Source organism: Podarcis filfolensis (genome assembly GCF_964270895.1).
Source record: "Podarcis filfolensis genome assembly, chromosome: 8".
NCBI lineage: Eukaryota > Metazoa > Chordata > Lepidosauria > Squamata > Lacertidae > Podarcis > Podarcis filfolensis.
In genome coordinates this window covers 10,042,184-10,114,272 of record NC_139611.1, presented here as the reverse complement: position 1 = coordinate 10,114,272, position 72,089 = coordinate 10,042,184, and positions in this window count along the sequence as shown.

Genomic DNA, 72,089 nt, shown 5'->3' with positions numbered 1-72,089 from the left:
CCCCTGAGAGGTTTGACGGTCGAAACAGAAGGCTTTTTATCACAGGACAAGAAATCAGCCCTCGACAACTTAACCGGCAAAAATTTTTTTTTTGGAAAAAATCCGTAATTTCATCAGAAATCTGACTTTCGGCAATTCACTCAAAAATGGTGCCAAACAGGTTCAAATGCTCCCCTGAAATGTTTGACGATCAAAACTGAAGGCTTTTTATCACAGGAAAAGAAATCAGCCCTCGACAACTTAATCGGCAAAATTTTTTTTTTTTGAAAAAATCCCTAAGCCCCGGGGTCACAATTTCATCAAAAATCTGACTTTCGGCAATTCACTCAAAAATGGTGCCAAACGGGTGCAAATGATCCCCTGAGAGGTTTGACGGTCGAAACAGGAGGCTTTTTATCACAGGACAAGAAATCAGCCCTCGACAACTTAACCGGCAAAATTTTTTTTTTTGAAAAAATCCGTAATTTCATCAAAAATCTGACTTTCGGCAATTCATTCAAAAATGGTGCCAAACAGATTCAAATGCTCCCCTGAAATGTTTGACGATCAAAACTGAAGGCTTTTTATCACAGGAAAATTAATCAGCCCTCGACACCTTAACCGGCAGAAAAAGATTTTTTTAAAAAAATCCCTAAGCCCCGGGGTCACAATTTCATCAAAAATCTGACTTTCGGGAATTCACTCAAAAATGGTGCCAAACGGGTGCAAATGCTCCCCCGAGAGGTTTGACGGTCGAAAAAGAAGGCTTTTTATCACAGGACAAGAAATCAGCCCTCGACAACTTAATCGGCAAAAATATTTTTTTTTGAAAAAATCCCTAAGCCCCGGGGTCACAATTTCATCAAAAATCTGACTTTCGGGAATTCACTCAAAAATGGTGCCAAACGGTTGCAAATGCTCCCCTGAGAGGTTTGACGGTCGAAACAGAATGCTTTTTATCACAGGACAAGAAATCAGCCCCGGACAACTTAACCGGCAGAAAAAGATTTTTTTGAAAAAATCCCTAAGCCCCGGGGTCACAATTTCATCAAAAATTTGACTTTGGACAATTCGCTCAAAAATGGTGCCAAACGGGTGCAAATGCGCCCCTGAAAGGTTTGGCGGTCTAAACGGAAGGCTTTTTATCACAGGACAAGAAATCAGCACTCGACAACTTAACCGGCAAAAATTTTTTTTTAAAAAAAATCCGTAATTTCATCAAAAATCTGACTTTCGGCAATTCACTCAGAAATGGTGCCAAACAGGTTCAAATGCTCCCCTGAAATGTTTGACGATCAAAACTGAAGGCTTTTTATCACAGGAAAAGAAATCAGCCCTCGACACCTTAAACGGCAGAAAAAGATTTTTTTAAAAAAATCCCGAAAGCCCCGGGGTCACAATTTCATCAAAAATCTGACTTTCGGGAATTCACTCAAAAATGGTGCCAAACGGTTGCAAATGCTCCCCTGAAAGGTTTGGCGGTCAAAAAAGAAGGCTTTTTATCACAGGACATGAAATCAGCCCTCGACAACTTAATCGGCAAAATTTTTTTTTAAAAAAAAATCCCTAAGCCCCGGGGTCACAATTTCATCAAAAATCTGACTTTCGGGAATTCACTCAAAAATGGTGCCAAACGGGTGCAAATGCTCCCCTGAGAGGTTTGACGGTCGAAACAGAAGGCTTTTTATCACAGGACAAGAAATCAGCCCTCGACAACTTAATCGGCAAAAAAATTTTTTTTGAAAAAATCCCTAAGCCCCGGGGTCACAATTTCATCAAAAATCTGACTTTCGGGAATTCACTCAAAAATGGTGCCAAACGGGTGCAATTACTCCCCTGAAAGGTTTGGCGGTTGAAACAGAAGGCTTTTTATCACAGGACAAGAAATCAGCCCTCGACAACTTAACTGGCAAAATTTTTTTTTTTGAAAAAATCCGTAATTTCATCAAAAATCTGACTTTCGGCAATTCACTCACAAATGGTGCCAAACAGGTTCAAATGCTCCCCTGAAATGTTTGACGATGAAAACTGAGGGCTTTTTATCACAGGAAAAGAAATCAGCCCTCGACACCTTTACCGGCAGAAAAAGATTTTTTTAAAAAAATCCCTAAGCCCCGGCGTCACAATTTCATCAAAAATCTGACTTTCGGGAATTCACTCAAAAATGGTGCCAAACGGGTGCAAATGCTCCCCTGAGAGGTTTGACGGTCGAAACTGAAGGCTTTCTATCACAGGACAAGAAATCAGCCCTCAACAACTTAACCAACAGAATTTTTTTATTGAAAATATCCCTAAACCGGGACCGGGGTCACAATTTCATCAAAAATCTGACTTTCGGGAATTCACTCAAAAATGGTGCCATACGGGTGCAAATGCTCCTCTGAAAGGTTTGGTGGTCGAAACAGAAGTCTTTTTATCACAGGACAAGAAATCAGCCCTCGACAACTTAATGAGCAAAAAATTTTTTTTTGAAAAAATCCCTAAGCCCCGGGGTCACAATTTCATCAAAAATCTTACTTTCGGCAATTCACTCAAAAATGGTGCCAAACGGTTGCAAATGCTGCCCTGAAAGGTTTGGCGGTCGAAACAGAAGGGCTTTTTATCACAGAAAAAGAAATCATCACCAGACAACTTAACAGGCAGAAAAAGATTTTTTTGAAAAAATCCCTAAGCCCCGGGGTCACAATTTCATAAAAAATCTGACTTTCTGCAATTTACTCAAAAATGGTGCCAAACGGGTGCAAATGCTCCCCTGAAAGGTTTGGCGGTCGAAACAGAAGGCTTTTATCACAGAACAAGAAATCAGCCCTCGACAACTTAACCGGCAGAAAAAGATTTTTTTGAAAAAATCCCTAAGCCCGGGGTCACAATTTCATCAAAAATCTGACTTTCGGCAATTCACTCAAAAATGGTGCCAAACGGGTGGAAATGCTCCCCTGAAAGGTTTGGCGGTCGAAACAGAAGGCTTTTTATCACAGGACAAGAAATCAGCCCTCGACAACATAATCGGCAAAATTTTGTTTTTTTTAGAAAAATCCGTTAGCCCCGGGGTCACAATTTCATCAAAAATCTGACTTTCGGGAATTCACTCAAAAATGGTGCCAAACGGGTGCAAATGCTCCCCTGAGAGGTTTGACGGTCGAAACGGAATGCTTTTTATCACAGGACAAGAAATCAGCCCTCGACAACTTAATCGGCAAAAAATTTTTTTTTTAAAAAATCCCTAAGCCCCGGGGTCACAATTTCATCAAAAATTTGACTTTCGGGGAATTCACTCAAAAATGGTGCCAAACGGGTGCAAATGCTCCCCTGAGAGGTTTGACGGTCGAAACTGAAGGCTTTTTATCACAGGAAAAGAAATCAGCCCTCAACACCTTAACCGGCAGAAAAAGATTTTTTTAAAAAAATCCCTAAGCCCCGGGGTCACAATTTCATCAAAAATCTTACTTTCGGCAATTCACTCAAAAATGGTGCCAAACGGTTGCAAATGCTGCCCTGAAAGGTTTGGCGGTCGAAACAGAAGGCTTTTTATCACAGAAAAAGAAATCATCACCAGACAACTTAACAGGCAGAAAAAGATTTTTTTGAAAAAATCCCTAAGCCCCGGGGTCACAATTTTATAAAAAATCTGACTTTCTGCAATTTACTCAAAAATGGTGCCAAACGGGTGCAAATGCTCCCCTGAAAGGTTTGGCGGTCGAAACAGAAGGCTTTTTATCACAGAACAAGAAATCAGCCCTCGACAACTTAACCGGCAGAAAAAGATTTTTTTGAAAAAATCCCTAAGCCCGGGTCACAATTTCATAAAAAATCTGACTTTCGGCAATTTACTCAAAAATGGTGCCAAACGGGTGCAAATGCTCCCCTGAAAGGTTTGGCGGTCGAAACAGAAGGCTTTTTATCACAGAACAAGAAATCAGCCCTCGACAACTTAACCGGCAGAAAAAGATTTTTTTGAAAAAATCCCTAAGCCCGGGTCACAATTTCATCAAAAATCTGACTTTCGGCAATTCACTCAAAAATGGTGCCAAACGGGTGGAAATGCTCCGCTGAAAGTTTTGGCGGTCGAAACAGAAGTCTTTTTATCACAGGACAAGAAATCAGCCCTCGACAACATAATCGGCAAAATTTTGTTTTTTAAAAAAATCCGTAAGCCCCGGGGTCACAATTTCATCAAAAATCTGACTTTCGGCAATTCACTCAAAAATGGTGCCAAACGGTTGCAAATGCTGCCCTGAAAGGTTTGGCTGTCGAAACAGAAGGGTTTTTATCACAGAACAAGAAATCAGCCCCGGACAACTTAACCGGCAGAAAAAGATTTTTTTGAAAAAATCCCTAAGCCCCGGGGTCACAATTTCAACAAAAATCTGACTTTCGGCAATTCACTCAAAAATGGTGCCAAACGGTTTCAAATGCTCCCCTGAAAGGTTTGGCGGTCGAAACAGAAGGCTTTTTATCACAGGACAAGAAATCAGCCCTCGACACCTTAACCGGCAGAAAAAGATTTTTTTAAAAAAATCCCTAAGCCCCGGGGTCACAATTTCATCAAAAATCTGACTTTCGGGAATTCACTCAAAAATGGTGCAAAACGGGTGCAAATGCTCCCCTGAGACGTTTGACGGTCGAAACTGAAGGCTTTTTATCACAGGAAAAGAAATCAGCCCTCAACACCTTAACCGGCAGAAAAAGATTTTTTTAAAAAAATCCCTAAGCCCCGGGGTCACAATTTCATCAAAAATCTTACTTTCGGCAATTCACTCAAAAATGGTGCCAAACGGTTGCAAATGCTGCCCTGAAAGGTTTGGCGGTCGAAACAGAAGGCTTTTTATCACAGAAAAAGAAATCATCACTAGACAACTTAACAGGCAGAAAAAGATTTTTTTGAAAAAATCCCTAAGCCCCCGGGGTCACAATTTCATAAAAAATCTGACTTTCTGCAATTTACTCAAAAATGGTGCCAAACGGGTGCAAATGCTCCCCTGAAAGGTTTGGCGGTCGAAACAGAAGGCTTTTTATCACAGAACAAGAAATCAGCCCTCGACAACTTAACCGGCAGAAAAAGATTTTTTTGAAAAAATCCCTAAGCCCGGGTCACAATTTCATCAAAAATCTGACTTTCGGCAATTCACTCAAAAATGGTGCCAAACGGGTGGAAATGCTCCCCTGAAAGGTTTGGCGGTCGAAACAGAAGGCTTTTTATCACAGGACAAGAAATCAGCCCTCGACAACATAATCGGCAAAATTTTGTTTTTTTTAGAAAAATCCGTTAGCCCAGGGGTCACAATTTCATCAAAAATCTGAATTTCGGGAATTCACTCAAAAATGGTGCCAAACGGGTGCAAATGCTCCCTGCCCTGAAAGGTTTGGCGGTCGAAAAAGAAGGCTTTTTATCACAGAAAAAGAAATCATCACCAGACAACTTAACAGGCAGAAAAAGATTTTTTTGAAAAAATCCCTAAGCCCCGGGGTCACAATTTCATAAAAAATCTGACTTTCGGCAATTTACTCAAAAATGGTGCCAAACGGGTGCAAATGCTCCCCTGAAAGGTTTGGCGGTCGAAACAGAAGGCTTTTTATCACAGAACAAGAAATCAGCCCTCGACAACTTAACCGGCAGAAAAAGATTTTTTTGAAAAAATCCCTAAGCCCGGGTCACAATTTCATCAAAAATCTGACTTTCGGCAATTCACTCAAAAATGGTGCCAAACGGGTGGAAATGCTCCGCTGAAAGTTTTGGCGGTCGAAACAGAAGTCTTTTTATCACAGGACAAGAAATCAGCCCTCGACAACATAATCGGCAAAATTTTGTTTTTTAAAAAAATCCGTAAGCCCCGGGGTCACAATTTCAACAAAAATCTGACTTTCGGCAATTCACTCAAAAATGGTGCCAAACGGTTTCAAATGCTCCCCTGAAAGGTTTGGCGGTCGAAACAGAAGGCTTTTTATCACAGGAAAAGAAATCAGGCCTCGACACCTTAACCGGCAGAAAAAGATTTTTTTAAAAAAATCCCTAAGCCCCGGGGTCACAATTTCATCAAAAATCTGACTTTCGGGAATTCACTCAAAAATGGTGCCAAACGGGTGCAAATGCTGCCCTGAAAGGTTTGGCGGTCGAAACAGAAGGCTTTTTATCACAGGAAAAGAAATCAGCCCTCAACACCTTAACCGGCAGAAAAAGATTTTTTTAAAAAAATCCCTAAGCCCCGGGGTCACAATTTCATCAAAAATCTGACTTTCGGCAATTCACTCAAAAATGGTGCCAAACGGGTGCAAATGCTCCCCTGAGAGGTTTGACGGTCGAAACAGAAGGCTTTTTATCACAGGACAAGAAATCAGCCCTCGACAACTTAATGAGCAAAAAATTTTTTTTTGAAAAAATCCCTAAGCCCCGGGGTCACAATTTCATCAAAAATCTTACTTTCGGCAATTCACTCAAAAATGGTGCCAAACGGTTGCAAATGCTGCCCTGAAAGGTTTGGCGGTCGAAACAGAAGGCTTTTTATCACAGGACAAGAAATCAGCCCTCGACAACATAATCGGCAAAATTTTGTTTTTTTTTAGAAAAATCCGTTAGGCCCGGGGTCACAATTTCATCAAAAATCTGACTTTCGGGAATTCACTCAAAAATGGTGCCAAACGGGTGCAAATGCTCCCCTGAGAGGTTTGACGGTCGAAACAGAATGCTTTTTATCACAGGACAAGAAATCAGCCCTCGACAACTTAATCGGCAAAAAATTTTTTTTTGAAAAAATCCCTAAGCCCCGGGGTCACAATTTCATCAAAAATCTGACTTTCGGGAATTCACTCAAAAATGGTGCCAAACGGGTGCAAATGCTCCCCTGAGAGGTTTGGCTGTCGAAACAGAAGGGTTTTTATCACAGAACAAGAAATCAGCCCCGGACAACTTAACCGGCAGAAAAAGATTTTTTTGAAAAAATCCCTAAGCCCCGGGGTCACAATTTCAACAAAAATCTGACTTTCGGCAATTCACTCAAAAATGGTGCCAAACGGTTTCAAATGCTCCCCTGAAAGGTTTGGCGGTCGAAACAGAAGGCTTTTTATCACAGGACAAGAAATCAGCCCTCGACAACGTAATCGGAAAAATTTTTTTTTTGAAAAAATCCCTAAGCCCCGGGGTCACAATTTCATCAAAAATTTGACTTTGGACAATTCGCTCAAAAATGGTGCCAAACTGGTGCAAATGCTCCCCTGAAAGGTTTGGCGGTCGAAACAGAAGGCTTTTTATCACAGGAAAAGAAATCAGCCCTCGACACCTTAACCGGCAGAAAAAGATTTTTTTAAAAAAATCCCTAAGCCCCGGGGTCACAATTTCATCAAAAATCTGACTTTCGGGAATTCACTCAAAAATGGTGCCAAACGGGTGCAAATGCTCCCCTGAGAGGTTTGACGGTCGAAACTGAAGGCTTTTTATCACAGGAAAAGAAATCAGCCCTCAACACCTTAACCGGCAGAAAAAGATTTTTTTAAAAAAATCCCTAAGCCCCGGGGTCACAATTTCATCAAAAATCTTACTTTTGGCAATTCACTCAAAAATGGTGCCAAACGGTTGCAAATGCTGCCCTGAAAGGTTTGGCGGTCGAAAAAGAAGGCTTTTTATCACAGAAAAAGAAATCATCACCAGACAACTTAACAGGCAGAAAAAGATTTTTTTGAAAAAATCCCTAAGCCCCGGGGTCACAATTTCATAAAAAATCTGACTTTCGGCAATTTACTCAAAAATGGTGCCAAACGGGTGCAAATGCTCCCCTGAAAGGTTTGGCGGTCGAAACAGAAGGCTTTTTATCACAGAACAAGAAATCAGCCCTCGACAACTTAACCGGCAGAAAAAGATTTTTTTGAAAAAATCCCTAAGCCCGGGTCACAATTTCATCAAAAATCTGACTTTCGGCAATTCACTCAAAAATGGTGCCAAACGGGTGGAAATGCTCCGCTGAAAGTTTTGGCGGTCGAAACAGAAGTCTTTTTATCACAGGACAAGAAATCAGCCCTCGACAACATAATCGGCAAAATTTTGTTTTTTAAAAAAATCCGTAAGCCCCGGGGTCACAATTTCAACAAAAATCTGACTTTCGGCAATTCACTCAAAAATGGTGCCAAACGGTTTCAAATGCTCCCCTGAAAGGTTTGGCGGTCGAAACAGAAGGCTTTTTATCACAGGACAAGAAATCAGCCCTCGACAACGTAATCGGAAAAATTTTTTTTTTGAAAAAATCCCTAAGCCCCGGGGTCACAATTTCATCAAAAATTTGACTTTGGACAATTCGCTCAAAAATGGTGCCAAACGGGTGCAAATGCTCCCCTGAAAGGTTTGGCGGTCGAAACAGAAGGCTTTTTATCACAGGAAAAGAAATCAGGCCTCGACACCTTAACCGGCAGAAAAAGATTTTTTTAAAAAAATCCCTAAGCCCCGGGGTCACAATTTCATCAAAAATCTGACTTTCGGGAATTCACTCAAAAATGGTGCCAAACGGGTGCAAATGCTGCCCTGAAAGGTTTGGCGGTCGAAACAGAAGGCTTTTTATCACAGGAAAAGAAATCAGCCCTCAACACCTTAACCGGCAGAAAAAGATTTTTTTAAAAAAATCCCTAAGCCCCGGGGTCACAATTTCATCAAAAATCTGACTTTCGGCAATTCACTCAAAAATGGTGCCAAACGGGTGCAAATGCTCCCCTGAGAGGTTTGACGGTCGAAACAGAAGGCTTTTTATCACAGGACAAGAAATCAGCCCTCGACAACTTAATGAGCAAAAAATTTTTTTTTGAAAAAATCCCTAAGCCCCGGGGTCACAATTTCATCAAAAATCTTACTTTCGGCAATTCACTCAAAAATGGTGCCAAACGGTTGCAAATGCTGCCCTGAAAGGTTTGGCGGTCGAAACAGAAGGCTTTTTATCACAGGACAAGAAATCAGCCCTCGACAACATAATCGGCAAAATTTTGTTTTTTTTTAGAAAAATCCGTTAGGCCCGGGGTCACAATTTCATCAAAAATCTGACTTTCGGGAATTCACTCAAAAATGGTGCCAAACGGGTGCAAATGCTCCCCTGAGAGGTTTGACGGTCGAAACAGAATGCTTTTTATCACAGGACAAGAAATCAGCCCTCGACAACTTAATCGGCAAAAAATTTTTTTTTGAAAAAATCCCTAAGCCCCGGGGTCACAATTTCATCAAAAATCTGACTTTCGGCAATTCACTCAAAAATGGTGCCAAACGGGTGGAAATGCTCCCCTGAAAGGTTTGGCGGTCGAAACAGAAGGCTTTTTATCACAGGACAAGAAATCAGCCCTCGACAACATAATCGGCAAAATTTTGTTTTTTTTTAGAAAAATCCGTTAGCCCCGGGGTCACAATTTCATCAAAAATCTGACTTTCGGGAATTCACTCAAAAATGGTGCCAAACGGGTGCAAATGCTCCCCTGAGAGGTTTGACGGTCGAAACAGAAGTCTTTTTATCACAGGACAAGAAATCAGCCCTCGACAACATAATCGGCAAAATTTTGTTTTTTAAAAAAATCCGTAAGCCCCGGGGTCACAATTTCATCAAAAATCTGACTTTCGGCAATTCACTCAAAAATGGTGCCAAACGGGTGCAAATGCTGCCCTGAAAGGTTTGGCTGTCGAAACAGAAGGGTTTTTATCACAGAACAAGAAATCAGCCCCGGACAACTTAACCGGCAGAAAAAGATTTTTTTGAAAAAATCCCTAAGCCCCGGGGTCACAATTTCAACAAAAATCTGACTTTCGGCAATTCACTCAAAAATGGTGCCAAACGGTTTCAAATGCTCCCCTGAAAGGTTTGGCGGTCGAAACAGAAGGCTTTTTATCACAGGACAAGAAATCAGCCCTCGACAACGTAATCGGAAAAATTTTTTTTTTGAAAAAATCCCTAAGCCCCGGGGTCACAATTTCATCAAAAATTTGACTTTGGACAATTCGCTCAAAAATGGTGCCAAACGGGTGCAAATGCTCCCCTGAAAGGTTTGGCGGTCGAAACAGAAGGCTTTTTATCACAGGAAAAGAAATCAGCCCTCGACACCTTAACCGGCAGAAAAAGATTTTTTTAAAAAAATCCCTAAGCCCCGGGGTCACAATTTCATCAAAAATCTGACTTTCGGGAATTCACTCAAAAATGGTGCCAAACGGGTGCAAATGCTCCCCTGAGAGGTTTGACGGTCGAAACTGAAGGCTTTTTATCACAGGAAAAGAAATCAGCCCTCAACACCTTAACCGGCAGAAAAAGATTTTTTTAAAAAAATCCCTAAGCCCCGGGGTCACAATTTCATCAAAAATCTTACTTTCGGCAATTCACTCAAAAATGGTGCCAAACGGTTGCAAATGCTGCCCTGAAAGGTTTGGCGGTCGAAACAGAAGGCTTTTTATCACAGAAAAAGAAATCATCACCAGACAACTTAACAGGCAGAAAAAGATTTTTTTGAAAAAATCCCTAAGCCCCGGGGTCACAATTTCATAAAAAATCTGACTTTCGGCAATTTACTCAAAAATGGTGCCAAACGGGTGCAAATGCTCCCCTGAAAGGTTTGGCGGTCGAAACAGAAGGCTTTTTATCACAGAACAAGAAATCAGCCCTCGACAACTTAACCGGCAGAAAAAGATTTTTTTGAAAAAATCCCTAAGCCCGGGTCACAATTTCATCAAAAATCTGACTTTCGGCAATTCACTCAAAAATGGTGCCAAACGGGTGGAAATGCTCCGCTGAAAGTTTTGGCGGTCGAAACAGAAGTCTTTTTATCACAGGACAAGAAATCAGCCCTCGACAACATAATCGGCAAAATTTTGTTTTTTAAAAAAATCCGTAAGCCCCGGGGTCACAATTTCATCAAAAATCTGACTTTCGGCAATTCACTCAAAAATGGTGCCAAACGGTTGCAAATGCTGCCCTGAAAGGTTTGGCTGTCGAAACAGAAGGGTTTTTATCACAGAACAAGAAATCAGCCCCGGACAACTTAACCGGCAGAAAAAGATTTTTTTGAAAAAATCCCTAAGCCCCGGGGTCACAATTTCAACAAAAATCTGACTTTCGGCAATTCACTCAAAAATGGTGCCAAACGGTTTCAAATGCTCCCCTGAAAGGTTTGGCGGTCGAAACAGAAGGCTTTTTATCACAGGACAAGAAATCAGCCCTCGACACCTTAACCGGCAGAAAAAGATTTTTTTAAAAAAATCCCTAAGCCCCGGGGTCACAATTTCATCAAAAATCTGACTTTCGGGAATTCACTCAAAAATGGTGCAAAACGGGTGCAAATGCTCCCCTGAGACGTTTGACGGTCGAAACTGAAGGCTTTTTATCACAGGAAAAGAAATCAGCCCTCAACACCTTAACCGGCAGAAAAAGATTTTTTTAAAAAAATCCCTAAGCCCCGGGGTCACAATTTCATCAAAAATCTTACTTTCGGCAATTCACTCAAAAATGGTGCCAAACGGTTGCAAATGCTGCCCTGAAAGGTTTGGCGGTCGAAACAGAAGGCTTTTTATCACAGAAAAAGAAATCATCACCAGACAACTTAACAGGCAGAAAAAGATTTTTTTGAAAAAATCCCTAAGCCCCGGCTGGGGTCACAATTTCATAAAAAATCTGACTTTCGGCAATTTACTCAAAAATGGTGCCAAACGGGTGCAAATGCTCCCCTGAAAGGTTTGGCGGTCGAAACAGAAGGCTTTTTATCACAGAACAAGAAATCAGCCCTCGACAACTTAACCGGCAGAAAAAGATTTTTTTGAAAAAATCCCTAAGCCCGGGTCACAATTTCATCAAAAATCTGACTTTCGGCAATTCACTCAAAAATGGTGCCAAACGGGTGGAAATGCTCCGCTGAAAGTTTTGGCGGTCGAAACAGAAGTCTTTTTATCACAGGACAAGAAATCAGCCCTCGACAACATAATCGGCAAAATTTTGTTTTTTAAAAAAATCCGTAAGCCCCGGGGTCACAATTTCATCAAAAATCTGACTTTCGGCAATTCACTCAAAAATGGTGCCAAACGGTTGCAAATGCTGCCCTGAAAGGTTTGGCTGTCGAAACAGAAGGGTTTTTATCACAGAACAAGAAATCAGCCCCGGACAACTTAACCGGCAGAAAAAGATTTTTTTGAAAAAATCCCTAAGCCCCGGGGTCACAATTTCAACAAAAATCTGACTTTCGGCAATTCACTCAAAAATGGTGCCAAACGGTTTCAAATGCTCCCCTGAAAGGTTTGGCGGTCGAAACAGAAGGCTTTTTATCACAGGACAAGAAATCAGCCCTCGACACCTTAACCGGCAGAAAAAGATTTTTTTAAAAAAATCCCTAAGCCCCGGGGTCACAATTTCATCAAAAATCTGACTTTCGGGAATTCACTCAAAAATGGTGCAAAACGGGTGCAAATGCTCCCCTGAGACGTTTGACGGTCGAAACTGAAGGCTTTTTATCACAGGAAAAGAAATCAGCCCTCAACACCTTAACCGGCAGAAAAAGATTTTTTTAAAAAAATCCCTAAGCCCCGGGGTCACAATTTCATCAAAAATCTTACTTTCGGCAATTCACTCAAAAATGGTGCCAAACGGTTGCAAATGCTGCCCTGAAAGGTTTGGCGGTCGAAACAGAAGGCTTTTTATCACAGAAAAAGAAATCATCACCAGACAACTTAACAGGCAGAAAAAGATTTTTTTGAAAAAATCCCTAAGCCCCGGCCGGGGTCACAATTTCATAAAAAATCTGACTTTCGGCAATTTACTCAAAAATGGTGCCAAACGGGTGCAAATGCTCCCCTGAAAGGTTTGGCGGTCGAAACAGAAGGCTTTTTATCACAGAACAAGAAATCAGCCCTCGACAACTTAACCGGCAGAAAAAGATTTTTTTGAAAAAATCCCTAAGCCCGGGTCACAATTTCATCAAAAATCTGACTTTCGGCAATTCACTCAAAAATGGTGCCAAACGGGTGGAAATGCTCCGCTGAAAGTTTTGGCGGTCGAAACAGAAGTCTTTTTATCACAGGACAAGAAATCAGCCCTCGACAACATAATCGGCAAAATTTTGTTTTTTAAAAAAATCCGTAAGCCCCGGGGTCACAATTTCATCAAAAATCTGACTTTCGGCAATTCACTCAAAAATGGTGCCAAACGGTTGCAAATGCTGCCCTGAAAGGTTTGGCTGTCGAAACAGAAGGGTTTTTATCACAGAACAAGAAATCAGCCCCGGACAACTTAACCGGCAGAAAAAGATTTTTTTGTAAAAATCCCTAAGCCCCGGGGTCACAATTTCAACAAAAATCTGACTTTCGGCAATTCACTCAAAAATGGTGCCAAACGGGTGCAAATGCTCCCCTGAGAGGTTTGACGGTCGAAACAGAAGGCTTTTTATCACAGAACAAGAAATCAGCCCTCGACAACTTAATCGGCAAAAATTTTTTTTTTGAAAAAATCCCTAAGCCCCGGGGTCACAATTTCATCAAAAATCTGACTTTCGGGAATTCACTCAAAAATGGTGCCAAACGGGTGCAAATGCTCCGCTGAAAGTTTTGGCATTCGAAACAGAAGTCTTTTTATCACAGGACAAGAAATCAGCCCTCGACAACTTAATCGGCAAAAAAATTTTTTAAAAAAAAATCCGTAAGCCCAGGGGTCACAATTTCATCAAAAATCTGACTTTCGGCAATTCACTCAAAAATGGTGCCAAGCGGGTGCAAATGATCCCCTGAGAGGTTTGACGGTCGAAACAGAAGGCTTTTTATCACAGGACAAGAAATCAGCCGTCGACAACTTAACCGGAAGAATTTTTTTTTTTGAAAAAATCCGTAATTTCATCAAAAATCTGACTTTCGGCAATTCATTCAAAAATGGTGACAAACAGGTTCAAATGCTCCCCTGAAATGTTTGACGATCAAAACTGAAGGCTTTTTATCACAGGACAAGAAATCAGCCCTCGACAACTTAATCGGCAAAAAATTTTTTTTTAAAAAAATCCCTAAGCCCCGGGGCACAATTTCATCAAAAATCTGACTTTCGGGAATTCACTCAAAAATGGTGCCAAACGGGTGCAAATGCTCCCCTGAGAGGTTTGACGGTCGAAACAGAAGGCTTTTTATCACAGAACAAGAAATCAGCCCTTGACAACTTAATCGGCAAAAATTTTTTTTTTGAAAAAATCCCTAAGCCCCGGGGTCACAATTTCATCAGAAATCTGACTTTCGGGAATTCACTCAAAAATGGTGCCAAACGGGTGCAAATGCTCCGCTGAAAGTTTTGGCATTCGAAACAGAAGTCTTTTTATCACAGGACAAGAAATCAGCCCTCGGCAACTTAATCGGCAAAAATTTTTTTTTAAAAAAAATCCGTAAGCCCAGGGGTCACAATTTCATCAAAAATCTGACTTTCGGCAATTCACTCAAAAATGGTGCCAAGCGGGTGCAAATGATCCCCTGAGAGGTTTGACGGTCGAAACAGAAGGCTTTTTATCACAGGACAAGAAATCAGCCGTCGACAACTTAACCGGAAGAATTTTTTTTTTTGAAAAAATCCGTAATTTCATCAAAAATCTGACTTTCGGCAATTCATTCAAAAATGGTGACAAACAGCTTCAAATGCTCCCCTGAAATGTTTGACGATCAAAACTGAAGGCTTTTTATCACAGGACAAGAAATCAGCCCTCGACAACGTAATCGGCAAAAATTTTTTTTTTGAAAAAATCCCTAAGCCCCGGGGTCACAATTTCATCAAAAATCTGACTTTCGGGAATTCACTCAAAAATGGTGCCAAACGGGTGCAAATGCTCCCCTGAGAGGTTTGACGGTCGAAACAGAAGGCTTTTTATCACAGGACAAGAAATCAGCCCTCGACAACTTAATCGGCAAAAATTTCTTTTTTGAAAAAATCTGTAATTTCATCAAAAATCTGACTTTCGGCAATTCATTCAAAAATGGTGACAAAAAGGTTCAAATGCTCCCCTGAAATGTTTGACGATCAAAACTGAAGGCTTTTTATCACAGGAAAAGAAATCAGCCCTCAACACCTTAACCGGCAGAAAAAGATTTTTTTAAAAAAATCCCTAAGCCCCCGGGTCACAATTTCATCAAAAATCTGACTTTCGGGAATTCACTCAAAAATGGTGCCAAACGGGTGCAAATGCTCCCCTGAGAGGTTTGACGGTCGAAACAGAAGGCTTTTTATCACAGGACAAGAAATCAGCCCTCGACAACTTAATCGGCAAAATTTTTTTTTTAAAAAAAATCCCTAAGCCCCGGGGTCACAATTTCATCAAAAATCTTACTTTTGGGAATTCACTCAAAAATGGTGCCAAACGGTTGCAAATGCTGCCCTGAAAGGTTTGGCGGTCGAAATAGAAGGCTTTTTATCACAGGACAAGAAATCAGCCCTCGACAACTTAACCGGCAGAAAAAGTTTTTTTTGAAAAAATCCCTAAGCCGGGGTCACAATTTCATCAAAAATCTGACTTTCGACAATTCGCTCAAAAATTCTGCCAAACGGGTGCAAATGCTCCCCCGAGAGGTTTGACGGTCGAAACAGAAGGCTTTTTATCACAGGACAAGAAATCAGCCCTCGACAACTTAATCGGCAAAATATTTTTTTTTTGAAAAAATCCGTAAGCCCCGGGGTCACAATTTCATCAAAAATCTGACTTTCGGGAATTCACTCAAAAATGGTGCCAAACGGTTGCAAATGCTCCCCTGAAAGGTTTGACGGTCGAAACAGAAGGCTTTTTATCACAGGACAAGAAATCAGCCCTCGACAACTTAACCGGCAGAAAAAGTTTTTTTTGAAAAAATCCCTAAGCCCGGGTCACAATTTCATCAAAAATCTGACTTTCGACAATTCGCTCAAAAATTCTGCCAAACGGGTGCAAATGCTCCCCTGAGAGGTTTGACGGTCGAAACAGAAGGCTTTTTATCACAGGACAAGAAATCAGCCCTCGACAACTTAACCGGAAGAAATTTTTTTGTTGAAAAAATCCCTAAGCCCCGGGGTCACAATTTCATCAAAAATCTGACTTTCGGCAATTCACTCAAAAATGGTGCCAAACGGGTGCAAATGCTCCCCTGAGAGGTTTGACGGTCGAAACAGAAGCCTTTTTATCACAGGACAAGAAATCAGCCCTCGACAACTTAATGAGCAAAAAATTTTTTTTTGAAAAAATCCCTAAGCCCCGGGGTCACAATTTCATCAAAAATCTTACTTTCGGCAATTCACTCAAAAATGGTGCCAAACGGTTGCAAATGCTGCCCTGAAAGGTTTGGCGGTCGAAACAGAAGGCTTTTTATCACAGAACAAGAAATCATCACCAGACAACTTAACAGGCAGAAAAAGATTTTTTTGAAAAAATCCCTAAGCCCCGGGGTCACAATTTCATAAAAAATCTGACTTTCGGCAATTTACTCAAAAATGGTGCCAAACGGGTGCAAATGCTCCCCTGAAAGGTTTGGCGGTCGAAACAGAAGGCTTTTTATCACAGAACAAGAAATCAGCCCTCGACAACTTAACCGGCAGAAAAAGATTTTTTTGAAAAAATCCCTAAGCCCGGGTCACAATTTCATCAAAAATCTGACTTTCGGCAATTCACTCAAAAATGGTGCCAAACGGGTGGAAATGCTCCCCTGAAAGGTTTGGCGGTCGAAACAGAAGGCTTTTTATCACAGAACAAGAAATCAGCCCTCGACAACTTAATCGGCAAAAAATTTTTTTTTGAAAAAATCCCTAAGCCCCGGGGTCACAATTTCATCAAAAATCTGACTTTCGGGAATTCACTCAAAAATGGTGCCAAACGGGTGCAAATGCTCCCCTGAGAGGTTTGACGGTCGAAACTGAAGGCTTTTTATCACAGGAAAAGAAATCAGCCCTCAACACCTTAACCGGCAGAAAAAGATTTTTTTAAAAAAATCCCTAAGCCCCGGGGTCACAATTTCATCAAAAATCTTACTTTCGGCAATTCACTCAAAAATGGTGGCAAACGGTTGCAAATGCTGCCCTGAAAGGTTTGGCGGTCGAAACAGAAGGCTTTTTATCACAGAAAAAGAAATCATCACCAGACAACTTAACAGGCAGAAAAAGATTTTTTTGAAAAAATCCCTAAGCCCCGGGGTCACAATTTCATAAAAAATCTGACTTTCGGCAATTCACTCAAAAATGGTGCCAAACGGGTGCAAATGCTCCCCTGAGAGGTTTGACGGTCGAAACAGAAGGCTTTTTATCACAGGACAAGAAATCAGCCCTCGACAACTTAACCGTAAGAAATTTTTTTAAAAAAAAAATCCGTAATTTCATCAAAAATCTGACTTTCGGCAATTCACTCAGAAATGGTGCCAAACAGGTTCAAATGCTCCCCTGAAATGTTTGACGATCAAAACTGAAGGCTTTTTATCACAGGAAAAGAAATCAGCCCTCGACAACTTAATCGGCAAAAAATTTTTTTTTGAAAAAATCCCTAAGCCCCGGGGTCACAATTTCATCAAAAATCTTACTTTCGGCAATTCACTCAAAATTAGTGCCAAACGGGTGCAACTGCTCCTCTGAAAGGTTTGGCGGTCGAAACAGAAGTCTTTTTATCACAGGACAAGAAATCAGCCCTCGACAACTTAATCGGCAAAAATTTTTTTTTTGAAAAAATCCCTAAGCCCCGGGGTCACAATTTCATCAAAAATCTGACTTTCGGGAATTCACTCAAAAATGGTGCCAAACAGGTGCAAATGATCCCCTGAGAGGTTTGACGGTCGAAACAGAAGGCTTTTTATCACAGGACAAGAAATCAGCCCTCGACAACTTAACCGGCAAAAATTTTTTTTTTGAAAAAATCCGTAATTTCATCACAAATCTGACTTTCGGCAATTTACTCAGAAATGGTGCCAAACGGGTGCAAATGCTCCCCTGAGAGGTTTGACGGTCGAAACAGAAGGCTTTTTATCACAGGACAAGAAATCAGCCCTCGACAACTTAACCGTAAGAAATTTTTTTTTTAAAAAAATCCGTAATTTCATCAAAAATCTGACTTTCGGCAATTCCCTCAGAAATGGTGCCAAACAGGTTCAAATGCTCCCCTGAAATGTTTGACGGTCGAAACAGAAGTCTTTTTATCACAGGACAAGAAAGCAGCCCTCGACAACATAACCGGCAAATTTTTTTTTAAAAAAAAATCCGTAATTTCATCAAAAATCTGACTTTTGGCAATTCACTCAGAAATGGTGCCAAACAGGTTCAAATGCACCCCTGAAATGTTTGACGATCAAAACTGAAGGCTTTTTATCACAGGAAAAGAAATCAGCCCTCAACACCTTAACCGGCAGAAAAAGATTTTTTTAAAAAAATCCCTAAGCCCCGGGGTCACAATTTCATCAAAAATCTGACTTTCGGGAATTCACTCAAAAATGGTGCCAAACGGGTGCAAATGCTCCCCTGAGAGGTTTGACGGTCGAAACAGAAGGCCTTTTATCACAGAAAAAGAAATCAGCCCCGGACAACTTAACCGGCAGAAAAAGATATTTTTGAAAAAAATCCCTAAGCCCCGGGGTCACAATTTCATCAAAAATCTGACTTTCGGCAATTCACTCAAAAATGGTGCCAAACGGGTGCATATGCTCCCCTGAGAGGTTTGACGGTCGAAACAGAAGGCATTTTATCACAGGACAAGATATCAGCCCTCGACAACTTAATCGGCAAAAATTTTTTTTTTGAAAAAATCCGTAAGCCCCGGGGTCACAATTTCATCAAAAATCTGACTTTCGGGAATTCACTCAAACATGGTGCCAAACGGGTGCAAATGCTCCCCTGAGAGGTTTGACGGTCGAAACAGAAGGCTTTTTATCACAGGACAAGAAATCAGCCCTCGACAACTTAATCGGCAAAAAGATTTTTTTTGAAAAAATCCCTAAGCCCCGGGGTCACAATTTCATCAAAAATCTTACTTTTGGGAATTCACTCAAAAATGGTGCCAAACGGTTGCAAATGCTGCCCTGAAAGGTTTGGCGGTCGAAACAGAAGCCCTTTTATCACAGAAAAAGAAATCAGCCCCGGACAACTTAACCGGCAGAAAAAGATTTTTTTGAAAAAATCCCTAAGCCCCAGGGTCACAATTTCATCAAAAATCTTACTTTCGGCAATTCACTCATAAATGGTGCCAAACGGTTGCAAATGCTCCCCTGAAAGGTTTGGCGGTCGAAACAGAAGGCTTTTTATCATAGAACAAGAAATCAGCCCTCGACAACTTAACCGGCAGAAAAAGGTTTTTTTGAAAAAATCCCTAAGCCACAATTTCACTCAAAAATGGTGCCAAACGGTTGCAAATGCTCCCCTGAAAGGTTTGACGGTCGAAACAGAAGGCTTTTTATCACAGGACAAAAAAATCAGCCCTCGACAACTTAACCGGCAAAATTTTTTTTTTTGAAAAAATCCGTAATTTCATCAAAAATCTGACTTTCGGCAATTCACTCAGAAATGGTGCCAAACAGGTTCAAATGCTCCCCTGAAATGTTTGACGGTCGAAACAGAAGTCTTTTTATCACAGGACAAGAAAGCAGCCCTCGACAACTTAACCGGCAAATTTTTTTTAAAAAAAAAATCCGTAATTTCATCAAAAATCTGACTTTCGGCAATTCACTCAGAAATGGTGCCAAACAGGTTCAAATGCTCCCCTGAAATGTTTGACGATCAAAACTGAAGGCTTTTTATCACAGGAAAAGAAATCAGCCCTCGACAACTTAATCGGCAAAAAAATTTTTTTTGAAAAAATCCCTAAGCCCCGGGGTCCCAATTTCATCAAAAATCTTACTTTCGGCAATTCACTCAAAAATAGTGCCAAACGGGTGCAACTGCTCCTCTGAAAGGTTTGGCGGTCGAAACAGAAGTCTTTTTATCACAGGACAAGAAATCAGCCCTGGACATCTTAATCGGCAAAAAATTTTTTTTTGAAAAAATCCCTAAGCCCCGGGGTCACAATTTCATCAAAAATCTGACTTTCGGGAATTCACTCAAAAATGGTGCCAAACGGGTGCAAATGCTCCCCTGAGAGGTTTGACGGTCGCAACAGAAGGCTTTTTATCACAGGACAAGAAATCAGGCCTCGACAACTTAACCGTAAGAAATTATTTTTTTGAAAAAATCCCTAAGCCCCGGGGTCACAATTTCATCACAAATCTGACTTTCGGCAATTTACTCAAAAATGGTGCCAAACGGGTGCAAATGCTCCCCTGAAACTTAATCGGCAAATTTTTTTTTTTGAAAAAATCTGTAAGCCCCGGGGGTCAAAATTTCATTACAAATCTGACTTTCGGCAATTTACTCAAAAATGGTGCAAAACGGGTGCAAATGATCCCCTGAGAGGTTTGACGGTCGAAACAGAAGGCTTTTTATCACAGGACAAGAAATCAGCCCTCGACAACTTAACCGGCAAAATTTTTTTTTTTGAAAAAATCCGTAATTTCATCAAAGATTTGACTTTGGACAATTCGCTCAAAAATGGTGCCAAACGGGTGCAAATGCTCCCCTGAAATGTTTGGCTGTCGAAACTGAAGGCTTTTTATCACACGACAAGAAATCAGCCCTCGACAACTTAACCGGCAAAAATTTTTTTTTTGAAAAAATCCGTAATTTCATCAAAAATCTGACTTTCGGCAATTCACTCAGAAATGGTGCCAAACGGGTGCAAATGCTCCCCTGAGAGGTTTGACGGTCGAAACAGAAGGCTTTTTATCACAGGACAAGAAATCAGCCCTCGACAACTTAACCGTAAGAAATTTTTTTTAAAAAAAAATCCGTAATTTCATCAAAAATCTGACTTTCGGCAATTCACTCAGAAATGGTGCCAAACAGGTTCAAATGCTCCCCTGAAATGTTTGACGGTCGAAACAGAAGTCTTTTTATCACAGGACAAGAAATCAGCCCTCAACAACTTAACCGGCAAAATTTTTTTTTTAAAAAAATCCGTAATTTCATCAAAAATCTGACTTTCGGCAATTCACTCAGAAATGGTGCCAAACAGGTTCAAATGCTCCCCTGAAATGTTTGACGATCAAAACTGAAGGCTTTTTATCACAGGAAAAGAAATCAGCCCTCAACACCTTAACCGGCAGAAAAAGATTTTTTTAAAAAAATCCCTAAGCCCCGGGGTCACAATTTCATCAAAAATCTGACTTTCGGGAATTCACTCAAAAATGGTGCCAAACGGGTGCAAATGCTCCCCTGAGAGGTTTGACGGTCGAAACAGAAGGCCTTTTATCACAGAAAAAGAAATCAGCCCCGGACAACTTAACCGGCAGAAAAATATTTTTTTGAAAAAATCCCTAAGCCCCGGGGTCACAATTTCATCAAAAATCTGACTTTCGGCAATTCACTCAAAAATGGTGCCAAACGGTTGCAAATGCTCCCCTGAAACTTAATCGGCAAATTTTTTTTTTTGAAAAAATCCGTAAGCCCCGGGGTCACAATTTCATTAAAAATCTGACTTTCGGGAATTCACTCAAAAATGGTGCCAAACGGGTGCAAATGCTCCCCTGAGAGGTTTGACGGTCGAAACAGAAGGCATTTTATCACAGGACAAGATATCAGCCCTCGACAACTTAATCGGCAAAAATTTTTTTTTTGAAAAAATCCGTAAGCCCCGGGGTCACAATTTCATCAAAAATCTGACTTTCGGGAATTCACTGAAACATGGTGCCAAACGGGTGCAAATGCTCCCCTGAGAGGTTTGACGGTCGAAACAGAAGGCTTTTTATCACAGGACAAGAAATCAGCCCTCGACAACTTAACCGGCAGAGAAAGATTTTTTTCAAAAAATCCCTAAGCCCCGGGGTCACAATTTCATCACAAATCTGACTTTCGGCAATTTACTCAAAAATGGTGCCAAACGGGTGCAAATGATCCCCTGAGAGGTTTGACGGTCGAAACAGAAGGCTTTTTATCACAGGACAAGAAATCAGCACTCGACAACTTAACCGGCAAAATTTTTTTTTTTGAAAAAATCCGTAATTTCATCAAAAATTTGACTTTGGACAATTCGCTCAAAAATGGTGCCAAACGGGTGCAAATGCTCCCCTGAAATGTTTGGCTGTCGAAACTGAAGGCTTTTTATCACAGGACAAGAAACCAGCCCTCGACAACTTAACCGGCAAAAATTTTTTTTTTGAAAAAATCCGTAATTTCATCAAAAATCTGACTTTCGGCAATTCACTCAGAAATGGTGCCAAACGGGTGCAAATGCTCCCCAGAGAGGTTTGACGGTCGAAACAGAAGGCTTTTTATCACAGGACAAGAAATCAGCCCTCGGCAACTTAACCGTAAGAAATTTTTTTTTAAAAAAAATCCGTAATTTCATCAAAAATCTGACTTTCGGCAATTCACTCAGAAATGGTGCCCTTTTATCACAGAAAAAGAAATCAGCCCCGGACAACTTAACCGGCAGAAAAAGATTTTTTTGAAAAAATCCCTAAGCCCCGGGGTCACAATTTCATCAAAAATCTGACTTTCGGCAATTCACTCAAAAATGGTGCCAAACGGTTGCAAATGCTCCCCTGAAACTTAATCGGCAAATTTTTTTTTTTGAAAAAATCCGTAAGCCCCGGGGTCACAATTTCATCAAAAATCTGACTTTCGGGAATTCACTCAAAAATGGTGCCAAACGGGTGCAAATGCTCCCCTGAGACGTTTGACGGTCGAAACAGAAGGCTTTTTATCACAGGACAAGAAATCAGCCCTCGACAACTTAATCGGCAAAAAATTTTTTTTTGAAAAAATCCCTAAGCCCCGGGGTCACAATTTCATCAAAAATCTTACTTTTGGGAATTCACTCAAAAATGGTGCCAAACGGTTGCAAATGCTGCCCTGAAAGGTTTGGCGGTCGAAACAGAAGGCCTTTTATCACAGAAAAAGAAATCAGCCCCGGACAACTTAACCGGCAGAAAAAGATTTTTTTGAAAAAATCCCTAAGCCCCGGGGTCACAATTTCATCAAAAATCTTACTTTCGGCAATTCACTCAAAAATGGTGCCAAACGGTTGCAAATGCTCCCCTGAAAGGTTTGGCGGTCGAAACAGAAGGCTTTTTATCATAGAACAAGAAATCAGCCCTCGACAACTTAACCGGCAGAAAAAGGTTTTTTTGAAAAAATCCCTAAGCCCCCCGGGGTCACAATTTCATCAAAAATCTGACTTTCGGGAATTCACTTAAAAATAGTGCCAAACGGGTGCAAATGCTCCCCTGAGAGGTTTTACGGTCGAAACAGAAGGCTTTTTATCACAGGAGAAAAAAATCAGCCCTCGACAACTTAACCGGCAAAAATTTTTTTTTTGAAAAAATCCGTAATTTCATCAAAAATCTGACTTTAGGCAATTCACTCAGAAATGGTGCCAAACAGGTTCAAATGCTCCCCTGAGAGGTTTGACGGTCGAAACAGAAGGCTTTTTATCACAGGACAAGAAATCAGCCCTCGACAACTTAATCGGCAAAAATTTTTTTTTTGAAAAAATCCGTAAGCCCCGGGGTCACAATTTCATCAAAAATCTGACTTTCGGGAATTCACTCAAAAATGGTGCCAAACGGGTGCAAATGCTCCCCTGAGAGGTTTGACGGTCGAAACAGAAGGCTTTTTATCACAGGATAAGAAATCAGCCCTCGACAACTTAATCGGCAAATTTTTTTTTTAAAAAAAAATCCCTAAGCCGGGGTCACAATTTCATCAAAAATCTTACTTTCGGCAATTCACTCAAAAATGGTGCCAAACGGTTGCAAATGCTCCCTTGAAAGGTTTGGCGGTCGAAACAGAAGGCTTTTTATCACAGAAAAAGAAATCAGCCCCGGACAACTTAACCGGCAGAAAAAGATTTTTTTGAAAAAATCCCTAAGCCCCGGGGTCACAATTTCATCAAAAATCTGACTTTCGGCAATTCACTCAAAAATGGTGCCAAACGGGTGGAAATGCTCCCTCGAGAGGTTTGACGGTCGAACCAGAAGGCTTTTTATCACATTACAAGAAATCAGCCCTCGACAACTTAATCGGCAAAAATTTTTTTTTTCAAAAAAACCCTTAGGGTCACAATTTCAACAAAAATCTGACTTTCGGGAATTGACTCAAAAATGGTGCCAAACGGTTGCAAATGCTCCCCTGAAAGGTTTGGCAGTCGAAACAGAAGGCTTTTTATCACAGAAAAAGAAATCAGCCCCGGACAACTTAACCGGCAGAAAAAGATTTTTTTGAAAAAATCCCTAAGCCCCGGGGTCACAATTTCATCACAAATCTGACTTTCGGCAATTCACTCAAAAATGGTGCCAAACGGTTGCAAATGCTGCCCTGAAAGGTTTGGCGGTCGAAACAGAAGGCTTTTTATCACAGAAAAAGAAATCAGCCCCGGACAACTTAACCGGCAGAAAAAGATTTTTTTGAAAAAATCCCTAAGCCCCCCGGGGTCACAATTTCATCAAAAATCTGACTTTCGGCAATTCACTCAAAAATGGTGCCAAACAGGTGCAAATGCTCCCCTGAAAGGTTTGGCGGTTGAAACAGAAGGCTTTTTATCACAGAACAAGAAATCAGCCCTCGACAACTTAACCGGCAGAAAAAGATTTTTTTGAAAAAATCACTAAGCCCGGATCACAATTTCATCAAAAATCTGACTTTCGGCAATTCATTCAAAAATGTTGCCAAACGGGTGCAAATGCTCCGCTGAAAGTTTTGGCGGTCGAAACAGAAATCTTTTTATCACAGGACAAGAAATCAGCCCTCTACAATTTAATCGGCAAAAAAATTTTTTTTGAAAAAATCCGTAAGCCCCGGGGTCACAATTTCATCAAAAATTTGACTTTTGACAATTCGCTCAAAAATGGTGCCAAACGGGTGCAAATGCTGCCCTGAAAGGTTTGGCTGTCGAAACATAAGTCTTTTTATCACAGGACAAGAAATCAGGCCTCGACAACTTAACCGTAAGAATTTTTTTTTTTTGAAAAAATCCCTAAGCCCCGGGGTCACAAATTCATCAAAAATCTGACTTTCGGCAATTTACTCAAAAATGGTGCCAAACGGGTGCAAATGCTCCCCTGAGAGGTTTGACGGTCGAAACAGAAGTCTTTTTATCACAGGACAAGAAATCAGGCCTCGACAACTTAATCAGCAAAAAAATTTTTTTTGAAAAAATCCCTTAGCCCCGGGGTCCCCATTTCATCAAAAATCTTACTTTCGGCAATTCACTCAAAAATGGTGCCAAACGGTTGCAAATGCTGCCCTGAAAGGTTTGGCGGTCGAAACAGAAGGCTTTTTATCACAGAAAAAGAAATCAGCCCCGGACAACTTAACCGGCAGAAAAAGATTTTTTTGAAAAAATCCCTAAGCCCCCCGGGGTCACAATTTCATCAAAAATCTGACTTTCGGCAATTCACTCAAAAATGGTGCCAAACGGGTGCAAATGCTCCCCTGAAAGGTTTGGCGGCTGAAACAGAAGGCTTTTTATCACAGAACAAGAAATCAGCCCTCGACAACTTAACCGGCAGAAAAAGATTTTTTTGAAAAAATCACTAAGCTCGGATCACAATTTCATCAAAAATCTGATTTTCGGCAATTCATTCAAAAATGGTGCCAAACGGGTGCAAATGCTCCGCTGAAAGTTTTGGCGGTCGAAACAGAAGTCTTTTTATCACAGGACAAGAAATCAGCCCTCTACAACTTAATCGGCAAAAAATTTTTTTTTGAAAAAATCCGTAAGCCCCGGGGTCACAATTTCATCAAAAATTTGACTTTGGACAATTCGCTCAAAAATTTTGCCAAACGGGTGCAAATGCTGCCCTGAAAGGTTTGGCTGTCGAAACATAAGTCTTTTTATCACAGGACAAGAAATCAGGCCTCGACAACTTAACTGTAAGAATTTTTTTTTTTGAAAAAATCCCTAAGCCCCGGGGTCACAATTTCATGACAAATCTGACTTTCGGCAATTTACTCAAAAATGGTGCCAAACGAGTGCAAATGATCCCCTGAGAGGTTTGACGGTCGAAAAAGAAGGCTTTTTATCACAGGACAAGAAATCAGCCCTCGGCAACTTAATCGGCAAAATTTTTTTTAAAAAAAAAATCCCTAAGCCCCGGGGTCACAATTTCATCAAAAATCTGACTTTCGGGAATTCACTCAAAAATGGTGCCAAACGGGTGGAAATGCTCCCCTGAAAGGTTTGGCGGTCGAAACAGAAGGCTTTTTATCACAGAAAAAGAAATCATGCTCGGACAACTTAACCGGCAGAAAAAGATTTTTTTGAAAAAATCCCTAAGCCCCCCGGGGTCACAATTTCATTAAAAATCTGACTTTCGGCAATTCACTCAAAAATGGTGCCAAACGGGTGCAAATGCTCCCCCGAGAGGTTTGACGGTCGAAACAGAAGGCTTTTTATCACAGGAAAAGAAATCGGCCCTGAACACCTTAACCGGCAGAAAAAGATTTTTTTTCGAAAAAATCCGTAAGCCCCGGGGTCAGAATTTCATCAAAAATCTGACTTTCGGCAATTCACTCGAAAATGGTGCCAAACGGGTGCAAATGCTCCCCCAAGAGGTTTGACGGTCGAAACAGAAGGCTTTTTATCACAGCACAAGAAATCAGCCCTCGACAACTTAATCGGCAAAAAATTTTTTTTCGAAAAAATCCCTAAGCCCCGGGGTCACAATTTCATCAAAAATCTGACTTTCGGGAATTCACTCAAAAATGGTGCCAAACGGTTGCAAATGCTCCCCTGAAAGGTTTGGCGGTCGAAACAGAAGGCTTTTTATCACAGGACAAGAAATCAGCCCTCGACAACTTAATCGGCAAAAAAGATTTTTTTGAAAAAGTCCGTAAGCCCCGGGGTCACAATTTCATCAAAAATCTGACTTTTGGCAATTCACTCAAAAATGGTGCCAAACGGGTGCAAATGCTCGCCCGAGAGGTTTGACGGTTGAAACAGAAGGCTTTTTATCACAGGACAAGAAATCAGCCCTCGACAACTTAATCGGCAAAAATTTTTTTTTTGAAAAAATCCCTAAGCCCCGGTGTCACAATTTCATCAAAAATCTGACTTTCGGCAATTCACTCAAAAATGGTGCCAAACAGGTCCAAATGCTCCCCTGAAATGTTTGACGATCAAAACTGAAGGCTTTTTATCACAGGAAAAGAAATCAGCCCTCGACAACTTAACCGGAAGAAATTTTTTTTTTGAAAAAATCCCTAAGCCCCGGGGTCCCAATTTCATCAAAAATCTGACTTTCGGCAATTCACTCAAAAATGGTTCCAAACAGGTTCAAATGCTCCCCTGAAATGTTTGACGATCAAAACTGAAGGCTTTTTATCACAGGAAAAGAAATCGGCCCTCAACACCTTAACCGGCAGAAAAAGATTTTTTTAAAAAAATCCCTAAGCCCTGGGGTCACAATTTCATCAAAAATCTGACTTTCGGGAATTCACTCAAAAATGGTGCCAAACAGGTTCAAATGCTCCCCTGAGAGGTTTGACGGTCGAAGCAGAAGGCTTTATATCACAGGACAAGAAATCAGCCCTCGACAACTTAATCGGCAAAAAATTTTTTTTTGAAAAAATCCCTAAGCCCCGGGGTCACAATTTCATCAAAAATCTGATTTTCGGGAATTCACTCAAAAATGGTGCCAAACAGGTTCAAATGCTCCCCTGAAATGTTTGACGATCAAAACTGAAGGCTTTTTATCACAGGAAAAGAAATCGGCCCTCAACACCTTAACCGGCAGAAAAAGATTTTTTTAAAAAAATCCCTAAGCCCTGGGGTCACAATTTCATCAAAAATCTGACTTTCGGGAATTCACTCAAAAATGGTGCCAAACGGTTGCAAATGCTCCCCTGAAAGGTTTGGCGGTCGAAACAGAAGGCTTTTTATCACAGAAAAAGAAATCATCCCCGGACAACTTAACCGGCAGAAAAAGATTTTTTTGAAAAAATCCCTAAGCCCTGGGGTCACAATTTCATCAAAAATCTGACTTTCGGCAATTCACTCAAAAATGGTGCCAAACGGGTGCAAATGCTCCCCCGAGAGGTTTGACGGTTGAAACAGAAGGCTTTTTATCACAGGACAAGAAATCAGCCCTCGACAACTTAACCGTAAGAAATTTTTTTAAAAAAAAATCCGTAATTTTATGAAAAATCTGACTTTCGGGAATTCACTCAGAAATGGTGCCAAACAGGTTCAAATGCTCCCCTGAAATGTTTGACGATGAAAACAGAAGGCTTTTTATCACAGGACAAGAAATCAGCCCTCGGCAACTTAATCGGCAAAATTTTTTTTTTTGAAAAAATCCCTAAGCCCCGGGGTCACAATTTCATCAAAAATCTGACTTTCGGGAATTCACTCAAAAATGGTGCCAAACGGGTGCAAATGCTCCCCTGAGAGGTTTGACGGTCGAAACAGAAGGCTTTTTATCACAGGAAAAGAAATCAGCCCTCGACAACTTATTCGGCAAAAAAATTTTTTTTGAAAAAATCCCTAAGCCCCGGGGTCACAATTTCATCAAAAATCTTACTTTCGGCAATTCACTCAAAAATAGTGCCAAACGGGTGCAAATGCTCCTCTGAAAGGTTTGGCGGTCGAAACAGAAGTCTTTTTATCACAGGACAAGAAATCAGCCCTCGACAACTTAACCGGAAGAAATTTTTTTTTTTGAAAAAATCCGTAATTTCATCAAAAATTTGACTTTCGTGAATTCACTCAAAAATGGTGCCAAACTGGTGCAAATGATCCCCTCAGAGGTTTGACGGTCGAAACAGAAGGCTTTTTATCACAGAAAAAGAAATCAGCCCCGGACAACTTAACCGGCAGAAAAAGATTTTTTTGAAAAAATCCCTAAGCCACAATTTCATCAAAAATCTGACTTTCGGCAATTCACTCAAAAATGGTGCCAAACGGGTGCAAATGCTCTGCTGAAAGTTTGGCGGTCGAAACAGAAGTCTTTTTATCACAGGACAAGAAATCAGCCCTCGACAACTTAATCGGCAAAAAATTTTTTTTTGAAAAAATCCCTAAGCCCCGGGGTCACAATTTCATCAAAAATCTTACTTTTGGGAATTCACTCAAAAATGGTTCCAAACGGTTGCAAATGCTGCCCTGAAAGGTTTGGCGGTCGAAACAGAAGGCTTTTTATCACAGGACAAGAAATCAGCCCTCGACAACTTAATCGGCAAAATTTTTTTTTTCAAAAAATTCCTAAGCCCCGGGGCCACAATTTCATCAAAAATCTGACTTTCGGGAATTCACTCAAAAATGGTGCCAAACGGTTGCAAATGCTCCCCTGAAAGGTTTGGCGGTCGAAACAGAAGGCTTTTTATCACAGGACAAGAAATCAGCCCTCGACAACTTAATCGGCAAAAAAGATTTTTTTGAAAAAATACGTAAGCCCCGGGGTCACAATTTCATCAAAAATCTGACTTTCGGCAATTCACTGAAAAATGGTGCCAAATGGGTGGAAATGCTCTGCTGAAAGTTTTGGCGGTCGAAACAGAAGTCTTTTTATCACAGGACAAGAAATCAGCCCTCGACAACTTAACCGGAAGAAATTTTTTTTTTGAAAAAATCCCTATGACCCGGTGTCACAATTTCATCAAAAATCTGACTTTCGGCAATTCACTCAAAAATGGTGCCAAACAGGTCCAAATGCTCCCCTGAAATGTTTGACGGTCAAAACTGAAGGCTTTTTATCACAGGAAAAGAAATCAGCCCTCGACAACTTAATCGGCAAAAATTTTTTTTTTGAAAAAATCCCTAAGCCCCGGGGTCCTAATTTCATCAAAAATCTTACTTTCGGCAATTCACTCAAAAATGGTGCCAAACGGGTGCAAATGTTCCCCTGAGAGGTTTGACGGTCGAAACAGAAGGCCTTTTATCACAGGACAAGAAATCAGCCCTCGACAACTTAACCGTAAGAAATTTTTTTTTAAAAAAAATCCGTAATTTTATCAAAAATCTGACTTTCGGGAAATCACTCAGAAATGGTGCCAAACAGGTTCAAATGATCCCCTGAAATGTTTGACGATGAAAACAGAAGGCTTTTTATCACAGGACAAGAAATCAGCCCTCGGCAACTTTATCGGCAAAATATTTTTTTTTGAAAAAATCCCTAAGCCCCGGGGTCACAATTTCATCAAAAATCTGACTTTCGGGAATTCACTCAAAAATGGTGCCAAACGGGTGCAAATGCTCCCCTGAGAGGTTTGACGGTCAAAACAGAAGGCTTTTTATCACAGGAAAAGAAATCAGCCCTCGACAACTTATTCGGCAAAAAATTTTTTTTTGAAAAAATCCCTAAGCCCCAGGGTCACAATTTCATCAAAAATCTTACTTTCGGCAATTCACTCAAAAATAGTGCCAAACGGGTGCAAATGCTCCTCTGAAAGGTTTGGCAGTCGAAACAGAAGTCTTTTTATCACAGGACAAGAAATCAGCCCTCGACAACTTAACCGGAAGAAATTTTTTTTTTGAAAAAATCCGTAATTTCATCAAAAATTTGACTTTCGTGAATTCACTCAAAAATGGTGCCAAACTGGTGCAAATGATCCCCTCAGAGGTTTGACGGTCGAAACAGAAGGCTTTTTATCACAGGAGAAAAAAATCAGCCCTCGACAACTTAACCGGCAAATTTTTTTTTTTTGAAAAAATCCGTAATTTCATCAAAAATCTGACTTTCTGCAATTCACTCAGAAATGCTGCCAAACAGGTTCAAATGCTCCCCTGAAATGTTTGACGGTCGAACCAGAAGGCTTTTTATCACATTACAAGAAATCAGCCCTCGACAACTTAATCGGCAAAAATTTTTTTTTTGAAAAAATCCCTAAGCCCCGGGGTCACGATTTCATCACAAATCTGACTTTCGGCAATTCACTCAAAAATGGTGCCAAACGGGTGGAAATGCTCCCCTGAGAGGTTTGACGGTCGAAACAGAAGGCTTTTTAACACAGGAGAAGAAATCAGCCCTCGACAACTTAATCGGCAAAAATTTTTTTTTGGAAAAAATCCCTAAGCCCGGGGTCACAATTTCATCAAAAATCTGACTTTTGGGAATTCACTCAAAAATGGTGCCAAACGGTTGCAAATGCTGCCCTGAAAGGTTTGGCGGTCGAAACAAAAGGCTTTTTATCACAGAACAAGAAATCAGCCCCGGACAACTTAACCGGCAGAAAAAGATTTTTTTGAAAAAATCCCTAAAGCCCCCCGGGGTCACAATTTCATCAAAAATCTGACTTTCGGCAATTCACTCAAAAATGGTGCAAACGGGGGCAAATGCTCCCCTGAAAGGTTTGGCGGTTGAAACAGAAGGCTTTTTATCACAGAACAAGAAATCAGCCCTCGAAAACTTAACCGGCAGAAAAAGATTTTTTTGAAAAAATCCCTAAGCCCCGGGGTCACAATTTCATCAAAAATCTGACTTTCGGCAATTCACTCAAAAATGGTGCCAAACGGGTGCAAATGCTCCCCTGAGAGGTTTGGCAGTCGAAACAGAAGGCTTTTTATCACAGGACAAGAAATCAGCCCTCGACAACTTAATCGGCAAAAAATTTTTTTTCGAAAAAATCTGTAAGCCCCGGGGTCACAATTTCATCAAAAATCTGACTTTCGGGAATTCACTCAAAAATGGTGCCAAACGGTTGCAAATGCTCCCCTGAAAGGTTTGGCGGTCGAAACAGAAGGCTTTTTATCACAGGACAAGAAATCATCCCCGGACAACTTAACCGGCAGAAAAAGATTTTTTTGAAAAAATCCCTAAGCCCCGGGGTCACAATTTCATCAAAAATCTGACTTTAGGCAATTCACTCAAAAATGGTGCCAAACGGGTGCAAATGCTCCCCCGAGAGGTTTGACGGTCGAAACAGAAGGCTTTTTATCACAGGACAAGAAATCAGCCCTCGACAACTTAATTGGCAAAAATTATTTTTTTAAAAAAATCCCTAAGCCCCGGGGTCACAATTTCATCAAAAATCTGACTTTCGGGAATTCACTCAAAAATGGTGCCATACGGGTGCAAATGCTCCTCTGAAAGGTTTGGCGGTCGAAACAGAAGTCTTTTTATCACAGGACAAGAAATCAGCCCTCGACAACTTAACCGGAAGAAAATTTTTTTTTGAAAAAATCCCTAAGCCCCGGGGTCACAATTTCATCAAAAATCTGACTTTCGGGAATTCACTCAAACATGGTGCCAAACGGGTGCAAATGCTCCCCTGAGAGGTTTGACGGTCGAAACAGAAGGCTTTTTATCACAGGACAAGAAATCAGCCCTCGACAACTTAATCGGCAAAAAATTTTTTTTTGAAAAAATCCCTAAGCCCCGGGTTCACAATTTCATCAAAAATCTTACTTTTGGGAATTCACTCAAAAATGGTGCCAAACGGTTGCAAATGCTGCCCTGAAAGGTTTGGCGGTCGAAACAGAAGCCCTTTTATCACAGAAAAAGAAATCAGCCCCGGACAACTTAACCGGCAGAAAAAGATTTTTTTGAAAAAATCCCTAAGCCCCGGGGTCACAATTTCATCAAAAATCTGACTTTCGGCAATTCACTCAAAAATGGTGCCAAACGGTTGCAAATGCTCCCCTGAAACTTAATCGGCAAAATCCGTAAGCCCCGGGGTCACAATTTCATCAAAAATCTGACTTTCGGGAATTCACTCAAAAATGGTGCCAAACGGGTGCAAGTGCTCCCCTGAGAGGTTTGACGGTCGAAACAGAAGGCTTTTTATCACAGGACAAGAAATCAGCCCTCGACAACTTAATCGGCAAAAAATTTTTTTTTGAAAAAATCCCTAAGCCCCGGGGTCACAATTTCATCAAAAATCTTACTTTTGGGAATTCACTCAAAAATGGTGCCAAACGGTTGCAAATGCTGCCCTGAAAGGTTTGGCGGTCGAAACAGAAGCCCTTTTATCACAGAAAAAGAAATCAGCCCCGGACAACTTAACCGGCAGAGAAAGATTTTTTTGAAAAAATCCCTAAGCCCCGGGGTCACAATTTCATCAAAAATCTGACTTTCGGGAATTCACTTAAAAATAGTGCCAAACGGGTGCAAATGATCCCCTGAGAGGTTTGACGGTCGAAACAGAAGGCTTTTTATCGCAGGACATAAAAATCAGCCCTCGACAACTTAACCGGCAAAATTTTTTTTTTTGAAAAAATCCGTAATTTCATCAAAAATCTGACTTTCGGCAATTCACTCAGAAATGCTGCCAAACAGGTTCAAATGCTCCCCTGAGAGGTTTGACGGTCGAAACAGAAGGCTTTTAACACAGGACAAGAAATCAGCCCTCGACAACTTAATCGGCAAAAAAAATTTTTTTGAAAAAATCCGTAAGCCCCGGGGTCACAATTTCATCAAAAATCTGACTTTCGGGAATTCACTCAAAAATGGTGCCAAACGGTTGCAAATGCTCCCCTGAAAGGTTTGGCGGTCGAAACAGAAGGCTTTTTATCACAGAAAAAGAAATCAGCCCCGGACAACTTAACCGGCAGAAAAAGATTTTTTTGAAAAAATCCCTAAGCCCCGGGGTCACAATTTCATCAAAAATCTGACTTTCGGCAATTCACTCAAAAATGGTGCCAAACGGGTGGAAATGCTCCCCCGAGAGGTTTGACGGTCGAACCAGAAGGCTTTTTATCACATTACAAGAAATCAGCCCTCGACAACTTAATCGGCAAAAAATTTTTTTTGGAAAAAATCCCTAAGCCCGGGGTCACAATTTCATCAAAAATCTGACTTTTGGGAATTCACTCAAAAATGGTGCCAAACGGTTGCAAATGCTCCCCTGAAAGGTTTGTCGGTCGAAACAGAAGGCTTTTTATCACAGAAAAAGAAATCAGCCCCGGACAACTTAACCGGCAGAAAAAGATTTTTTTGAAAAAATCCCTAAGCCCCGGGGTCCGAATTTCATCAAAAATCTTACTTTTGGGAATTCACTCAAAAATGGTGCCAAACGGTTGCAAATGCTGCCCTGAAAGGTTTGGCGGTCGAAACCGAAGGCTTTTTATCACAGAAAAAGAAATCAGCCCCGGACATCTTAACCGGCAGAAAAAGATTTTTTTGAAAAAATCCCTAAGCCCCCCGGGGTCACAATTTCATCACAAATCTGACTTTCGGCAATTCACTCAAAAATGGTGCCAAACCGGTGGAGATGCTCCCCTGAGAGGTTTGACGGTCGAAACAGAAGGCTTTTTAACACAGGAGAAGAAATCAGCCCTCGACAACTTAATCGGCAAAAATTTTTTTTTGGAAAAAATCCCTAAGCCCGGGGTCACAATTTCATCAAAAACCTGACTTTCGACAATTCGCTCAAAAATTCTGCCAAACGGGTGCAAATGCTCCCCTGAGAGGTTTGACGGTCGAAACAGAAGGCTTTTTATCACAGGACAAGAAATCAGCCCTCGACAACTTAATCGGCAAAATTTTTTTTTTGGAAAAAATCCCTAAGCCCCGGGGTCACAATTTCATCAAAAATATTACTTTCGGCAATTCACTCAAAAATGGTGCCAAACGGTTGCAAATGCTGCCCTGAAAGGTTTGGCGGTCGAAACAGAAGGCTTTTTATCACAGAAAAAGAAATCAGCCCCGGACAACTTAACCGGCAGAAAAAGATTTTTTTGAAAAAATCCCTAAGCCCCGGGGTCCCAATTTCATCAAAAATCTTACTTTCGGCAATTCACTCAAAAATGGTGCCAAACGGTTGCAAATGCTGCCCTGAAAGGTTTGGCGGTCGAAACCGAAGGCTTTTTATCACGGAAAAAGAAATCAGCCCCGGACAACTTAACCGGCAGAAAAAGATTTTTTTGAAAAAATCCCTAAGCCCCCCGGGGTCACAATTTCATCACAAATCTGACTTTCGGCAATTCACTCAAAAATGGTGCCAAACGGGTGGAGATGCTCCCCTGAGAGGTTTGACGGTCGAAACAGAAGGCTTTTTAACACAGGAGAAGAAATCAGCCCTCGACAACTTAATCGGCAAAAATTTTTTTTTGGAAAAAATCCCTAAGCCCGGGGTCACAATTTCATCAAAAACCTGACTTTCGACAATTCGCTCAAAAATTCTGCCAAACGGGTGCAAATGCTCCCCTGAGAGGTTTGACGGTCGAAACAGAAGGCTTTTTATCACAGGACAAGAAATCAGCCCTCGACAACTTAATCGGCAAAATTTTTTTTTTGGAAAAAATCCCTAAGCCCCGGGGTCACAATTTCATCAAAAATCTTACTTTCGGCAATTCACTCAAAAATGGTGCCAAACGGTTGCAAATGCTGCCCTGAAAGGTTTGGCGGTCGAAACAGAAGGCTTTTTATCACAGAAAAAGAAATCAGCCCCGGACAACTTAACCGGCAGAAAAAGATTTTTTTGAAAAAATCCCTAAGCCCCGGGGTCACAATTTCATCAAAAATCTGACTTTCGGCAATTCACTCAAAAATGGTGCAAAACGGGTGCAAATGCTCCCCTGAGACGTTTGACGGTCGAAACAGAAGGCTTTTTATCACAGGACAAGAAATCAGCCCTCGACAACTTAATTGGCAAAAATTATTTTTTTAAAAAAATCCCTAAGCCCCGGGGTCACAATTTCATCAAAAATCTGACTTTCGGGAATTCACTCAAAAATGGTGCCATACGGGTGCAAATGCTCCTCTGAAAGGTTTGGCAGTCGAAACAGAAGTCTTTTTATCACAGGACAAGAAATCAGCCCTCGACAACTTAACCGGAAGAAAATTTTTTTTTGAAAAAATCCCTAAGCCCCGGGGTCACAATTTCATCAAAAATCTGACTTTCGGGAATTCACTCAAACATGGTGCCAAACGGGTGCAAATGCTCCCCTGAGAGGTTTGACGGTCGAAACAGAAGGCTTTTTATCACAGGACAAGAAATCAGCCCTCGACAACTTAATCGGCAAAAAATTTTTTTTTGAAAAAATCCCTAAGCCCCGGGTTCACAATTTCATCAAAAATCTTACTTTTGGGAATTCACTCAAAAATGGTGCCAAACGGTTGCAAATGCTGCCCTGAAAGGTTTGGCGGTCGAAACAGAAGCCCTTTTATCATAGAAAAAGAAATCAGCCCCGGACAACTTAACCGGCAGAAAAAGATTTTTTTGAAAAAATCCCTAAGCCCCGGGGTCACAATTTCATCAAAAATCTGACTTTCGGCAATTCACTCAAAAATGGTGCCAAACGGTTGCAAATGCTCCCCTGAAACTTAATCGGCAAAATCCGTAAGCCCCGGGGTCACAATTTCATCAAAAATCTGACTTTCGGGAATTCACTCAAAAATGGTGCCAAACGGGTGCAAGTGCTCCCCTGAGAGGTTTGACGGTCGAAACAGAAGGCTTTTTATCACAGGACAAGAAATCAGCCCTCGACAACTTAATCGGCAAAAAAATTTTTTTTGAAAAAATCCCTAAGCCCCGGGGTCACAATTTCATCAAAAATCTTACTTTTGGGAATTCACTCAAAAATGGTGCCAAACGGTTGCAAATGCTGCCCTGAAAGGTTTGGCGGTCGAAACAGAAGCCCTTTTATCACAGAAAAAGAAATCAGCCCCGGACAACTTAACCGGCAGAGAAAGATTTTTTTGAAAAAATCCCTAAGCCCCGGGGTCACAATTTCATCAAAAATCTGACTTTCGGGAATTCACTTAAAAATAGTGCCAAACGGGTGCAAATGATCCCCTGAGAGGTTTGACGGTCGAAACAGAAGGCTTTTTATCGCAGGACATAAAAATCAGCCCTCGACAACTTAACCGGCAAAATTTTTTTTTTTGAAAAAATCCGTAATTTCATCAAAAATCTGACTTTCGGCAATTCACTCAGAAATGCTGCCAAACAGGTTCAAATGCTCCCCTGAGAGGTTTGACGGTCGAAACAGAAGGCTTTTAACACAGGACAAGAAATCAGCCCTCGACAACTTAATCGGCAAAAAAATTTTTTTTGAAAAAATCCGTAAGCCCCGGGGTCACAATTTCATCAAAAATCTGACTTTCGGGAATTCACTCAAAAATGGTGCCAAACGGTTGCAAATGCTCCCCTGAAAGGTTTGGCGGTCGAAACAGAAGGCTTTTTATCACAGAAAAAGAAATCAGCCCCGGACAACTTAACCGGCAGAAAAAGATTTTTTTGAAAAAATCCCTAAGCCCCGGGGTCACAATTTCATCAAAAATCTGACTTTCGGCAATTCACTCAAAAATGGTGCCAAACGGGTGGAAATGCTCCCCCGAGAGGTTTGACGGTCGAACCAGAAGGCTTTTTATCACATTACAAGAAATCAGCCCTCGACAACTTAATCGGCAAAAAATTTTTTTTGGAAAAAATCCCTAAGCCCGGGGTCACAATTTCATCAAAAATCTGACTTTTGGGAATTCACTCAAAAATGGTGCCAAACGGTTGCAAATGCTCCCCTGAAAGGTTTGTCGGTCGAAACAGAAGGCTTTTTATCACAGAAAAAGAAATCAGCCCCGGACAACTTAACCGGCAGAAAAAGATTTTTTTGAAAAAATCCCTAAGCCCCGGGGTCCGAATTTCATCAAAAATCTTACTTTTGGGAATTCACTCAAAAATGGTGCCAAACGGTTGCAAATGCTGCCCTGAAAGGTTTGGCGGTCGAAACCGAAGGCTTTTTATCACAGAAAAAGAAATCAGCCCCGGACATCTTAACCGGCAGAAAAAGATTTTTTTGAAAAAATCCCTAAGCCCCCCGGGGTCACAATTTCATCACAAATCTGACTTTCGGCAATTCACTCAAAAATGGTGCCAAACCGGTGGAGATGCTCCCCTGAGAGGTTTGACGGTCGAAACAGAAGGCTTTTTAACACAGGAGAAGAAATCAGCCCTCGACAACTTAATCGGCAAAAATTTTTTTTTGGAAAAAATCCCTAAGCCCGGGGTCACAATTTCATCAAAAACCTGACTTTCGACAATTCGCTCAAAAATTCTGCCAAACGGGTGCAAATGCTCCCCTGAGAGGTTTGACGGTCGAAACAGAAGGCTTTTTATCACAGGACAAGAAATCAGCCCTCGACAACTTAATCGGCAAAATTTTTTTTTTGGAAAAAATCCCTAAGCCCCGGGGTCACAATTTCATCAAAAATATTACTTTCGGCAATTCACTCAAAAATGGTGCCAAACGGTTGCAAATGCTGCCCTGAAAGGTTTGGCGGTCGAAACAGAAGGCTTTTTATCACAGAAAAAGAAATCAGCCCCGGACAACTTAACCGGCAGAAAAAGATTTTTTTGAAAAAATCCCTAAGCCCCGGGGTCCCAATTTCATCAAAAATCTTACTTTCGGCAATTCACTCAAAAATGGTGCCAAACGGTTGCAAATGCTGCCCTGAAAGGTTTGGCGGTCGAAACCGAAGGCTTTTTATCACGGAAAAAGAAATCAGCCCCGGACAACTTAACCGGCAGAAAAAGATTTTTTTGAAAAAATCCCTAAGCCCCCCGGGGTCACAATTTCATCACAAATCTGACTTTCGGCAATTCACTCAAAAATGGTGCCAAACGGGTGGAGATGCTCCCCTGAGAGGTTTGACGGTCGAAACAGAAGGCTTTTTAACACAGGAGAAGAAATCAGCCCTCGACAACTTAATCGGCAAAAATTTTTTTTTGGAAAAAATCCCTAAGCCCGGGGTCACAATTTCATCAAAAACCTGACTTTCGACAATTCGCTCAAAAATTCTGCCAAACGGGTGCAAATGCTCCCCTGAGAGGTTTGACGGTCGAAACAGAAGGCTTTTTATCACAGGACAAGAAATCAGCCCTCGACAACTTAATCGGCAAAATTTTTTTTTTGGAAAAAATCCCTAAGCCCCGGGGTCACAATTTCATCAAAAATCTTACTTTCGGCAATTCACTCAAAAATGGTGCCAAACGGTTGCAAATGCTGCCCTGAAAGGTTTGGCGGTCGAAACAGAAGGCTTTTTATCACAGAAAAAGAAATCAGCCCCGGACAACTTAACCGGAAGAAAAAGATTTTTTTGAAAAAATCCCTAAGCCCCGGGGTCACAATTTCATCAAAAATCTGACTTTCGGCAATTCGCTCAAAAATTCTGCCAAACGGGTGCAAATGCTCCCCTGAGAGGTTTGACGGTCGAAACAGAAGGCTTTTTATCACAGGACAAGAAATCAGCCCTCGACAACTTAATCGGCAAAATTTTTTTTTTTGGAAAAAATCCCTAAGACCCGGGGTCACAATTTCATCAAAAATCTGACTTTCGGCAATTCACTCAAAAATGGTGCCAAACGGGTGCAAATGCTCCCCTGAGAGGTTTGACGGTCGAAACAGAAGGCTTTTTATCACAGGACAAGAAATCAGCCCTCGACAACTTAATCGGCAAAATTTTTTTTAAAAAAAAAAATCCGTAAGCCCCGGGGTCACAATTTCATCAAAAATCTGACTTTCGGGAATTCACTCAAACATGGTGCCAAACGGGTGCAAATGCTCCCCTGAGAGGTTTGACGGTCGAAACAGAAGGCTTTTTATCACAGGACAAGAAATCAGCCCTCGATAACTTAACCGTAAGAAATTTTTTAAAAAAAAAATCCGTAATTTCATCAAAAACCTGACTTTCGACAATTCGCTCAAAAATTCTGCCAAACGGGTGCAAATGCTCCCCTGAGAGGTTTGACGGTCGAAACAGAAGGCTTTTTATCACAGGACAAGAAATCAGCCCCCGACAACTTAATCGGCAAAAAATTTTTTTTTGAAAAAATCCCTAAGCCCCGGGGTCACAATTTCATCAAAAATCTGACTTTCGGCAATTCACTCAAAAATGGTGCCAAACGGTTGCAAATGCTCCCCTGAAACTTAATCGGCAAATTTTTTTTTTTGAAAAAATCCGTAAGCCCCGGGGTCACAATTTCATCAAAAATCTGACTTTCGGGAATTCACTCAAAAATGGTGCCAAACGGGTGCAAATGATCCCCTGATAGGTTTGACGGTCGAAACAGAAGGCTTTTTATCACAGGATAAGAAATCAGCCCTCGACAACTTAATCGGCAAAAAAATTTTTTTTGAAAAAATCCCTAAGCCCCGGGGTCACAATTTCATCAGAAATCTTACTTTTGGGAATTCACTCAAGAATGGTGCCAAACGGTTGCAAATGCTGCCCTGAAAGGTTTGGCGGTCGAAACAGAAGGCCTTTTATCACAGAAAAAGAAATCAGCCCCGGACAACTTAACCGGCAGAAAAAGATTTTTTTGAAAAAATCCCTAAGCCCCCCGGGGTCACAATTTCATCAAAAATCTGACTTTCGGCAATTCACTCAAAAATGGTGCCAAACGGTTGCAAATGCTCCCCTGAAAGGTTTGGCGGTCGAAACAGAAGGCTTTTTATCACAGAAAAAGAAATCATCCCCGGACAACTTAACAGGCAGAAAAAGATTTTTTTGAAAAAATCCCTAAGCCCCGGGGTCACAATTTCATCAAAAACCTGACTTTCGACAATTCGCTCAAAAATTCTGCCAAACGGGTGCAAATGCCCCCCTGAGAGGTTTGACGGTCGAAACAGAAGGCTTTTTATCACAGGACAAGAAATCAGCCCTCGACAACTTAATCGGCAAAATTTTTTTTTTGGAAAAAATCCCTAAGCCCCGGGGTCACAATTTCATCAAAAATCTTACTTTCGGCAATTCACTCAAAATGGTGCCAAACGGTTGCAAATGCTCCCCTGAAATGTTTGGCGATCAAAACTGAAGGCTTTCTATCACAGGAAAAGAAATCAGCCCTCGACAACTTAATCGGCAAAAATTTTTTTTTGAAAAAATCCTTAAGCCCCGGGGCCACAATTTCATCAAAAATCTGACTTTCGGGAATTGACTCAAAAATGGTGCCAAACGGTTGCAAATGCTGCCCTGAAAGGTTTGGCGGTCGAAACAGAAGGCTTTTTATCACAGAAAAAGAAATCAGCCCCGGACAACTTAACCGGCAGAAAAAGATTTTTTTGAAAAAATCCCTAAGCCCGGGGGTCCCAATTTCATCAAAAATCTTACTTTCGGCAATTCACTCAAAAATGGTGCCAAACGGTTGCAAATGCTGCCCTGAAAGGATTGGCGGTCAAAACCGAAGGCTTTTTATCACAGAAAAAGAAATTAGCCCCGGAGAACTTAACCGGCAGAAAAAGATTTTTTTTGAAAAAATCCCTAAGCCCCCCGGGGTCACAATTTCATCAAAAATCTGACTTTCGGCAATTCGCTCAAAAATGGTGCCAAACGGGTGCAAATTCTCCCCTGAAAGGTTTGGCGGTTGAAACAGAAGGCTTTTTATCACAGAACAAGAAATCAGCCCTCGACAACTTAACCGGCAGAAAAAGGTTTTTTTGAAAAAATCCCTAAGCCCCGGGGTCACAATTTCATCAAAAATCTGACTTTCGGCAATTCACCCAAAAATGGTGCCAAACGGTTGCAAATGCTCCCCTGAAAGGTTTGGCGGTCGAAACAGAAGGCTTTCTATCACAGAAAAAGAAATCAGCCCCGGACAACTTAACCGGCAGAAAAAGATTTTTTTGAAAAAATCCCTAAGCCCCGGGGTCACAATTTCATCAAAAACCTGACTTTCGACAATTCGCTCAAAAATTCTGCCAAACGGGTGCAAATGCTCCCCTGAGAGGTTTGACGGTCGAAACAGAAGGCTTTTTATCACAGGACAAGAAATCAGCCCTCGACAACTTAATCGGCAAAATTTTTTTTTTTGGAAAAAATCCCTAAGCCCCGGGGTCACAATTTCATCAAAAATCTGACTTTCGGCAATTCACTCAAAAATGGTGCCAAACGGGTGCAAATGCTCCCCTGAGAGGTTTGACGGTCGAAACAGAAGGCTTTTTATCACAGGACAAGAAATCAGCCCTCGACAACTTAATCGGCAAAATTTTTTTTTTAAAAAAAAATCCGTAAGCCCCGGGTCACAATTTCATCAAAAATCTGACTTTCGGGAATTCACTCAAACATGGTGCCAAACGGGTGCAAATGCTCCCCTGAGAGGTTTGACGGTCGAAACAGAAGGCTTTTTATCACAGGACAAGAAATCAGCCCTCGACACCTTAATCGGCAAAAAATTTTTTTTTGAAAAAATCCCTAAGCCCCGGGGTCACAATTTCATCAAAAATCTAACTTTTGGGAATTCACTCAAAAATGGTGCCAAACGGTTGCAAATGCTGCCCTGAAAGGTTTGGCGGTCGAAACAGAAGGCCTTTTATCACAGAAAAAGAAATCAGCCCCGGACAACTTAACCGGCAGAAAAAGATTTTTTTGAAAAAATCCCTAAGCCCCCCGGGGTCACAATTTCATCAAAAATCTGACTTTCGGCAATTCACTCAAAAATGGTGCCAAACGGTTGCAAATGCTCCCCTGAAAGGTTTGGCGGTCGAAACAGAAGGCTTTTTATCACAGAAAAAGAAATCATCCCCGGACAACTTAACAGGCAGAAAAAGATTTTCTTGAAAAAATCCCTAAGCCCCGGGGTCACAATTTCATCAAAAACCTGACTTTCGACAATTCGCTCAAAAATTCTGCCAAACGGGTGCAAATGCCCCCCTGAGAGGTTTGACGGTCGAAACAGAAGGCTTTTTATCACAGGACAAGAAATCAGCCCTCGACAACTTAATCGGCAAAATTTTTTTTTTGGAAAAAATCCCTAAGCCCCGGGGTCACAATTTCATCAAAAATCTTACTTTCGGCAATTCACTCAAAATGGTGCCAAACGGTTGCAAATGCTCCCCTGAAATGTTTGGCGATCAAAACTGAAGGCTTTCTATCACAGGAAAAGAAATCAGCCCTCGACAACTTAATCGGCAAAAATTTTTTTTTGAAAAAATCCTTAAGCCCCGGGGTCACAATTTCAACAAAAATCTGACTTTCGGGAATTGACTCAAAAATGGTGCCAAACGGTTGCAAATGCTGCCCTGAAAGGTTTGGCGGTCGAAACAGAAGGCTTTTTATCACAGAAAAAGAAATCAGCCCCGGACAACTTAACCGGCAGAAAAAGATTTTTTTGAAAAAATCCCTAAGCCCCGGGGTCCCAATTTCATCAAAAATCTTACTTTCGGCAATTCACTCAAAAATGGTGCCAAACGGTTGCAAATGCTGCCCTGAAAGGATTGGCGGTCAAAACCGAAGGCTTTTTATCACAGAAAAAGAAATCAGCCCCGGAGAACTTAACCGGCAGAAAAAGATTTTTTTTGAAAAAATCCCTAAGCCCCCCGGGGTCACAATTTCATCAACAATCTGACTTTCGGCAATTCGCTCAAAAATGGTGCCAAACGGGTGCAAATTCTCCCCTGAAAGGTTTGGCGGTTGAAACAGAAGGCTTTTTATCACAGAACAAGAAATCAGCCCTCGACAACTTAACCGGCAGAAAAAGATTTTTTTGAAAAAATCCCTAAGCCCCGGGGTCACAATTTGATCAAAAATCTGACTTTCGGCAATTCACTCAAAAATGGTGCCAAACGGGTGCAAATTCTCCCCTGAAAGGTTTGGCGGTTGAAACAGAAGGCTTTTTATCACAGAACAAGAAATCAGCCCTCGACAACTTAACCGGCAGAAAAAGGTTTTTTTGAAAAAATCCCTAAGCCCCGGGGTCACAATTTCATCAAAAATCTGACTTTCGGCAATTCACCCAAAAATGGTGCCAAACGGTTGCAAATGCTCCCCTGAAAGGTTTGGCGGTCGAAACAGAAGGCTTTTTATCACAGAAAAAGAAATCATCCCCGGACAACTTAACAGGCAGAAAAAGATTTTTTTGAAAAAATCCCTAAGCCCCGGGGTCCCAATTTCATCAAAAACCTGACTTTCGACAATTCGCTCAAAAATTCTGCCAAACGGGTGCAAATGCTCCCCTGAGAGGTTTGACGGTCGAAACAGAAGGCTTTTTATCACAGGACAAGAAATCAGCCCTCGACAACTTAATCGGCAAAATTTTTTTTTTGGAAAAAATCCCTAAGCCCCGGGGTCACAATTTCATCAAAAATCTTACTTTCGGCAATTCACTCAAAATGGTGCCAAACGGTTGCAAATGCTCCCCTGAAATGTTTGGCGATCAAAACTGAAGGCTTTCTATCACAGGAAAAGAAATCAGCCCTCGACAACTTAATCGGCAAAAATTTTTTTTTGAAAAAATCCTTAAGCCCCGGGGTCACAATTTCAACAAAAATCTGACTTTCGGGAATTGACTCAAAAATGGTGCCAAACGGTTGCAAATGCTGCCCTGAAAGGTTTGGCGGTCGAAACAGAAGGCTTTTTATCACAGAAAAAGAAATCAGCCCCGGACAACTTAACCGGCAGAAAAAGATTTTTTTGAAAAAATCCCTAAGCCCCGGGGTCCCAATTTCATCAAAAATCTTACTTTCGGCAATTCACTCAAAAATGGTGCCAAACGGTTGCAAATGCTGCCCTGAAAGGATTGGCGGTCGAAACCGAAGGCTTTTTATCACAGAAAAAGAAATCAGCCCCGGAGAACTTAACCGGCAGAAAAAGATTTTTTTTGAAAAAATCCCTAAGCCCCCCGGCGTCACAATTTCATCAACAATCTGACTTTCGGCAATTCGCTCAAAAATGGTGCCAAACGGGTGCAAATGCTCCCCTGAAAGGTTTGGCGGTTGAAACAGAAGGCTTTTTATCACAGAACAAGAAATCAGCCCTCGACAACTTAACCGGCAGAAAAAGGTTTTTTTGAAAAAATCCCTAAGCCCCGGGGTCACAATTTCATCAAAAATCTGACTTTCGGCAATTCACCCAAAAATGGTGCCAAACGGTTGCAAATGCTCCCCTGAAAGGTTTGGCGGTCGAAACAGAAGGCTTTTTATCACAGAAAAAGAAATCATCCCCGGACAACTTAACAGGCAGAAAAAGATTTTTTTGAAAAAATCCCTAAGCCCCGGGGTCACAATTTCATCAAAAACCTGACTTTCGACAATTCGCTCAAAAATTCTGCCAAACGGGTGCAAATGCTCCCCTGAGAGGTTTGACGGTCGAAACAGAAGGCTTTTTATCACAGGACAAGAAATCAGCCCTCGACAACTTAATCGGCAAAATTTTTTTTTGGGAAAAAATCCCTAAGCCCCGGGGTCACAATTTCATCAAAAATCTGACTTTCGGGAATTCACTCAAAAATGGTGCCAAACGGGTGCAAATGCTCCCCTGAGAGGTTTGAAGGTCGAAACAGAAGGCTTTTTATCACAGGACAAGAAATCAGCCCTCGACAACTTAATCGGCAAATTTTTTTTTAAAAAAAAAATCCGTAAGCCCCGGGGTCACAATTTCATCAAAAATCTGACTTTCGGGAATTCACTCAAACATGGTGCCAAACGGGTGCAAATGCTCCCCTGAGAGGTTTGACGGTCGAAACAGAAGGCTTTTTATCACAGAAAAAGAAATCAGCCCCGGAGAACTTAACCGGCAGAAAAAGATTTTTTTTGAAAAAATCCCTAAGCCCCCCGGGGTCACAATTTCATCAATAATCTGACTTTCGGCAATTCGCTCAAAAATGGTGCCAAACGGGTGCAAATTCTCCCCTGAAAGGTTTGGCGGTTGAAACAGAAGGCTTTTTATCACAGAACAAGAAATCAGCCCTCGACAACTTAACCGGCAGAAAAAGATTTTTTTGAAAAAATCCCTAAGCCCCCGGGTCACAATTTGATCAAAAATCTGACTTTCGGCAATTCACTCAAAAATGGTGCCAAACGGGTGCAAATGCTCCCCTGAAAGGTTTGGCGGTCGAAACAGAAGGCTTTTTATCACAGAAAAAGAAATCATCCCCGGACAACTTAACAGGCAGAAAAAGATTTTTTTGAAAAAATCCCTAAGCCCCGGGGTCAGAATTTCATCAAAAACCTGACTTTCGACAATTCGCTCAAAAATTCTGCGAAACGGGTGCAAATGCTCCCCTGAGAAGTTTGACGGTCGAAACAGAAGGCTTTTTATCACAGGACAAGAAATCAGCCCTCGACAACTTAATCGGCAAAAATTTTTTTTTGGAAAAAATCCCTAAGCCCCAGGGTCACAATTTCATCAAAAATCTGACTTTCGGCAATTCACTCAAAAATGGTGCCAAACGGGTGCAAATGCTCCCCTGAGAGGTTTGACGGTCGAAACAGAAGGCTTTTTATCACAGGACAAGAAATCAGCCCTCGACAACTTAATCGGCAAAATTTTTTTTTTAAAAAAAATCCGTAAGCCCCGGGGTCACAATTTCATCAAAAATCTGACTTTCGGGAATTCACTCAAACATGGTGCCAAACGGGTGCAAATGCTCCCCTGAGAGGTTTGACGGTCGAAACAGAAGGCTTTTTATCACAGGACAAGAAATCAGCCCTCGATAACTTAACCGTAAGAAATTTTTTTTTAAAAAAAATCCGTAATTTCATCAAAAACCTGACTTTCGACAATTCGCTCAAAAATTCTGCCAAACGGGTGCAAATGCTCCCCTGAGAGGTTTGACGTTCGAAACAGAAGGCTTTTTATCACAGGACAAGAAATCAGCCCTCGACAATTTAATCGGCAAAAAATTTTTTTTGAAAAAATCCCTAAGCCCCGGGGTCACAATTTCATCAAAAATCTTACTTTTGGGAATTCACTCAAAAATGGTGCCAAACGGTTGCAAATGCTGCCCTGAAAGGTTTGGCGGTCGAAACAGAAGCCCTTTTATCACAGAAAAAGAAATCAGCCCCGGACAACTTAACCGGCAGAAAAAGATTTTTTTGAAAAAATCCCTAAGCCCCGGGGTCCCTATTTCATCAAAAATCTTACTTTCGGCAATTCACTCAAAAATGGTGCCAAACGGTTGCAAATGCTGCCCTGAAAGGATTGGCGGTCGAAACCGAAGGCTTTTTATCACAGAAAAAGAAATCAGCCCCGGAGAACTTAACCGGCAGAAAAAGATTTTTTTTGAAAAAATCCCTAAGCCCCCCGGGGTCACAATTTCATCAATAATCTGACTTTCGGCAATTCACTCAAAAATGGTGCCAAACGGGTGCAAATGCTCCCCTGAAAGGTTTGGCGGTTGAAACAGAAGGCTTTTTATCACAGAACAAGAAATCAGCCCTCGACAACTTAACCGGCAGAAAAAGATTTTTTTGAAAAAATCCCTAAGCCCCGGGGTCACAATTTGATCAAAAATCTGACTTTCGGCAATTCACTCAAAAATGGTGCCAAACGGGTGCAAATGCTCCCCTGAAAGGTTTGGCGGTCGAAACAGAAGGCTTTTATCATAGAACAAGAAATCAGCCCTCGACAACTTAACCGGCAGAAAAAGGTTTTTTTGAAAAAATCCCTAAGCCCCGGGGTCCCAATTTCATCAAAAATCTGACTTTCGGCAATTCACCCCAAAATGGTGCCAAACGGTTGCAAATGCTGCCCTGAAAGGTTTGGCGGTCGAAACAGAAGCCCTTTTATCACAGAAAAAGAAATCAGCCCCGGACAACTTAACCGGCAGAAAAAGATTTTTTTGAAAAAATCCCTAAGCCCCGGGGTCCCAATTTCATCAAAAATCTTACTTTCGGCAATTCACTCAAAAATGGTGCCAAACGGTTGCAAATGCTGCCCTGAAAGGATTGGCGGTCGAAACCGAAGGCTTTTTATCACAGAAAAAGAAATCAGCCCCGGACAACTTAACCGGCAGAAAAAGATTTTTTTGAAAAAATCCCTAAGCCCCGGGGTCACAATTTCATCAAAAATCTGACTTTCGGCAATTCACTCAAAAATGGTGCCAAACGGTTGCAAATGCTCCCCTGAAAGGTTTGGCGGTCGAAACAGAAGGCTTTTCATCATAGAACAAGAAATCAGCCCTCGACAACTTAACCGGCATTTGCATTTGCAACCGTTTGGCACCATTTTTGAGTGAATTGCCGAAAGTCAGATTTTTGATGAAATTGTGACCCCGGGGCTTAGGGATTTTTTCAAAAAAATCTCTAAGCCCCGGGGTCCCAATTTCATCAAAAATCTGACTTTCGGCAATTCACCCCAAAATGGTGCCAAACGGTTGCAAATGCTCCCCTGAAAGGTTTGGCGGTCGAAACAGAAGCCCTTTTATCACAGAAAAAGAAATCAGCCCCGGACAACTTAACCGGCAGAAAAAGATTTTTTTGAAAAAATCCCTAAGCCCCGGGGTCACAATTTCATCAAAAATCTGACTTTCGGCAATTCACTCAAAAATGGTGCCAAACGGTTGCAAATGCTCCCCTGAAACTTAATCGGCAAATTTTTTTTTTTTGAAAAAATCCGTAAGCCCCGGGGTCACAATTTCATCAAAAATCTGACTTTCGGGAATTCACTCAAAAATGGTGCCAAACGGGTGCAAATGCTCCCCTGAGAGGTTTGACGGTCGAAACAGAAGGCTTTTTATCACAGGACAAGAAATCAGCCCTCGACAACTTAATCGGCAAAAAATTTTTTTTTGAAAAAATCCCTAAGCCCCGGGGTCACAATTTCATCAAAAATCTTACTTTTGGGAATTCACTCAAAAATGGTGCCAAACGGTTGCAAATGCTGCCCTGAAAGGTTTGGCGGTCGAAACAGAAGGCCTTTTATCACAGAAAAAGAAATCAGCCCCGGACAACTTAACCGGCAGAAAAAGATTTTTTTGAAAAAATCCCTAAGCCCCGGGGTCACAATTTCATCAAAAATCTGACTTTCGGCAATTCACTCAAAAATGGTGCCAAACGGGTGCAAATGCTCCCCTGAGAGGTTTGACGGTCGAAACAGAAGTCTTTTTATCACAGGACAAGAAATCAGCCATCGACAACTTAACCGGAAGAAATTTTTTTTTAAAAAAAATCCGTAATTTCATCAAAAATCTGACTTTCGGCGATTCACTCAGACATGGTGCCAAACAGGTCCAAATGCTCCCCTGAAATTTTTGACGATCAAAACTGAAGGCTTTTTATCACAGGAAAAGAAATCAGCCCTCGACAACTTAATCGGCAAAAATTTTTTTTTTGAAAAAATCCCTAAGCCCCGGGGTCCCAATTTCATCAAAAATCTTACTTTCGGCAATTCACTCAAAAATGGTGCCAAACGGTTGCAAATGCTGCCCTGAAAGGTTTGGCGGTCGAAACAGAAGGCTTTTTATCACAGAAAAAGAAATCAGCCCCGGACAACTTAACCGGCAGAAAAAGATTTTTTTGAAAAAATCCCTAAGCCCTCCGGGGTCACAATTTCATAAAAAATCTGACTTTCGGCAATTCACTCAAAAATGGTGCCAAACGGGTGCAAATGCTCCCCTGAGAGGTTTGACGGTCGAAACAGAAGGCTTTTTATCACAGGACAAGAAATCAGCCCTCGACAACTTAACCGTAAGAATTTTTTTTTTTAAAAAAATCCGTAATTTCATCAAAAATCTGACTTTCGGCAATTCACTCAGAAATGGTGCCAAACAGGTTCAAATGCTCCCCTGAAATGTTTGACGATGAAAACAGAAGGCTTTTTATCACAGGACAAGAAATCAGCCCTCGGCAAGTTAATCGGCAAAATTTTTTTTTTTTAAAAAATCCCTAAGCCCCGGGGTCACAATTTCATCAAAAATCTGACTTTCGACAATTCGCTCAAAAATTCTGCCAAACGGGTGCAAATGCTCCTCTGAAAGGTTTGGCGGTCGATACAGAAGTCTTTTTATCACAGGACAAGAAATCAGCCCTCGACAACTTAATCGGCAAAAAAATTTTTTTTGAAAAAATCCCTAAGCCCCGGGGTCACAATTTAATCACAAATCTGACTTTCGGCAATTTACTCAAAAATGGTGCCAAACGGGTGCAAATGCTCCCCTGAATGGTTTGACGGTCGAAACAGAAGGCTTTTTATCACAGGAAAAGAAATCAGCCCTCGACAACTTAACCGGCAGAAATTTTTTTTTAAAAAAAATCCGTAATTTCATCAAAAATCTGACTTTCGGCAATTCACTCAGTAATGGTGCCAGACAGGTTCAAATGCTCCCCTGAAAGGTTTGGCGGTCGAAACAGAAGCCCTTTTATCACAGAAAAAGAAATCAGCCCCGGACAACTTAACCGGCAGAAAAAGATTTTTTTGAAAAAATCCCTAAGCCCCGGGGTCACAATTTCATAAAAAATCTGACTTTCGGCAATTCACTCAAAAATGGTGCCAAACGGTTGCAAATGCTCCCCTGAAACTTAATCGGCAAATTTTTTTTTTTGAAAAAATCCGTAAGCCCCGGGGTCACAATTTCATCAAAAATCTGACTTTCGGGAATTCACTCAAAAATGGTGCCAAACGGGTGCAAATGCTGCCCTGAAAGGTTTGGCGGTCGAAACAGAAGCCCTTTTATCACAGAAAAAGAAATCAGCCCTCGACAACTTAACCGGCAGAAAAAGGTTTTTTTGAAAAAATCCCTAAGCCCCGGCGTCACAATTTCATCAAAAATCTGACTTTCGGGAATTCACTCAAAAATGGTGCCAAACGGTTGCAAATGCTGCCCTGAAAGGTTTGGCGGTCGAAACCGAAGGCTTTTTATCACAGAAAAAGAAATCAGCCCCGGAGAACTTAACCGGCAGAAAAAGATTTTTTTTGAAAAAATCCCTAAGCCCCCCGGGGTCACAATTTCATCAATAATCTGACTTTCGGCAATTCACTCAAAAATGGTGCCAAACGGGTGCAAATGCTCCCCTGAAAGGTTTGGCGGTTGAAACAGAAGGCTTTTTATCACAGAACAAGAAATCAGCCCTCGACAACTTAACCGGCAGAAAAAGATTTTTTTGAAAAAATCCCTAAGCCCCGGGGTCACAATTTGATCAAAAATCTGACTTTCGGCAATTCACTCAAAAATGGTGCCAAACGGGTGCAAATGCTCCCCTGAAAGGTTTGGCGGTCGAAACAGAAGGCTTTTATCATAGAACAAGAAATCAGCCCTCGACAACTTAACCGGCAGAAAAAGGTTTTTTTGAAAAAATCCCTAAGCCCCGGGGTCCCAATTTCATCAAAAATCTGACTTTCGGCAATTCACCCCAAAATGGTGCCAAACGGTTGCAAATGCTGCCCTGAAAGGTTTGGCGGTCGAAACAGAAGCCCTTTTATCACAGAAAAAGAAATCAGCCCCGGACAACTTAACCGGCAGAAAAAGATTTTTTTGAAAAAATCCCTAAGCCCCGGGGTCACAATTTCATCAAAAATCTGACTTTCGGCAATTCACTCAAAAATGGTGCCAAACGGTTGCAAATGCTCCCCTGAAACTTAATCGGCAAAATTTTTTTTTTGAAAAAATCCGTAAGCCCCGGGGTCACAATTTCATCAAAAATCTGACTTTCAGGAATTCACTCAAAAATGGTGCCAAACGGGTGCAAATGCTCCCCTGAGAGGTTTGACGGTCGAAACAGAAGGCTTTTTATCACAGGACAAGAAATCAGCCCTCGACAACTTAATCGGCAAAAAATTTTTTTTTGAAAAAATCCCTAAGCCCCGGGGTCACAATTTCATCAAAAATCTTACTTTTGGGAATTCACTCAAAAATGGTGCCAAACGGTTGCAAATGCTCCCCTGAAAGGTTTGGCGGTCGAAACAGAAGGCCTTTTATCACAGAAAAAGAAATCAGCCCCGGACAACTTAACCGGCAGAAAAAGATTTTTTTGAAAAAATCCCTAAGCCCCGGGGTCACAATTTCATCAAAAATCTGACTTTCGGCAATTCACTCAAAAATGGTGCCAAACGGTTGCAAATGCTCCCCTGAAAGGTTTGGCGGTCGAAACAGAAGGCTTTTCATCATAGAACAAGAAATCAGCCCTCGACAACTTAACCGGCAGAAAAAGGTTTTTTTGAAAAAATCCCTAAGCCCCGGGGTCACAATTTCATCAAAAATCTGACTTTCGGCAATTCACCCAAAAATGGTGCCAAACGGTTGCAAATGCTCCCCTGAAAGGTTTGGCGGTCGAAACAGAAGGCTTTTTATCACAGGACAAGAAATCAGCCCTCGACAACTTAACCGGCAGAAATTTTTTTTTAAAAAAAATCCGTAATTTCATCAAAAATCTGACTTTCGGCAATTCACTCAGTAATGGTGCCTGACAGGTTCAAATGCTCCCCTGAAATGTTTGACGATCAAAACTGAAGGCTTTTTATCACAGGAAAAGAAATCAGCCCTCAACACCTTAACCGGCAGAAAAAGATTTTTTTAAAAAAATCCCTAAGCCCCGGGGTCACAATTTCATCAAAAATCTGACTTTCGGGAATTCACTCAAAAATGGTGCCAAACGGGTGCAAATGCTCCCCTGAGAGGTTTGACGGTCGAAACAGAAGGCTTTTTATCACAGGACAAGAAATCAGCCCTCGACAACTTAATCGGCAAAAAAATTTTTTTTGAAAAAATCCCTAAGCCCCGGGGTCACAATTTCATCAAAAATCTTACTTTCGGCAATTCACTCAAAAATGGTGCCAAACGGTTGCAAATGCTGCCCTGAAAGGTTTGGCGGTCGAAACAGAAGGCTTTTTATCACAGAAAAAGAAATCAGCCCCGGACAACTTAACCGGCAGAAAAAGATTTTTTTGAAAAAATCCCTAAGCCCTCCGGGGTCACAATTTCATAAAAAATCTGACTTTCGGCAATTCACTCAAAAATGGTGCCAAACGGGTGCAAATGCTCCCCTGAGAGGTTTGACGGTCGAAACAGAAGGCTTTTTATCACAGGACAAGAAATCAGCCCTCGACAACTTAACCGTAAGAATTTTTTTTTTTAAAAAAATCCGTAATTTCATCAAAAATCTGACTTTCGGCAATTCACTCAGAAATGGTGCCAAACAGGTTCAAATGCTCCCCTGAAATGTTTGACGATGAAAACAGAAGGCTTTTTATCACAGGACAAGAAATCAGCCCTCGGCAAGTTAATCGGCAAAATTTTTTTTTTTTAAAAAATCCCTAAGCCCCGGGGTCACAATTTCATCAAAAATCTGACTTTCGACAATTCGCTCAAAAATTCTGCCAAACGGGTGCAAATGCTCCTCTGAAAGGTTTGGCGGTCGATACAGAAGTCTTTTTATCACAGGACAAGAAATCAGCCCTCGACAACTTAATCGGCAAAAAATTTTTTTTTGAAAAAATCCCTAAGCCCCGGGGTCACAATTTAATCACAAATCTGACTTTCGGCAATTTACTCAAAAATGGTGCCAAACGGGTGCAAATGCTCCCCTGAATGGTTTGACGGTCGAAACAGAAGGCTTTTTATCACAGGAAAAGAAATCAGCCCTCGACAACTTAACCGGCAGAAATTTTTTTTTTAAAAAAATCCGTAATTTCATCAAAAATCTGACTTTCGGCAATTCACTCAGTAATGGTGCCAGACAGGTTCAAATGCTCCCCTGAAAGGTTTGGCGGTCGAAACAGAAGCCCTTTTATCACAGAAAAAGAAATCAGCCCCGGACAACTTAACCGGCAGAAAAAGATTTTTTTGAAAAAATCCCTAAGCCCCGGGGTCACAATTTCATAAAAAATCTGACTTTCGGCAATTCACTCAAAAATGGTGCCAAACGGTTGCAAATGCTCCCCTGAAACTTAATCGGCAAATTTTTTTTTTTGAAAAAATCCGTAAGCCCCGGGGTCACAATTTCATCAAAAATCTGACTTTCGGGAATTCACTCAAAAATGGTGCCAAACGGGTGCAAATGCTGCCCTGAAAGGTTTGGCGGTCGAAACAGAAGCCCTTTTATCACAGAAAAAGAAATCAGCCCTCGACAACTTAACCGGCAGAAAAAGGTTTTTTTGAAAAAATCCCTAAGCCCCGGCGTCACAATTTCATCAAAAATCTGACTTTCGGGAATTCACTCAAAAATGGTGCCAAACGGTTGCAAATGCTGCCCTGAAAGGTTTGGCGGTCGAAACCGAAGGCTTTTTATCACAGAAAAAGAAATCAGCCCCGGAGAACTTAACCGGCAGAAAAAGATTTTTTTTGAAAAAATCCCTAAGCCCCCCGGGGTCACAATTTCATCAATAATCTGACTTTCGGCAATTCACTCAAAAATGGTGCCAAACGGGTGCAAATGCTCCCCTGAAAGGTTTGGCGGTTGAAACAGAAGGCTTTTTATCACAGAACAAGAAATCAGCCCTCGACAACTTAACCGGCAGAAAAAGATTTTTTTGAAAAAATCCCTAAGCCCCGGGGTCACAATTTGATCAAAAATCTGACTTTCGGCAATTCACTCAAAAATGGTGCCAAACGGGTGCAAATGCTCCCCTGAAAGGTTTGGCGGTCGAAACAGAAGGCTTTTATCATAGAACAAGAAATCAGCCCTCGACAACTTAACCGGCAGAAAAAGGTTTTTTTGAAAAAATCCCTAAGCCCCGGGGTCCCAATTTCATCAAAAATCTGACTTTCGGCAATTCACCCCAAAATGGTGCCAAACGGTTGCAAATGCTGCCCTGAAAGGTTTGGCGGTCGAAACAGAAGCCCTTTTATCACAGAAAAAGAAATCAGCCCCGGACAACTTAACCGGCAGAAAAAGATTTTTTTGAAAAAATCCCTAAGCCCCGGGGTCACAATTTCATCAAAAATCTGACTTTCGGCAATTCACTCAAAAATGGTGCCAAACGGTTGCAAATGCTCCCCTGAAACTTAATCGGCAAAATTTTTTTTTTGAAAAAATCCGTAAGCCCCGGGGTCACAATTTCATCAAAAATCTGACTTTCAGGAATTCACTCAAAAATGGTGCCAAACGGGTGCAAATGCTCCCCTGAGAGGTTTGACGGTCGAAACAGAAGGCTTTTTATCACAGGACAAGAAATCAGCCCTCGACAACTTAATCGGCAAAAAATTTTTTTTTGAAAAAATCCCTAAGCCCCGGGGTCACAATTTCATCAAAAATCTTACTTTTGGGAATTCACTCAAAAATGGTGCCAAACGGTTGCAAATGCTCCCCTGAAAGGTTTGGCGGTCGAAACAGAAGGCCTTTTATCACAGAAAAAGAAATCAGCCCCGGACAACTTAACCGGCAGAAAAAGATTTTTTTGAAAAAATCCCTAAGCCCCGGGGTCACAATTTCATCAAAAATCTGACTTTCGGCAATTCACTCAAAAATGGTGCCAAACGGTTGCAAATGCTCCCCTGAAAGGTTTGGCGGTCGAAACAGAAGGCTTTTCATCATAGAACAAGAAATCAGCCCTCGACAACTTAACCGGCAGAAAAAGGTTTTTTTGAAAAAATCCCTAAGCCCCGGGGTCACAATTTCATCAAAAATCTGACTTTCGGCAATTCACCCAAAAATGGTGCCAAACGGTTGCAAATGCTCCCCTGAAAGGTTTGGCGGTCGAAACAGAAGGCTTTTTATCACAGGACAAGAAATCAGCCCTCGACAACTTAACCGGCAGAAATTTTTTTTTAAAAAAAATCCGTAATTTCATCAAAAATCTGACTTTCGGCAATTCACTCAGTAATGGTGCCTGACAGGTTCAAATGCTCCCCTGAAATGTTTGACGATCAAAACTGAAGGCTTTTTATCACAGGAAAAGAAATCAGCCCTCAACACCTTAACCGGCAGAAAAAGATTTTTTTAAAAAAATCCCTAAGCCCCGGGGTCACAATTTCATCAAAAATCTGACTTTCGGGAATTCACTCAAAAATGGTGCCAAACGGGTGCAAATGCTCCCCTGAGAGGTTTGACGGTCGAAACAGAAGGCTTTTTATCACAGGACAAGAAATCAGCCCTCGACAACTTAATCGGCAAAAAAATTTTTTTTGAAAAAATCCCTAAGCCCCGGGGTCACAATTTCATCAAAAATCTTACTTTTGGGAATTCACTCAAAAATGGTGCCAAACGGTTGCAAATGCTCCCCTGAAAGGTTTGGCGGTCGAAACAGAAGCCCTTTTATCACAGAAAAAGAAATCAGCCCCGGACAACTTAACCGGCAGAAAAAGATTTTTTTGAAAAAATCCCTAAGCCCCGGGGTCACAATTTCATAAAAAATCTGACTTTCGGCAATTCACTCAAAATTGGTGCCAAACGGTTGCAAATGCTCCCCTGAAACTTAATCGGCAAATTTTTTTTTTTGAAAAAATCCGTAAGCCCCGGGGTCACAATTTCATCAAAAATCTGACTTTCGGGAATTCACTCAAAAATGGTGCCAAACGGGTGCAAATGCTCCCCTGAAAGGTTTGGCGGTCGAAACAGAAGGCTTTTTATCATAGAACAAGAAATCAGCCCTCGACAACTTAACCGGCAGAAAAAGGTTTTTTTGAAAAAATCCCTAAGCCCCGGCGTCACAATTTCATCAAAAATCTGACTTTCGGGAATTCACTCAAAAATGGTGCCAAACGGTTGCAAATGCTGCCCTGAAAGGTTTGGCGGTCGAAACCGAAGGCTTTTTATCACAGAAAAAGAAATCAGCCCCGGAGAACTTAACCGGCAGAAAAAGATTTTTTTTGAAAAAATCCCTAAGCCCCCCGGGGTCACAATTTCATCAATAATCTGACTTTCGGCAATTCACTCAAAAATGGTGCCAAACGGGTGCAAATGCTCCCCTGAAAGGTTTGGCGGTTGAAACAGAAGGCTTTTTATCACAGAACAAGAAATCAGCCCTCGACAACTTAACCGGCAGAAAAAGATTTTTTTGAAAAAATCCCTAAGCCCCGGGGTCACAATTTGATCAAAAATCTGACTTTCGGCAATTCACTCAAAAATGGTGCCAAACGGGTGCAAATGCTCCCCTGAAAGGTTTGGCGGTCGAAACAGAAGGCTTTTATCATAGAACAAGAAATCAGCCCTCGACAACTTAACCGGCAGAAAAAGGTTTTTTTGAAAAAATCCCTAAGCCCGGGGTCCCAATTTCATCAAAAATCTGACTTTCGGCAATTCACCCCAAAATGGTGCCAAACGGTTGCAAATGCTGCCCTGAAAGGTTTGGCGGTCGAAACAGAAGCCCTTTTATCACAGAAAAAGAAATCAGCCCCGGACAACTTAACCGGCAGAAAAAGATTTTTTTGAAAAAATCCCTAAGCCCCGGGGTCACAATTTCATCAAAAATCTGACTTTCGGGAATTCACTCAAAAATGGTGCCAAACGGGTGCAAATGCTCCCCTGAGAGGTTTGACGGTCGAAACAGAAGGCTTTTTATCACAGGACAAGAAATCAGCCCTCGACAACTTAATCGGCAAAAAATTTTTTGTTGAAAAAATCCCTAAGCCCCGGGGTCACAATTTCATCAAAAATCTGACTTTCGGCAATTCACTCAAAAATGGTGCCAAACGGTTGCAAATGCTGCCCTGAAAGGTTTGGCGGTCGAAACAGAAGGCCTTTTATCACAGAAAAAGAAATCAGCCCCGGACAACTTAACCGGCAGAAAAAGATTTTTTTGAAAAAATCCCTAAGCCCCGGGGTCACAATTTCATCAAAAATCTGACTTTCGGCAATTCACTCAAAAATGGTGCCAAACGGTTGCAAATGCTCCCCTGAAAGGTTTGGCGGTCGAAACAGAAGGCTTTTCATCATAGAACAAGAAATCAGCCCTCGACAACTTAACCGGCAGAAAAAGGTTTTTTTGAAAAAATCCCTAAGCCCCGGGGTCACAATTTCATCAAAAATCTGACTTTCGGCAATTCACTCAAAAATGGTGCCAAACGGGTGCAAATGCTCCCCTGAGAGGTTTGACGGTCGAAACAGAAGGCTTTTTATCACATTACAAGAAATCAGCCCTCGACAACTTAATCGGCAAAAAATTTTTTTTTGAAAAAATCCCTAAGCCCCGGGGTCCCAATTTCAACAAAAATCTGACTTTCGGGAATTGACTCAAAAATGGTGCCAAACGGTTGCAAATGCTGCCCTGAAAGGTTTGGCGGTCGAAACAGAAGGCTTTTTATCACAGAAAAAGAAATCAGCCCCGGACAACTTAACCGGCAGAAAAAGATTTTTTTGAAAAAATCCCTAAGCCCCGGGGTCCCAATTTCATCAAAAATCTTACTTTCGGCAATTCACTCAAAAATGGTGCCAAACGGTTGCAAATGCTGCCCTGAAAGGATTGGCGGTCGAAACCGAAGGCTTTTTATCACAGAAAAAGAAATCAGCCCCGGAGAACTTAACCGGCAGAAAAAGATTTTTTTTGAAAAAATCCCTAAGCCCCCCGGGGTCACAATTTCATCACTAATCTGACTTTCGGCAATTCACTCAAAAATGGTGCCAAACGGGTGCAAATGCTCCCCTGAAAGGTTTGGCGGTTGAAACAGAAGGCTTTTTATCACAGAACAAGAAATCAGCCCTCGACAACTTAACCGGCAGAAAAAGATTTTTTTAAAAAAATCCCTAAGCCCCGGGGTCACAATTTCATCAAAAATCTGACTTTCGGGAATTCACTCAAAAATGGTGCCAAACGGGTGCAAATGCTCCCCTGAGAGGTTTGACGGTCGAAACAGAAGGCTTTTTATCACAGGACAAGAAATCAGCCCTCGACAACTTAATCGGCAAAAAAATTTTTTTTGAAAAAATCCCTAAGCCCCGGGGTCACAATTTCATCAAAAATCTTACTTTTGGGAATTCACTCAAAAATGGTGCCAAACGGTTGCAAATGCTCCCCTGAAAGGTTTGGCGGTCGAAACAGAAGCCCTTTTATCACAGAAAAAGAAATCAGCCCCGGACAACTTAACCGGCAGAAAAAGATTTTTTTGAAAAAATCCCTAAGCCCCGGGGTCACAATTTCATAAAAAATCTGACTTTCGGCAATTCACTCAAAAATGGTGCCAAACGGTTGCAAATGCTCCCCTGAAACTTAATCGGCAAATTTTTTTTTTTGAAAAAATCCGTAAGCCCCGGGGTCACAATTTCATCAAAAATCTGACTTTCGGGAATTCACTCAAAAATGGTGCCAAACGGGTGCAAATGCTCCCCTGAAAGGTTTGGCGGTCGAAACAGAAGGCTTTTTATCATAGAACAAGAAATCAGCCCTCGACAACTTAACCGGCAGAAAAAGGTTTTTTTGAAAAAATCCCTAAGCCCCGGGATCACAATTTCATCAAAAATCTGACTTTCGGCAATTCACCCATAAATGGTGCCAAACGGTTGCAAATGCTCCCCTGAAAGGTTTGGCGGTCGAAACAGAAGGCTTTTTATCACAGAAAAAGAAATCATCCCCGGACAACTTAACAGGCAGAAAAAGATTTTTTTGAAAAAATCCCTAAGCCCCGGCGTCACAATTTCATCAAAAATCTGACTTTCGGGAATTCACTCAAAAATGGTGCCAAACGGTTGCAAATGCTGCCCTGAAAGGTTTGGCGGTCGAAACCGAAGGCTTTTTATCACAGAAAAAGAAATCATCCCCGGACAACTTAACAGGCAGAAAAAGATTTTTTTGAAAAAATCCCTAAGCCCCGGCGTCACAATTTCATCAAAAATCTGACTTTCGGGAATTCACTCAAAAATGGTGCCAAACGGTTGCAAATGCTGCCCTGAAAGGTTTGGCGGTTGAAACAGAAGGCTTTTTATCACAGAACAAGAAATCAGCCCTCGACAACTTAACCGGCAGAAAAAGATTTTTTTGAAAAAATCCCTAAGCCCCGGGGTCACAATTTGATCAAAAATCTGACTTTCGGCAATTCACTCAAAAATGGTGCCAAACGGGTGCAAATGCTCCCCTGAAAGGTTTGGCGGTCGAAACAGAAGGCTTTTATCATAGAACAAGAAATCAGCCCTCGACAACTTAACCGGCAGAAAAAGGTTTTTTTGAAAAAATCCCTAAGCCCCGGGGTCCCAATTTCATCAAAAATCTGACTTTCGGCAATTCACCCCAAAATGGTGCCAAACGGTTGCAAATGCTGCCCTGAAAGGTTTGGCGGTCGAAACAGAAGCCCTTTTATCACAGAAAAAGAAATCAGCCCCGGACAACTTAACCGGCAGAAAAAGATTTTTTTGAAAAAATCCCTAAGCCCCGGGGTCACAATTTCATCAAAAATCTGACTTTCGGCAATTCACTCAAAAATGGTGCCAAACGGTTGCAAATGCTCCCCTGAAACTTAATCGGCAAAATTTTTTTTTTTGAAAAAATCCGTAAGCCCCGGGGTCACAATTTCATCAAAAATCTGACTTTCGGGAATTCACTCAAAAATGGTGCCAAACGGGTGCAAATGGTCCCCTGAGAGGTTTGACGGTCGAAACAGAAGGCTTTTTATCACAGGACAAGAAATCAGCCCTCGACAACTTAATCGGCAAAAATTTTTTTTTTTGAAAAAATCCCTAAGCCCCGGGGTCACAATTTCATCAAAAATCTTACTTTTGGGAATTCACTCAAAAATGGTGCCAAACGGTTGCAAATGCTGCCCTGAAAGGTTTGGCGGTCGAAACAGAAGGCCTTTTATCACAGAAAAAGAAATCAGCCCCGGACAACTTAACCGGCAGAAAAAGATTTTTTTGAAAAAATCCCTAAGCCCCGGGGTCACACTTTCATCAAAAATCTGACTTTCGGCAATTCACTCAAAAATGGTGCCAAACGGTTGCAAATGCTCCCCTGAAAGGTTTGGCGGTCGAAACAGAAGGCTTTTCATCATAGAACAAGAAATCAGCCCTCGACAACTTAACCGGCAGAAAAAGGTTTTTTTGAAAAAATCCCTAAGCCCCGGGGTCACAATTTCATCAAAAATCTGACTTTCGGCAATTCACCCAAAAATGGTGCCAAACGGTTACACATGCTCCCCTGAAAGGTTTGGCGGTCGAAACAGAAGGCTTTTTATCACAGGACAAGAAATCAGCCCTCGACAACTTAATCGGCAAAATTTTTTTTTTGGAAAAAATCCCTAAGCCCCGGGGTCACAATTTCATCAAAAATCTTACTTTCGGCAATTCACTCAAAATGGTGCCAAACGGTTGCAAATGCTGCCCTGAAAGGTTTGGCGGTCGAAACAGAAGGCTTTTTATCACAGAAAAAGAAATCATCCCCGGACAACTTAACAGGCAGAAAAAGATTTTTTTGAAAAAATCCCTAAGCCCCGGGGTCACAATTTCATCAAAAATCTGACTTTCGGCAATTCACTCAAAAATGGTGCCAAACGGGTGCAAATGCTCCCCTGAGAGGTTTGACGGTCGAAACAGAAGGCTTTTTATCACATTACAAGAAATCAGCCCTCGACAACTTAATCGGCAAAAAATTTTTTTTTGAAAAAATCCCTAAGCCCCGGGGTCCCAATTTCAACAAAAATCTGACTTTCGGGAATTGACTCAAAAATGGTGCCAAACGGTTGCAAATGCTGCCCTGAAAGGTTTGGCGGTCGAAACAGAAGGCTTTTTATCACAGAAAAAGAAATCAGCCCCGGACAACTTAACCGGCAGAAAAAGATTTTTTTGAAAAAATCCCTAAGCCCCGGGGTCCCAATTTCATCAAAAATCTTACTTTCGGCAATTCACTCAAAAATGGTGCCAAACGGTTGCAAATGCTGCCCTGAAAGGATTGGCGGTCGAAACCGAAGGCTTTTTATCACAGAAAAAGAAATCAGCCCCGGAGAACTTAACCGGCAGAAAAAGATTTTTTTTGAAAAAATCCCTAAGCCCCCCGGGGTCACAATTTCATCAATAATCTGACTTTCGGCAATTCACTCAAAAATGGTGGGAAACGGGTGCAAATGCTCCCCTGAAAGGTTTGGCGGTTGAAACAGAAGGCTTTTTATCACAGAACAAGAAATCAGCCCTCGACAACTTAACCGGCAGAAAAAGATTTTTTTGAAAAAATCCCTAAGCCCCGGGGTCACAATTTGATCAAAAATCTGACTTTCGGCAATTCACTCAAAAATGGTGCCAAACGGGTGCAAATGCTCCCCCGAGAGGTTTGGCGGTCGAAACAGAAGGCTTTTTATCACAGGACAAGAAATCAGCCCTCGACAACTTAATCGGCAAAAATTTTTTTTTCGAAAAAATCCGTAAGCCCCGGGGTCACAATTCATCAAAAATCTGACTTTCGGGAATTCACTCAAAAATGGTGCCAAACGGTTGCAAATGCTCCCCTGAAAGGTTTGGCGGTCGAAACAGAAGGCTTTTTATCACAGAAAAAGAAATCAGCCCTCGACAACTTAATCGGCAAAAAAGATTTTTTTGAAAAAATCCGTAAGCCCCGGGGTCACAATTTCATCAAAAATCTGACTTTCCGCAATTCACTCAAAAATGGTGCCAAACGGTTGCAAATGCTGCCCTGAAAGGTTTGGCGGTCGAAACAGAAGGCTTTTTATCACAGAAAAAGAAATCAGCCCCGGACAACTTAACCGTAAGAATTTTTTTTTTAAAAAAAAATCCGTAATTTCATCAAAAATCTGACTTTCGGCGATTCACTCAGTCATGGTGCCAAACAGGTCCAAATGCTCCCCTGAAATGTTTGACGATCAAAACTGAAGGCTTTTTATCACAGGAAAAGAAATCAGCCCTCGACAACTTAATCGGCAAAAAATTTTTTTTTGAAAAAATCCCTAAGCCCCGGGGTCCCAATTTCATCAAAAATCTTACTTTCGGCAATTCACTCAAAAATGGTGCCAAACGGTTGCAAATGCTGCCCTGAAAGGTTTGGCGGTCGAAACAGAAGGCTTTTTATCACAGAAAAAGAAATCAGCCCCGGACAACTTAACCGGCAGAAAAAGATTTTTTTGAAAAAATCCCTAAGCCCCCCGGGGTCACAATTTCATAAAAAATCTGACTTTCGGCAATTCACTCAAAAATGGTGCCAAACGGGTGCAAATGCTCCCCTGAGAGGTTTGACGGTCGAAACAGAAGGCTTTTTATCACAGGACAAGAAATCAGCCCTCGACAACTTAACCGTAAGAATTTTTTTTTTTTAAAAAATCCGTAATTTCATCAAAAATCTGACTTTCGGCAATTCACTCAGAAATGGTGCCAAACAGGTTCAAATGCTACCCTGAAATGTTTGACGATGAAAACAGAAGGCTTTTTATCACAGGACAAGAAATCAGCCCTCGGCAACTTAATCGGCAAAATTTTTTTTTAAAAAAAAATCCCTAAGCCCCGGGGTCACAATTTCATCAAAAATCTGACTTTCGACAATTCGCTCAAAAATTCTGCCAAACGGGTGCAAATGCTCCTCTGAAAGGTTTGGCGGTCGAAACAAAAGTCTTTTTATCACAGGACAAGAAATCAGCCCTCGACAACTTAATCTCCAAAAAAATTTTTTTTAAAAAAATCCCTAAGCCCCGGGGTCACAATTTCATCAAAAATCTTACTTTCGGCAATTCACTCAAAAATGGTGCCAAACGGTTGCAAATGCTGCCCTGAAAGGTTTGGCTGTCGAAACAGAAGTCTTTTTATCACAGGACAAGAAATCAGGCCTCGACAACTTAACCGTAAGAAATTTTTTTTTTGAAAAAATCCCTGATTTCATCACAAATTTTTTTTTTGAAAAAATCCCCAATTACATCAAAAATCTGACTTTCGGCAATTCACCCAAAAATGGTGCCAAACAGGTTCAAATGCTCCCCTGAAATGTTTGACGATCAAAACTGAAGGCTTTTTATCACAGGAAAAGAAATCAGCCCTCAACACCTTAACCGGCAGGAAAAGATTTTTTAAAAAAAATGCCTAAGCCCCGGGGTCACAATTTCATCAAAAATCTGACTTTCGGGTATTCACACAAAAATGGTGCCAAACGGGTGCAAATGCTCCCCTGAGAGGTTTGACGATGAAAACAGAAGGCTTTTTATGACAGGACAAGAAATCAGCCCTCGACAACTTAATCGGCAAAAAAAAATTTTTTGAAAAAAAAATCCGTAATTTCATCAAAAATCTGACTTTCGGCAATTCACTCAGAAATGGTGCCAAACAGGTTCAAATGCTCCCCTGAAATGTTTGACGATGAAAACAGAAGGCTTTTTATCACAGGACAAGAAATCAGCCCTCGGCAACTTAATCGGCAAAATTTTTTTTTTTGAAAAAATCCCTAAGCCCCGGGGTCACAATTTCATCAAAAATCTGACTTTCGACAATTCGCTCAAAAATTCTGCCAAACGGGTGCAAATGCTCCCCTGAGAGGTTTGACGGTCGAAACAGAAGGCTTTTTATCACAGGACAAGAAATCAGCCCTCGACAACTTAATCGGCAAAATTTTTTTTTTGGAAAAAATCCCTAAGCCCCGGGGTCACAATTTCATCAAAAATCTTACTTTCGGCAATTCACTCAAAAATATTGCCAAACGGGTGCAAATGCTCCTCTGAAAGGTTTGGCGGTCGAAACAGAAGTCTTTTTAACACAGGACAAGAAATCAGCCCTCGACAACTTAATCTCCAAAAAAATTTTTTTTAAAAAAATCCCTAAGCCCCGGGGTCACAATTTCATCAAAAATCTTACTTTCGGCAATTCACTCAAAAATGGTGCCAAACGGTTGCAAATGCTGCCCTGAAAGGTTTGGCTGTCGAAACAGAAGTCTTTTTATCACAGGACAAGAAATCAGGCCTCGACAACTTAACCGTAAGAAATTTTTTTTTTGAAAAAATCCCTGATTTCATCACAAATTTTTTTTTGAAAAAATCCCCAATTTCATCACAAATCTGACTTTCGGCAATTTACTCAAAAATGGTGCCAAACGGGTGCAAATGATGCCCTGAGAGGTTTGACGGTCGAAACAGAAGGCTTTTTATCACAGGACAAGAAAGCAGCCCTCGACAACTTAATCGGCAAAAATTTTTTTTTTAAAAAAATCCCTAAGCCCCGGGGTCACAATTTCATCAAAAATCTGACTTTCGGCAATTCACTCAAAAATGGTGCCAAACGGGTGCAAATGCTCCCCTGAGAGGTTTGACGGTCGAAACAGAAGGCTTTTTATCACAGGACAAGAAATCAGCCCTCGACAACTTAACAGGCAGAAAAAGATTTTTTTGAAAAAATCCCTAAGCCCCGGGGTCCCAATTTCATCAAAAATCTTACTTTTGGGAATTCACTCAAAAATGGTGCCAAACGGTTGCAAATGCTGCCCTGAAAGGTTTGGCGGTCGAAACAGAAGGCTTTTTATCACAGAAAAAGAAATCAGCCCCGGACAACTTAACCGGCAGAAAAAGATTTTTTTGAAAAAATCCCTAAGCCCCACGGGGTCACAATTTCATAAAAAATCTGACTTTCGGCAATTCACTCAAAAATGGTGCCAAACGGGTGCAAATGCTCCCCTGAGAGGTTTGACGGTCGAAACAGAAGGCTTTTTATCACAGGACAAGAAATCAGCCCTCGACAATTTAACCGTAAGAATTTTTTTTAAAAAAAAAATCCGTAATTTCATCAAAAATCTGACTTTCGGCAATTCACTCATAAATGGTGCCAAACAGGTTCAAATGCTCCCCTGAAATGTTTGACGATGAAAACAGAAGGCTTTTTATCACAGGACAAGAAATCAGCCCTCGACAACTTAATCGGCAAAAATTTTTTTTTTGAAAACATCCCTAAGCCCCGGGGTCCCAATTTCATCAAAAATCTTACTTTCGGCAATTCACTCAAAAATGGTGCCAAACGGTTGCAAATGCTGCCCTGAAAGGTTTGGCGGTCGAAACAGAAGGCTTTTTATCACAGAAAAAGAAATCAGCCCCGGGGAACTTAACCGGCAGAAAAAGATTTTTTTGAAAAAATCCCTAAGCCCCCCGGGGTCACAATTTCATAAAAAATCTGACTTTCGGCAATTCACTCAAAAATGGTGCCAAACGGGTGCAAATGCTCCCCTGAGAGGTTTGACGGTCGAAACAGAAGGCTTTTTATCACAGGACAAGAAATCATCCCCGGACAACTTAACAGGCAGAAAAAGATTTTTTTGAAAAAATCCCTAAGCCCCGGGGTCACAATTTAATCACAAATCTGACTTTCGGCAATTTACTCAGAAATGGTGCCAAACGGGTGCAAATGCTCCCCTGAATGGTTTGACGGTCGAAACAGAAGGCTTTTTATCACAGGAAAAGAAATCAGCCCTCGACAACTTAATCGGCAAAAAAATTTTTTTTGAAAAAATCCCTAAGCCCCGGGGTCACAATTTAATCACAAATCTGACTTTCGGCAATTTACTCAAAAATGGTGCCAAACGGGTGCAAATGCTCCCCTGAATGGTTTGACGGTCGAAACAGAAGGCTTTTTATCACAGGAAAAGAAATCAGCCCTCGACAACTTAACCGGCAGAAATTTTTTTTAAAAAAAAATCCGTAATTTCATCAAAAATCTGACTTTCGGCAATTCACTCAGAAATGGTGCCAGACAGGTTCAAATGCTCCCCTGAAATGTTTGACGATCAAAACTGAAGGCTTTTTATCACAGGAAAAGAAATCAGCCCTCGACAGCTTAATCGGCAAAAAAATTTTTTTTGAAAAAATCCCTAAGCCCCGGGGTCACAATTTCATCAAAAATCTTACTTTTGGGAATTCACTCAAAAATGGTGCCAAACGGTTGCAAATGCTCCCCTGAAAGGTTTGGCGGTCGACACAGAAGCCCTTTTATCACAGAAAAAGAAATCAGCCCCGGACAACTTAACCGGCAGAAAAAGATTTTTTTGAAAAAATCCCTAAGCCCCGGGGTCACAATTTCATCAAAAATCTGACTTTCGGCAATTCACTCAAAAATGGTGCCAAACTGTTGCAAATGCTCCCCTGAAACTTAATCGGCAAATTTTTTTTTTTGAAAAAATCCGTAAGCCCCGGGGTCACAATTTCATCAAAAATCTGACTTTCGGGAATTCACTCAAAAATGGTGCCAAACGGGTGCGAATGCTCCCCTGAAAGGTTTGGCGGTCGAAACAGAAGGCTTTTTATCATAGAACAAGAAATCAGCCCTCGACAACTTAACCGGCAGAAAAAGGTTTTTTTGAAAAAATCCCTAAGCCCCGGGATAACAATTTCATCAAAAATCTGACTTTCGGCAATTCACCCATAAATGGTGCCAAACGGTTGCAAATGCTCCCCTGAAAGGTTTGGCGGTCGAAACAGAAGGCTTTTTATCACAGAAAAAGAAATCATCCCCGGACAACTTAACAGGCAGAAAAAGATTTTTTTGAAAAAATCCCTAAGCCCCGGCGTCACAATTTCATCAAAAATCTGACTTTCGGGAATTCACTCAAAAATGGTGCCAAACGGTTGCAAATGCTCCCCTGAAAGGTTTGGCGGTCGAAACAGAAGGCTTTTCATCATAGAACAAGAAATCAGCCCTCGACAACTTAACCGGCAGAAAAAGGTTTTTTTGAAAAAATCCCTAAGCCCCGGGGTCACAATTTCATCAAAAATCTGACTGTCGGCAATTCACTCAAAAATGGTGCCAAACGGTTGCAAATGCTCCCCTGAAACTTAATCGGCAAAATCCGTAAGCCCCGGGGTCACAATTTCATCAAAAATCTGACTTTCGGGAATTCACTCAAAAATGGTGCCAAACGGGTGCAAATGCTCCCCTGAGAGGTTTGACGGTCGAAACAGAAGGCTTTTTATCACAGGACAAGAAATCAGCCCTCGACAATTTAATCGGCAAAAATTTTTTTTTGAAAAAATCCCTAAGCCCCGGGGTCACAATTTCATCAAAAATCTGACTTTCGGGAATTCACTCAAAAATGGTGCCAAACGGTTGCAAATGCTGCCCTGAAAGGTTTGGCGGTCGAAACAGAAGCCCTTTTATCACAGAAAAAGAAATCAGCCCCGGACAACTTAACCGGCAGAAAAAGATTTTTTTGAAAAAATCCCTAAGCCCCGGGGTCACAATTTCATCAAAAATCTGACTTTCGGCAATTCACTCAAAAATGGTGCCAAACGGTTGCAAATGCTCCCCTGAAACTTAATCGGCAAAATCCGTAAGCCCCGGGGTCACAATTTCATCAAAAATCTGACTTTCGGGAATTCACTCAAAAATGGTGCCAAACGGGTGCAAATGATCCCCTGAGAGGTTTGACGGTCGAAACAGAAGGCTTTTTATCACAGGACAAGAAATCAGCCCTCGACAACTTAATCGGCAAAATTTTTTTTTTGAAAAAGTCCCTAAGCCCCGGGGTCACAATTTCATCAAAAATCTTACTTTTGGGAATTCACTCAAAAATGGTGCCAAACGGTTGCAAATGCTGCCCTGAAAGGTTTGGCGGTCGAAACAGAAGGCTTTTTATCACAGAAAAAGAAATCAGCCCCGGACAACTTAACCGGCAGAAAAAGATTTTTTTGAAAAAATCCCTAAGCCCCGGGGTCACAATTTCATGACAAATCTTACTTTCGGCAATTCACTCAAAAATGGTGCCAAACGGTTGCAAATGCTGCCCTGAAAGGTTTGGCGGTCGAAACCGAAGGCTTTTTATCACAGAAAAAGAAATCAGCCCCGGAGAACTTAACCGGCAGAAAAAGATTTTTTTTGAAAAAATCCCTAAGCCCCCCCGGGTCACAATTTCATCAATAATCTGACTTTCGGCAATTCACTCAAAAATGGTGCCAAACGGGTGCAAATGCTCCCCTGAAAGGTTTGGCGGTTGAAACAGAAGGCTTTTTATCACAGAACAAGAAATCAGCCCTCGACAACTTAACCGGCAGAAAAAGATTTTTTTGAAAAAATCCCTAAGCCCCGGGGTCACAATTTCATCAAAAATCTGACTTTCGGCAATTCACTCAAAAATGGTGCCAAACGGTTGCAAATGCTCCCCTGAAACTTAATCGGCAAAATCCGTAAGCCCCGGGGTCACAATTTCATCAAAAATATGACTTTCGGGAATTCACTCAAAAATGGTGCCAAACGGTTGCAAATGCTGCCCTGAAAGGTTTGGCGGTCGAAACAGAAGGCCTTTTATCACAGAAAAAGAAATCAGCCCCGGACAACTTAACCGGCAGAAAAAGGTTTTTTTGAAAAAATCCCTAAGCCCCGGGGTCACAATTTCATCAAAAATCTGACTTTCGGGAATTCACTTAAAAATAGTGCCAAACGGGTGCAAATGCTCCCCTGAGAGGTTTGACGGTCGAACCAGAAGGCTTTTTATTACATTACAAGAAATCAGCCCTCGACAACTTAATCGGCAAAAATTTTTTTTTTGAAAAAATCCCTAAGCCCCGGGGTCACAATTTCAACAAAAATCTGACTTTCGGGAATTGACTCAAAAATGGTGCCAAACGGTTGCAAATGCTCCCCTGAAAGGTTTGGCGGTCGAAACAGAAGGCTTTTTATCACAGGACAAGAAATCAGCCCTCGACAACTTAATCGGCAAAAAAGATTTTTTTGAAAAAATCCCTAAGCCCCGGGGTCACAATTTCATCAAAAATCTGACTTTCGGCAATTCACTCAAAAATGGTGCCAAACGGGTGCAAATGCTCCCCCGAGAGGTTTGACGGTCGAAACAGAAGGCTTTTTATCACAGGACAAGAAATCAGCCCTCGACAACTTAATCGGCAAAAATTATTTTTTTAAAAAAATCCCTAAGCCCCGGGGTCACAATTTCATCAAAAATCTTACTTTCGGGAATTCACTCAAAAATGGTGCCAAACAGGTCCAAATGCTCCCCTGAAATGTTTGACGATCAAAACTGAAGGCTTTTTATCACAGGAAAAGAAATCAGCCCTCGACAACTTAATCGGCAAAAATTTTTTTTTTGAAAAAATCCCTAAGCCCCGGGGTCCCAATTTCATCAAAAATCTTACTTTCGGCAATTCACTCAAAAATGGTGCCAAACGGTTGCAAATGCTGCCCTGAAAGGTTTGGCGGTCGAAACAGAAGGCTTTTTATCACAGAAAAAGAAATCAGCCCCGGACAACTTAACCGGCAGAAAAAGATTTTTTTGAAAAAATCCCTAAGCCCCCCGGGGTCACAATTTCATCAAAAATCTGACTTTCGGCAATTCACTCAAAAATGGTGCCAAACGGGTGCAAATGCTCCCCTGAGAGGTTTGACGGTCGAAACAGAAGGCTTTTTATCACAGGACAAGAAATCAGCCCTCGACAATTTAACCGTAAGAATTTTTTTTTAAAAAAAAATCTTTAATTTCATCAAAAATCTGACTTTCGGCAATTCACTCATAAATGGTGCCAAACAGGTTCAAATGCTCCCCTGAAATGTTTGACGATGAAAACAGAAGGCTTTTTATCACAGGACAAGAAATCAGCCCTCGACAACTTAATCGGCAAAAATTTTTTTTTTGAAAACATCCCTAAGCCCCGGGGTCCCAATTTCATCAAAAATCTTACTTTCGGCAATTCACTCAAAAATGGTGCCAAACGGTTGCAAATGCTGCCCTGAAAGGTTTGGCTGTCGAAACAGAAGTCTTTTTATCACAGGACAAGAAATCAGGCCTCGACAACTTAACCGTAAGAAATTTTTTTTTTGAAAAAATCCCTGATTTCATCACAAATTTTTTTTTGAAAAAATCCCCAATTTCATCACAAATCTGACTTTCGGCAATTTACTGATAAATGGTGCCAAACGGGTGCAAATGATCCCCTGAGAGGTTTGACGGTCGAAACAGAAGGCTTTTTATCACAGGACAAGAAATCAGCCCTCGACAACTTAACCGGCAAAAATTTTTTTTTAAAAAAAATCCGTAATTTCATCAAAAATCTGACTTTCGGCAATTCACTCAGAAATGGTGCCAAACAGGTTCAAATGCTCCCCTGAAATGTTCGACGATCAAAACTGAAGGCTTTTTATCACAGGACAAGAAATCAGCCCTCGACAACTTAATCGGGAAAAATTTTTTTTTTGAAAAAAACCGTAAGCCCCGGGGTCACAATTTCATCAAAAATCTGACTTTCGGGAATTCACTCAAACATGGTGCCAAACGGGTGCAAATGCTCCCCTGAGAGGTTTGACGGTCGAAACAGAAGGCTTTTTATCACAGGACAAGAAATCAGCCCTCGACAACTTAATCGGCAAAAAATTTTTTTTTGAAAAAATCCGTAAGCCCCGGGGTCACAATTTCATCAAAAATCTTACTTTTGGGAATTCACTCAAAAATGGTGCCAAACGGTTGCAAATGCTGCCCTGAAAGGTTTGGCGGTCGAAACAGAAGCCCTTTTATCACAGAAAAAGAAATCAGCCCTGGACAACTTAACCGGCAGAAAAAGATTTTTTTGAAAAAATCCCTAAGCCCCGGGGTCACAATTTCATCAAAAATCTGACTTTCGGCAATTCACTCAAAAATGGTGCCAAACGGTTGCAAATGCTCCCCTGAAACTTAATCGGCAAATTTTTTTTTTTGAAAAAATCCGTAAGCCCCGGGGTCACAATTTCATCAAAAATCTGACTTTCGGGAATTCACTCAAAAATGGTGCCAAACGGGTGCAAATGCTCCCCTGAGAGGTTTGACGGTCGAAACAGAAGGCTTTTTATCACAGGACAATAAATCAGCCCTCGACAACTTAATCGGCAAAAATTTTTTTTTTGAAAAAATCCGTAAGCCCCGGGGTCACAATTTCATCAAAAATCTGACTTTCGGGAATTCACTCAAACATGGTGCCAAACGGGTGCAAATGCTCCCCTGAGAGGTTTGACGGTCGAAACAGAAGGCTTTTTATCACAGGACAAAAAAATCAGCCCTCGACAACTTAACCGGCAAAATTTTTTTTTTGAAAAAATCCGTAATTTCATCAAAAATCTGACTTTCGGCAATTCACTCAGAAATGGTGCCAAACAGGTTCAAATGCTCCCCTGAGAGGTTTGACGGTCGAAACAGAAGGCTTTTTATCATAGAACAAGAAATCAGCCCTCGACAACTTAACCGGCAGAAAAAGGTTTTTTTGAAAAAATCCCTAAGCCCCGGGGTCACAATTTAATCACAAATCTGACTTTCGGCAATTTACTCAAAAATGGTGCCAAACGGGTGCAAATGATCCCCTGAGAGGTTTGACGGTCGAAACAGAAGGCTTTTTATCACAGGACAAGAAATCAGCCCTCGACAACTTAACCGGCAAAAATTTTTTTTAAAAAAAAATCCGTAATTTCATCAAAAATCTGACTTTCGGCAATTCACTCAGAAATGGTGCCAAACAGGTTCAAATGCTCCCCTGAAATGTTTGACGATCAAAACTGAAGGCTTTTTATCACAGGAAAAGAAATCAGCCCTCAACACCTTAACTGGCAGAAAAAGATTTTTTTAAAAAAATCCCTAAGCCCCGGGGTCACAATTTCATCAAAAATCTGACTTTCTGGAATTCACTCAAAAATGGTGCCAAACGGGTGCAAATGCTCCCCTGAGAGGTTTGACGGTCGAAACAGAAGGCTTTTTATCACAGGACAAGAAATCAGCCCTCGACAACTTAATCGGCAAAATTTTTTTTAAA